Source organism: Euphorbia lathyris, chromosome 2 (assembly GCF_963576675.1).
Source record: "Euphorbia lathyris chromosome 2, ddEupLath1.1, whole genome shotgun sequence".
Taxonomy (NCBI): Eukaryota; Viridiplantae; Streptophyta; class Magnoliopsida; order Malpighiales; family Euphorbiaceae; genus Euphorbia; species Euphorbia lathyris.
The window spans coordinates 136,300,263-136,372,351 of NC_088911.1; the positions used below are offsets into that span (position 1 = coordinate 136,300,263).

General features: G+C 37.8%; 3 protein-coding genes across 3 annotated transcripts; 2 read left to right on the forward strand and 1 right to left on the reverse strand.

Moving 5' to 3' along the window:
* The first annotated feature begins 35,110 nt into the window (after positions 1 to 35,110).
* On the forward strand, positions 35,111 to 37,211 carry LOC136216982 (major allergen Pru ar 1-like). Its single transcript, XM_066003537.1, has 2 exons — positions 35,111 to 35,506; positions 36,764 to 37,211. Exons 1-2 carry the CDS (start codon positions 35,320 to 35,322, stop codon positions 37,054 to 37,056), a joined length of 480 nt encoding a protein of 159 aa, XP_065859609.1. The 5' UTR covers positions 35,111 to 35,319; the 3' UTR covers positions 37,057 to 37,211.
* Positions 37,212 to 39,703: 2,492 nt separating this feature from the next.
* On the forward strand, positions 39,704 to 41,375 carry LOC136216983 (major allergen Pru ar 1-like). Its single transcript, XM_066003538.1, has 2 exons — positions 39,704 to 39,893; positions 41,044 to 41,375. The coding sequence occupies exons 1-2, from the start codon at positions 39,710 to 39,712 to the stop codon at positions 41,340 to 41,342; spliced, it is 483 nt and encodes a 160-aa protein (XP_065859610.1). The 5' UTR covers positions 39,704 to 39,709; the 3' UTR covers positions 41,343 to 41,375.
* Positions 41,376 to 42,449: 1,074 nt separating this feature from the next.
* Positions 42,450 to 45,523, reverse strand: LOC136220044 (uncharacterized). The gene is made up of 2 exons (XM_066007710.1): positions 45,048 to 45,523; positions 42,450 to 42,970 (listed from the first exon to the last, which is right to left on the reverse strand). The coding sequence occupies exon 2, from the start codon at positions 42,953 to 42,955 to the stop codon at positions 42,566 to 42,568; it is 390 nt and encodes a 129-aa protein (XP_065863782.1). The 5' UTR covers positions 42,956 to 42,970; positions 45,048 to 45,523; the 3' UTR covers positions 42,450 to 42,565.
* Between the last annotated feature and the right edge of the window lie 26,566 nt (positions 45,524 to 72,089).

Sequence of the window (72,089 nt, forward strand, 5' to 3'; positions counted from 1 at the left end):
TCAGTTTTAGGACATTGATGACTGTTTAACTTTACTCCATGTACCATGGGTAAGTTACCTCGTTTCGATTCAAGCATGCTAAACCGATTTAGCACCTTTTCAATGTATGTAGCCTGTGAAAGACCAAGCAGTCTACGTGATCTATCCCTGTAGATCTTTATACCAAGTATATAGGCTGCTTCACCGAGGTCTTTCATTGAGAAGTTACCGGATAACCATATTTTCACTGACTGTAATAGAGCAATGTCATTTCCCATTAACAATATATCGTCCACATATAGTATGAGAAATGCTATAGAGCTCCCACTTGCTTTCTTGTAAATCCAAGCTTCTTCGCAATATTGTTCGAAACCAAATTGTTTTATGGTTTCGTCAAAACGCTTGTTCCAGCTTCTAAATGCTTGCTTGAGTCCATAAATGGATCTCTGAAGTTTGCAAACTTTATTTGCATCCTTTGATATGAAACCTTCAGGTTGCATCATGTATACATCCTCAAGCAGGTTTCCGTTTAGGAAAGCTGTTTTCACATCCATTTGCCAAATCTCATAATCAAAATGAGCGTCAATTGCAAGCATGATTCTGATTGATTTGGACATAGCAACGGGAGAGAAGGTTTCGTCATAATCAACACCTTGTTTTTGACGATATCCTTTCGCTACCAACCTAGCCTTGTAGGTGCTAACCTTTCCATCCATGTCAGTCTTCTTTTTGAAGATCCATCTGCACCCAATGGGTTTTATCCCTTCGGGTGGATCAACCAAAGTCCAAACTTGGTTAGTATACATGGAATCCATTTCAGAATCCATGGCCTCAAGCCATACTTTAGAATCTGGACTAGTAAGAGCCTCTTCGTAGTTTTCGGGTTCGTCGTCTAATACGGGAACCTCGTCATCATCTCCCACTAGAAAACCATATCTAACTGGGAGTTCACGAACTCTTCGTGATCTACGAATAGGTGCCACTGGAGTCTCATCTAATGGGACTTCTTTGGGTACCTCGACCGCCTCCGTTGTTTCAGTCGGTGTTTCTTCCTCTTGAACTTCATCGAGTTCAATCACGCTTACCTTTTGTGTTTCTTCGAGAAACTCTTTCTCTAAGAAGGTTGCGTGTTTGGATACGATCACTTTCTGATCATCTGGATGATAGAAGTAATATCCCATAGTTTCCTTAGGGTATCCAATGAAGAAACATTTATCAGATTTAGAATCTAATTTGTCGGACGCAATGCGTTTGACATATGCTGAACAACCCCATATTCTCATGAAAGAGAACACGGGTTTCCAACCAACGAACAATTCATATGGCGTGGAACTAGTGGATTTAGTTGGTACTCGATTTAGGGTGAAGAGGGCAGTTTCTAAGGCATAGCCCCAGAACGTCTTTGCAAGTAAGGCCATGCTCATCATGGATCGTACCATATCTAATAGGGTACGGTTTCTCCTCTCGGATACACCATTATGTTGTGGTGTGTAGGGAGGTTCCATTGTGAGCATATCCCACATTCAGTTAGATAATTCAGAAAATCATCAGAAAGATATTCGCCACCTCGATCAGATCGAAGTGTTTTTATTTTCTTTCCTAATTGATTTTCCACTTCATTCTTGAAGCATTTGAACTTGTCAAAAGCTTCTGATTTGTGCCTCATCAATTAGATATAACCATAGCGAGTATGGTCATCTATGAAGCTAATGAAGTATCTGAATCCTCCTCTTGCTTGGACTGACATAGGACCACATACATCTGAATGAATGAGTCCTAGAGTGTCTGATACACGCTCACCTTTATTGCTAAAGGGTGTCTTTGTCATTTTACCTTTTAAACATGATTCGCATGTTTCCAATGATTCAGAATCGATTGGATCTATAAGCCCATCTGAATGTAGCTTTAGCATGCGTCTCTTGTTTATATGGCCTAAACGACAATGCCATAAGTAAGTTGAATTATCTAGCTTATGTCTTTTGGTATCAATTGCAAAAACATGAGTTTTATCATCTAACACATAAATCCCATTTTGTGATATTCCTGAAAAGTAAAAGATCGAATCTTTATAAAAATTGCAACTATTGTTCTTTATTGAAATATGAAAACCGTCGTCAACGAGACGGCTAATAGAAATAATGTTACGAGACATCTCAGGAATGTATAAACAATTCCTTAATTCTATTACAAGCCCAGAGGGCAAAAGTAAAACATAATCTCCAATTGCGAGGGCGGCAACTCTTGCTCCATTTCCCACTCGCAAGTTTATGCTTTCTTTCTTTAGTTCCTTAGTCTGTTTTAGCTCCTGCATATTTGTACAAATATGAGATCCACATCCGGTATCAAGTACCCAAGATTCAGACAACGAAACCGTATTTATTTCAATATAGAACATACCAGATGCTGAATCACCGTTATTTTCCTTCTCGTGGAAGGTTAGGTACTCCATGCAGTTTCTCTTCCAATGCCCTAAGTCACCACAATAGTAGCACTTTCCTTTGGGCTTCTTTGGTACCTTTCCCTTTGTTTCGGTGAGCACAGCCCCCATGCATTTATCAGGATGGTTTGGATCGGGAGCGATCCCTTTCCTTTTTCTCGATCCTTCAATAGCAAGGGCCAACATTTCCTCGTTTTCTTTTATAATGGGCTCGACTGACTCGAGCATATGTGCAAGCTCTACAAGAGAGGTTTGCAAGCCACTCATCTGATAGTTCATGATGAACTGTGAGTAGCTCTCAGGGAGGGACTGTAGAAGTAAGTTTTCACTTAGTTCATGGTCCATCGCATCTCCAATACTAGAAAACTTGGTTATGAGGCTGATCATCTTGGCACAATGTACCATCACAGATGTGCCCTCATGCATCTTGCTTTTATATAACTCTTTGGTTATTTCGAAGCGCTCGCACCGAGTTTCTATCACAAATAGCTCTTTAAGGTGTTTGACCATGGAAGAGGCATCCATATCTGAATGTAGTTGCCTTTTAACTTCCGGTGTCAATGATGCAAGTATGATGTCCCCCACTTGATCATCATCAGCTTTATGCTTCAAGTAAGCATAAACCTCTTGGTAGGGAGCATCATCCATTGGGTAAGGGGGTATCGGTGTATCAAGTACATACCCTTTCCTTTCGAACTTCAAAACAATTTTGAGGTTACGAAACCAGTCAGTGAAGTTTGAACCATTCAATTTGTTATCGGTAAGGATGTAACGCAGATCGGTGTTAGTCATGATTTTAAGAGTGTGTGTTTAAACAAAACCTGAGAGTGAGAAAGAGTAAATGTATGTCATTCATTTCCTTTAAAGTTTAACAATCTAAAATTATAGGCCTTTTAATTTATTTCAGATTGCTCCCACTATTTTGCCAAATTAATAACCCTCCATATTAATTCGAAGAATTTCACAAATCCTTTAGTGAGTTAGGATCCTAACTCCTGAGATTTCGCCTTGAGTTTACTCAACAAGCTAGTCTCATTCATTAGGTAGATTCATATAATCAATCACATCTCTAATGTGATTCCTAGGTTATTGGGTTACTAACCACATTAGTAACTAATATGCTATTCATATTAATCCCAACCGTTTTGCCCATTAGTTTATGACAACATGAGTTTACTCATCCAATTATCATAATCTAATTTAAGTATTACCCCATATTCATGAAAAATGATTTTCGATAATTCAGGTGTTACCATAAGACCCCGAGCTTGAGTTTACTCAACAACCCAAAGGCCCCCAGTACTGTCGGCTGAATTATAATATTAGGGAGGGGCAACCGATTTTAATAACTTACTTATTTACTTAACTTTTTAATGAGGGATTTTATTTAAGTCTCATAATCTAACTTAGTCTTGATTTGCTTTAGCATACATCAGACATACATACATTCACATACATTGGCGTTATGGACACATCATCTAAATTATTCCGTCGAGCCAGAGACAGAATAAAAGGCCAAACCTAAGGAAATACTAACTATTACATATTTCTCTTTAGGTCCTCCGTCTTCTCCTTGGCGCCTTGAAATTACATTTTAATTTCTATACTACTATAAGAAAACTTCAATTGAATTGAAGGGAATCAGATGAGAGGAGAAATTACAATAGATAGTAGAAAGGCAGGACGCGCAGGCCCTATTTTAAAAATACCAAAAGACTAAAAGAGGGTCCAAATATGTCCATAACTCCAAACATGCATAGACTCAATTAAATAAATTTAATTGGTTGATTACATAACCGGCTTATGTAATATTTAGGTTAATCACATTAACTCGTCAAATTAACTTTCATCCAATTTTACTTCTAATCGTTTTGTATCTTTATATTAATCCTTAGATTAATATAACCATATAAAACGTTGATTATGCTCGTCCCATTTATTTTGATTTTAATTCATTTAACACTTTGATTTACATATTGGTAAAAACAAACATTTAAACGAATTATTCATTCGATAATCAAAACAGAAAACTATTAATTTCTGAAACATATATATACATTTAACATAAAACGATTTTAAACCTATTTTAAAATCAAGTGGGTATCGGGTCGGGCCCGAGGGCGGGCTGCTGCCGATTGGCAGCAGCCCTTAGGGCACGTGGGGCGCTGCCGCCTTGCGGCAGTGGCGCCCCTGCGCCGCACGCGGCTGCTGCCGCGTGACAGCGGCCAGTCGCGCCGTGAGGCGCGACTCGGGCTGCTGTCATACTTTTTTTTTATATTAAATATATATATATATATATATATCAGTTCTAAAACAATTTTAAAACGGTTTTTCAGAAATAGGATAATCTACAATAGATTTCCGTTTTATCATTTAGAATTAATAAAACTAATTTTATCAACCTAACTATAAAACTAATAGATTTTGTTATAATGATTATCAACCGAAATAATTAGGAACATAAGCATAATCAGTTTTAATTAACAATTAATCAAAACTTTATTTATCTTTAGAATTAATTAATCAATACTATTTGTCAATTAATCCTAACCATAAATATTTATTCAATCCTATTGAAAACTTCTATATTTTCATATATGAAATAACGGATTTAACGATGGCTCTGATACCACTGAAGGAAATTAGGGCTAAGGTATAGCAGCGGAAATATAAAAAATTTAGCCTATTTCCTTTTAACCATAGGATCCGTTAATCGTTATTTCATATAAAGAGAGATAAGAAGGAATACCTTTCGATGAACAATCTACCGTTGTTAAAGAAGCGCCCACAATTCTTCTCCGAGGTTCCAACCACAAAGTTTAATACGGTGAGGCTAAGATGAAATCAACCCTTATGAGATGCAACCAAAATAGATTGCCTCTAATTAACCAACACAAGATCAAGAAGAAAGATGGATGAATAAGATTAATCAATCGATGGAATGCCGTATGAATTCTTGTCCACGAACTTGGGGAATAGAATTCTTTTCTCTCTCTCTCTCTAAGCAATTTCGAAAATCACAAGTGGGGAGGCTAAGGGCTTTGGTCGAAATTCACTATAGGGAGGGGTATATATATTAGCTTGTATCTAAACCCTAGTTAGATAGGAATAGGTTACTTAATAGGAATCCAATTCGGAAAAGGATTCCTAATTATTATCTCACTATATATCTAATATATTTAGGATAATAATAAATAACCTAATTGGATAATAATAGGAGAATATTAATCTAATTAAAACTCCTAATTAAATTATCTCTTAATTAATTTAATTCATAATCCTAATCAAATTAGGATTAATGGAATAAAATTAATCCATTACTAATACATACAAATTTCGGCCCCCTCCTTGTATTTGGGCCTTACTGGGCTCAATTGGGCTTCCATCTATTAATCATATCCATCTCTCTTTTGGTTCCAAGTCTTATGTGTGATCCATTAGGTCCTTACTACTTCTGGCCGTATGCAACCTATTAAATTAATTTCTTCAAGAATTATATTTAATCCCTTGCATAACGGAATGATGTACAGAGTATGTTATTGGCAAGTCTGTAATCATTCCCCCAGAGTCCGTTAAGAAGACAGGTTGATTCTGTCGTTAACCCTTCCGTATTAGTTACGGTATAATACGATCCTTTATCAACTACATCCTTGAACTGAATCTTATGACTATGGGTAATGTCAAGTCACATATAGCGAGACGTTCGTTTTACTTGTTATTGGCCGAGTCAACTCAAAAAGATAGGTTAAGTGAAATCTATATTTCTACTCTTAAGCTATCACCTTGCAAGGGTTTAAAGTCAAGTCTTCCACAAGCGATCCTTGGATGTATCTCCCATTAATCGGGAGTGATAAATGCTCAATCCAATGTATAACTACCCTGAAATTACTTCCTGTGACGCCCAACCTTTGCAGTTCACACCCCAGAGTCATCTTTGTTAAGGATCGTGGGACCACAGGATCAAAGTCTCACATTCAGTAATTCAGGATGACCAATTAACATTCCTTTGAGTCTGAGGATTAGTTATACCTATTAATACCAATGAGATGAACAGTTGACAAGGATGAATCTACCCATCCTGTTATCTCAAATCGGATCCCCAATCCTAATGAACAACGTTTCATCGGATCTATGTAACTGTCCAGATATCTGTATATATGAAGCTTGTGAGATCAGCTTTCTGTCGGACAGAAGACATTGTTACATACAAGTCTCAACAGTGATATATCAATCCTAAACATATCACTTGACTTGGGGTGGTTTTAAGTTTATCAGTTTATTATAAAGTTTTGTCTCACTTCATGCTTGTATGAACACTTTATAATCACTTTAAACAAACTTACGGATTTCCTTTTATTAGACTTTATTTAGTGCTTAAAAGGGATTGCCTTTATATAGTTATAAAACATATATCTCATTAAAACAAATGATATAAAGAACAATTCATTTACAATAAGTTTGTATCCCGCAACAATTGACTATAGGACACTAAACCCCAACAAGAAGTGCCAGCATGATCAGTGATAGGGGTATTTTACCCCTATCTTTTAGCGTGATTTACGGGTTGATTTCGGATAAAATAAATAAGTTTAATTACAAAAATAAAGCGTTTTGATAAAATAAAGAAATAAAAATAAATTTCGAACTTTCAGTTAATTTTCCGTATTTTTGATTAGTTTAGGAAATAAAAACGTCAAGCTAACTCGGCTCTCAAGATTTGTATTCAGGTACGAGAAAGGAGAAAAAATCCACTCCATACGCGGGGCGTATCATCCCTTACGCGGGGCGTAAAACACGGTATCAGAAATAATTGCCTTATCCGTAGACACCACGTAGAACTGACTCACCATACGCGGGGCGTATGCCTTTCTACGCGGGGCGTATGACACATGTCGGCAATAATTGGCCTAATCCTGAAAGTCAGACTGCATTGTCTCCCGGAGTCAACTCTCCATACGCGGGGCGTATCACCATATACGTGGGGCGTAAAAGGCAGTTCTTCAATGTAAAAAGATCAGAGACTCATTTACGCGGGGCGTACTTCAGCTACGCACGGCGTAAAAGCTCCAATTCAAGCAATAAAACTTCAGAGACTCAAACACGCGGGGCGTACAATCCTTTACGCAGGGCGTGCTTGAGACAACAAGACAACGAATTGGTCCACATGCAGGAGATTTCTGATGGAATGGGCACTTACGCGGGGCATAGACCACTTTACGCGGGGCGTATCATGGGATTTCTGCACCAAATAATGTTGCTCCATACTTGTACTTTGTGAAATTACAAGCTTGCCCTTGCTTGATGTCTATAAATAGGAAGCTCTTGAACTTCATTTGATACCAAGAAATAATTACACACTAGAGAGCAAACTATACTTGTTTTGTTACTTGTTGTAGTGTAGATTCAGTTTTTGTAGCTAAACTCTCCACCTCAAGAGCTTGTTCGGTTGTTTCGGCATTCCATCGAAGTTCCGCTCCACCATTCGTCACCAAGCTCGAGAGTTCCACCTCCACGACCTAGGAGACGGCTTTGAGTCCGGTTAGCTAGTTTCAAGGGCGGATTCTCCCCTTTTACGTGCTAATTAGCTTGTACTCTTCCTATGTACTAGGCTTGGTTGTATTCCATTTATATACATTTCATATTTATAATTTCATGATTTATAATCTCTATTTCCCTCTACGTGTTAGTGTTTGCTACTTGCTTTGATATTGATAATTGATTATTGTGTAGGAGAACGCGATTTTCGACGCCATTCGGGCTATCTTTAGGGAGTTATATAGGTGTTGCCCTACCGGAAGTGACAAACCGGAAACCGTAGGAATTGACAAACCACGAAACTTACGGGCCCTAGTTTCTAATTCCCCCGCATTAGACACGCCTTGACTAGGAATTACGTAGTCTAAGTGCTTCACGGGTCGGTCCTACTATACTTAGTCGTCTTTGCAAGAGTAAATTATTATCCGTAAGCATTTAGAGTCATTATTTATCGTGGTTATAACTTATCGATATTCATCCCACTTCATAGGGTTTTAGCTACACAAATCTGAGTCGTCAATAGTTAGGATAGTGTGTAGTTGTATCTTGCTTCACCCCAAAGTAATCGCCGCTTAAATAACATAAGGAACCGAGTCGTCTAATACTTGTAATTATAAATCCCGTGGATTCGATACCCGATCTTAACCGGATTATTACTTAATACGACGGGGTACACTTGCCCCTAAGTAGTCGTAGTGTCTAGTAGAGCTAAGAATATTTAAAAGATCACATCCATATTCATAGCACATTCACCACAATACACATTTAATCGTCGTAAGAAAAGCTCACACTAGGCGCCGCGCTATCAAGTTTTTGGCGCTGTTGCCGGGGATTTATAATCTCCTACAATATTAGACAAAAACGTTTCATTGTTAGTTTAAGCATTCTTTTTGTATAAATTGTTTATATATTTTTTGACTAACATTATTCTTTCTTGTTGATAACCTTTTATACTTCTTTTTACTTTATGCACACCCGATCGAAAAGTGATTCTCTTATTCCTATTGATCTCGAAATTGAATGTACTCTTTGTAGGATTCGAAAAGAGAGAATGGCAAACCCCAACGCCGAGGTCAAACAACCCGATGGAAACCAAAGGCCACACGTGAACAACATCCACGGGGGAAATGATACGCGTTCGATGATGGAAATCCTCGCTCTGCATCGCCCCCAGAATCGTAATGGCATTGTCGCTCCCACGATCCCGGCCAACACATACGAGATCAAGACCGGAATGATCCAATTGATACAACAATGTGGTCAATTCGGAGGGGAACTCCATGAGAACCCCAATGAACATTTGGATAAATTTCTTATGTGTGCCGATACCTCTCGGCAAAATGGTGTTCCCGTTGAGGCTGTGAGACTGAAATTGTTTCCTTTTTCATTGACAGGACAGGCGTTGGAATGGCTACACTCATTGAAGGCGGGATCCATCACGTCATGGGAAGAGCTCGAAAAGGAGTTCCTTTCCTACTATTTTCCGCCATCCAAAACAGTCAAGTTACGGACCGATATCACATCCTTCAGGTAGTTGGAATGCGAGGCCCTTCACGCAGCTTGGTCTAGGTTCCGGAAGTTGCTCTGAAACTGCCCCCACCATGACATCCCAAAGCACGACTTGGTAAGCACTTTTTACCACGGGTTAACCCCCACTAACCGTCCGACTATTGATTCCGATGCAGGTGGGGATCTATTTCGGAAGTCAGCTAGTGAGGCCTACGAGCTCATTCATGAGCTCGCGAGGAAAAGTGTGCAATGGCAATAGGATCGGCTTGCCGGCCCGTCGCGACACTAGACGTTCGCTATGGAGAAAGAGGCTCCGAAAAGCTCCATAGCAGAAATGAACAAGAAACTTGACTCGTTGATCGCCCAATTGAGCCTCAATAAAAGTGTGCAGGTCCTGATGTGCACTCACTGTGGTGGAGACCATGACGCGTTTAATTGCCAAACCGGTAGCCCCTTCGCCGGCGATACCGAAAACGTAAGTTATATAGGAGGCAACCAAAGGTATAATTTCCATCCGAACTCCTATTCTCACCATAATAATAATAATAATAATAATAACGGCGGATGGAGGCCTCGGTACCAACACCCGAACTTATCATATGGCAATAATAATAACGTGTTGAGGCCCCCATCCGGCTTTGAGCAAGAATTTCGGGAAAACGGGCTCGGGCAATCACAAGCCACACCCGGTAATCGGAACGCTCCACCTTCCAATAATGTACACGACCAATCGGTCACGTCCTTGTTGAAGGACATATTAACCCGTCTTTTCGATAGCGAAGTGTTTTGCAGGGATCTTAACCGCCAGGTGGCCCACCTAAACCGTCAACAATAAGAAAGGCCACTAGGAACCCTCCCGGCGAACACTGAACAAAACCCGCGAGGTAAGAATAGGGAATCCGGACAAGTGATAACGCTCCTCAACAATAGGAGTTCGGACCCGTCAACCTCCAACGCGGACGTCTTGCAATAAGCCGCCATATAAGAAAGTCGAGCTATTTCGACTCAAAACGTAGCATCGGTTTGAATTCCTCGAACCACTTGTCTATATATATTATAAACGTTATCTCTTTTCTTTATTTTGCATTATTGTTATTTCATTTTCATCTTCATTTTTACTTTATTTTATTTTTTCCCCATTTTCTTTTATTTTCATAAAATTAAAAGAAAAACAAATCCCACATTAATCCAAAACCCTTAAAATACGCGGGGCGTACAACCCCTTGCTCCCCGCATAGTTGTGTGTCTGCCCCTTTTACTTAATAAAGGACACACTACGCGCGGCTACCTGAATTTGTGCCCCGCGTACACGTTACTCATTGACGCTCTTGTTTAATAAGTGCCACGTAGAGGACACGCGGGGCGTACCCTAGGGTACGCCGCGCGTATCCTCGGGGAGTTGTGAATCACAACTCCCCATGGCAACTCCCTCTCTCTCAAACTTCCCATCACTCCTCTTCCCTATACAACTTTTCCACTTCCACACTCCACCTCCTCTTCCACCCAATCAATTTCCATCCTTTCAAATTCAAATTTTCAACTTCCCTCCATAATAAATTTTCATTAACTACCTCCTTAATTACAAATTAATAAAAATTAAAAAGAGTCATAAATAAAACATAAAAATCATAAAATCAATTAAAAATCATTAAACACTCATAAATCCAAAAGTCAAAAAATCAGAAAATTACCAAAAACCACAAAAATCCTTCATCTTCCGTCCTCATACGCGGGGCGTAACCCCATTTACGCCCCGCGTCTCCGCCCTTTTTGTCATCAAAAAGGAGCAGGAGGTCCGATACGCGTGGCATAACCCTATTTACGCCGCGCGTATCTCACCATTCTTGCGCAAAATAACATCAGGGGGAGGGATACGCGTGGCGTGGCCCCTTTACGCCCCGCGTACCCCTTTGGGAATCCGAGCTTTGCTTGGATTCCCCACTTCTCCCCTATATATATCTTCCCTTTTTCTCCCTTTCCTTCCTCACAACTACCCCAACTCTTCACAAACACTCATCTCTCACTCCCTCCTCATTCCTTCTCCCTTCTTCCTCATATAATCATGACCGGAAGCAAACGAGCCGCCGTTAACACCCCCCTAGACCAATAAATGCAAGCTCGTCGAGCTCGCACCACACGTTCCTCCCGCTCCGCCCAAAATCAACAACCACCACCACCCGACCGAGAGGAAACACCCCCACTTACACAACAATACCGGGCCCATTTCCACCTTCTCACCGAGGAGGAGGCCACCCGGTATGAAGAACTTTGTGCGGCTACCATCATGGAGCTTCCCTATATCCCACGAAGCGTGCTCGATCAACACGATCTCGGCACACCTTTTGAAGCTCGTCTCCGTGCCCTCGGATGGTACGACATCTATAGTAAAGAATACCACGTGTACCCCTCTTTGGTCCTTGAGTTCTACACCACCCTCACCTCCAACAACGTTCCCGGAGCCGCACTCTTCAACTTCCGCCTCCACAACCGCCCATTCTCCATTGACACTCAATGGCTCCAACACCATTTCACTTTCCAAACGGAGGGGGGAGATCTAGTTGGCCCCCTAGCGTTGCCGCTCGTGAGTTTTGGGCCTCCATTACTGGGTCCGATGACTATCACGTCTCCAACCTCCGCCCATCTCTCATCCGTGACCCTATCCTCCAACTTCTCCACCGCTTCATCTTATTTTACTTCTCGGGGAAGTCCGAGGCATCTAAGGTCAATAAACACGAACTGTTGGCCCTCTACTGTTGTGTCAATGGGCTCACCTATGACCTCGTCTACCACGTGGCTGCTCACCTCCACTCCACACCCATCTGGAAACGGGCCAAGCTCGGTTTTGGCCACCTCGTCACCATCTTCGCCCTTGCCGCTTTCGGTGAAGTGGCCCTCGAGCGCCTCCCGCGCCTTGTGCCTCGGCCATTGGATAAAAACGCTTTTAAATCCCTAAATAATCCAACTTCCGGCCCGGGCGAGACCTCAGGGGCAGCCAACTCCAATGCGGAGGGTGACTCGGACTCGAGCTTGGGTCTCAATTTTAGTCCTCCAACCTTCCATGATTTTAACTCTCTTTATGCCCGATTGGATATTTTGGAGGATAACCAACGTCGGGATCGGGCTCATTTCGACTCCCGCTTCGACACCATTGAGGCACAACAACGTGAGGACCGGGCCCATATCGACACTCGTTTCGATGCTCTCACCGCTTCCTTCGCTTCCTACTTCAACCTCCATGGCAATCCACCTCCTCCTCAACCATAGTTCCATTTCTTTGTGTTTTCCATTTTCTTTCAATGTTTTGATGTTTTGATGTACTATCTTTTTATTTTATTAGTAATTTCCGTTTATGTCTTGTGCTATTTTTGCGCTTATTTTTGTTGTTTATAATAAATACACGCAGGGCGTACCCCATAGTACGCCCCGCGTACTCTTTATTTTCATTCACTAAAAGAACCAGAAACTCAAACACGCGGGGCGCCTTCTCCCTACGCCCCGCGTACTTGAGTCTCTGCCCAAATAAAGGATGTAAACACCGCCCTACGCGGGACGGCCCCCTAGGCACGCCTCGCGTAGGGCCCCTGACCACTAAGGGTCTTCTCCTTTTCCTTCCTTACCTTTATTTTATTTGTGTTTTTGTTTTAACTTCTTTTTGCGACGCCCTTGGAATAGGCGTCATTTTAAATAACGCGGAGGGACGTGCAACCCTGCACTTAACGTTTGTTTTGCACTACCAAAAACAAAAATAAATAAAAAATTTAATAACAATAAAATAATTAAACTAATTTATTGACTCTTTTAAATTTTCTCGACACGTTATCCCTCCTTCGGAAATTAATTAAAGTTCCGTTATTTGTCATCAAAAAAATAAAAGCGTCGGAACATAAAGGAATGGTTCAATTAAGAGATTTTAGTCTTGATCTCAAAGTTAGGAAATTTGTGCAAAACTTAGGATTAGTACTAAACTAAGACATTGAGTCTTAACCCAAATGTCATCTCCATAATAAACTTTAAAAAGGCAATAAAAACGGGATAGTTGAGAATTTAGCGAAAACTTGATAGTACACAATTTAAACCCGAATCTTTATGAGGTATTCTTGAGCCTAAAAGAGTTCGTACGAGAACTCTAATTCTTTCACAATTTTTCGAGAGCTTTAACTTCACTCGACTCATAGAATTTGCATCCAATACCGGGTTAAGTACACTTATTTGTGGTAAAAAGGCAATAGATGATAAACCGAACCCACTTAGGCTAATTTTTCTTAATTTATTTTTCTCGTTTTCATTGAACATTAGGAAACCCCTTCGAGCCTATTAACCAACTTTTTTTTGTTAATACCTTCTTAACATTTAACCCTTTTTCCTCTTGTTCAATTACCGATATAATCATAGTGCACCCGAATTACCCGAAATAAGTCACGGCCTTAGCAAATGAGCACCGTAAGTTCTCAAAATATTGTTTTTGTGCCTCTATCAAAACAAATGATACAATAAAAATAAAAAGGCATTCTCAAGCTCCACCCGAGCAATTTTGAAGTATATTTTGTAAAATTCGCCAAGGCCGAAATAAACAATGATACGGTGCAATCACAAAACGGTATTTTTGAACTCGAGTTCCTTTAAACTAACCACTAAAGAAGCCACCCACATTACAACCCCCCTCCGGATTCATTTTTAATATTGCCTAACCATATTTTAGGAGGAAAAACCCGGATAAAAATGCAAATTCAACATGATCTCGAGTAAGTACAAAGAAGAGTGCTAAAACACCGACCCACCTAAAATTGAGCGTAAGAGCGAAATCTCTTGGTGAGGTACTATCGGGTTCTCAAAAGATAATCAGCCCCCGTTAATATTGCCTATTAAATCTTGATCATGGAGGTTTCAAACAAGTTCCGTACTCAATTGTTTGCGTAGATACTCACCGAAACCTTTGCACAAAACCATAACTTTGAAATCACGCACTTGGCAAAACCAACCTTCGGTTTGTTTCTTAATTTTCTCAATCCCTTGTCTTTCGATTTCTTTTACTTGAGGACAAGTAAAACTTTAAAGTCCGAGGAGGTTTGATAGGGGTATTTTACCCCTATCTTTTAGCGTGATTTACGGGTTGATTTCGGATAAAATAAATAAGTTTAATTACAAAAATAAAGCGTTTTGATAAAATAAAGAAATAAAAATAAATTTCGAACTTTTAGTTAATTTTCCGTATTTTTGATTAGTTTAGGAAATAAAAACGTCAAGCTAACTCGGTTCTCAAGATTTGTATTTCAGGTACGAGAAAGGAGCAAAAATCCACTCCATACACGGGGCGTATCATCCCTTACGCGAGGCGTAAAACACGGTGTCAGAAATAATTGCCTTATCCGCAGACACCACGTAGAACTGACTCACCATACGCGGGGCGTATGCCTTTCTACGCGGGGCGTATGACACATGTCGGCAATAATTGGCCTAATCCTGAAAGTCAGACTGCATTGTCTCCCGGAGTCAACTCTCCATACGTGGGGCGTATCACCATATACGCGGCGCGTAAAAGGCAGTTCTTCAACGTAAAAAGATCAGAGACTCATTTACGCGGGGCGTACTTCAGCTACGCACGGCGTAAAAGCTCCAATTCAAGAAATAAAACTTCAGAGACTCAAACACGCGGGGCGTGCTTGAGACAACAAGACAACGAATTGGTCCACATGCAGGAGATTTCTGACGGAATGGGCACTTACGCGGGGCGTAGACCACTTTACGCAGGGCGTATCATGGGATTTCTGCACCAAATAATGTTGCTCCATACTTGTACTTTGTGAAATTACAAGCTTGCCCTTGCTTGATGTCTATAAAGAGGAAGCTCTTGAACTTCATTTGATACCAAGAAATAATTACACACTAGAGAGCAAACTATACTTGTTTTGTTACTTGTTGTAGTGTAGATTCAGTTTTTGTAGCTAAACTCTCCACCTCGAGAGCTTGTTCGGTTGTTTCGGCATTCCATCGAAGTTCCGCTCTACCATTCGTCACTAAGCTCGAGAGTTCCACCTCCACGACCTAGGAGACGGCTTTGAGTCCGGTTAGCTAGTTTCAAGGGCGAATTCTCCCCTTTTACGTGCTAATTAGCTTGTACTCTTCCTATGTACTAGGCTTGGTTGTATTCCATTTATATACATTTCATATTTATAATTTCATGATTTATAATCTCTATTTCCCTCTACGTGTTAGTGTTTGCTACTTGCTTTGATATTGATAATTGATTATTGTGTAGGAGAACGCGATTTCCGACGCCATTCGGGCTATCTTTAGGGAGTTATATAGGTGTTGCCCTACCGGAAGTGACAAACCGAAAACCGTAGGAATTGACAAACCACGGAACGTACGGGCCCTAGTTTCTAATTCCCCCGCATTAGACACGCCTTGACTAGGAATTACGTAGTCTAAGTGCTTCACGGGTCGGTCCTACTATACTTAGTCGTCTTTGTAAGAGTAAATTATTATCCGTAAACATTTAGAGTCATTATTTATCGTGGTTATAACTTATCGATATTCATCCCACTTCATAGGGTTTTAGCTACACAAATCTGAGTCGTCAATAGTTAGGATAGTGTGTAGTTGTATCTTGCTTCACCCCAAAGTAATCGCCGCTTAAATAACATACGGAACCGAGTCGTCTAATACTTGTAATTATAAATCCCGTGGATTCGATACCCGGTCTTAACCGGATTATTACTTAATACGACGGGGTACACTTGCCCCTAAGTAGTCGTAGTGTCTAGTAGAGCTAAGAACATTTAAAAGATCACATCCATATTCATAGCACATTCACCGCAATACACATTTAATCGTCGTAAGAAAAGCTCACACTAGGCGTCGCGCTATCAATCAGCGGCTGGTCTTGAGTTCACATTTCCAATTGAGGCTGACTGGATTAGATTCTGTACTTGGATTTGTAGAAGAGGATGATCGACAAAATGTGTTACTTGCTCAGAGTCAGGCTGAAGCTGACTGGATTTGGGAAGCTGAGAAGGTTCAGTACTGACCTGAGCAAGCATTTCCTTAGCTTGCTCAACATGTTGAGAAGCAGGATCTTCGAGCATATGTTCGGCATCATTTTGGCTGGGGGAAGCAGTTAAGTCGGCATGTTCCTTCGGTTGAGGAATAGAGGCTTGATTTTCTTGTTGCTCTGGTGGATACTCAATAGGGTTAGAGAAGAACTTAAGGTGTATATCTGTTAGGTCAGTGATCTCATCCCTCAGAGGTGAGTCACCCATGAGGTCAATGATGGGGGCTCGATATGCCTTCTTCTTAAGTCTTCTTAGTCTCTTTAGCTTTGGAGGAGTAGGGTCAGCAGGAATGGACTCAATAGAGTCAGTAGGTGAAGTTTCCCTTTGAACAGCGGGATGATTTACTGTTGGCTCATCGTCTTCTTCGTCAACCAGCACAGTGTTGGTTGGTTCATATTGCTCATCATCAGCTGTCTCCTCAGTGTCAACCTGACCACCCAGTTCTTCTTCTTCGTCAAACTGACCACCAATTGGTCTTGTTCTTCCTCTTCTTCTGACTATTGTTCAGTGTCAATGTCTTGACTCTGTACATAATGTGAGTTAGGAGGAATGACAACGTCAGTTGGAAGGGCAACGATAGGACTTAATTCAGAAGAGATCTTCGTCTTCTTTCTTAATGGTTGCTCATCAATATCCTCTCTTTCTTCTACCTCAGGCTCAGCTTGCATTGGTCTTTTCTCAGCTGACCTAGGTCCATCCTGACCTTGTTGAGGTTGAGGCTTAGTTCCTCTGGATACAAATTTAAGCTTCTTTGGTGCAGAGACAGCTTCTTTAGAGGTGCTTTGAATAGCTTTCCTCTTTCTTTCCGTCCTTCCCTTTCGAGTCACCGTTACCTTAGTTTCCTGGACAGCGGCAGCTTTCCCTTTCTTGGGCACTATTGGTTGATCGTAGAATAGACCAAACAGTGCCGCTGCAGTGATTTCTGTTCCTATTGTGTGGATTTCCTCAACTAAGCTCACCCTGTGATCCTTAAGGATTTTGGTGATGATGGAGCCCAGCCTAAGGGTTCCGGTACTTCTTTGAAATCCACCGATTATGAAGACAGGCATGTTTATCGGCGTATAGGTCAGTATGTGCCAGATAAAGCACTGCTCGAAGTTTGTCGCTGAGTTGGTGCAATTGATCTTGGGGAAGATGAAATTGGTCAGTATGTAGTGGGCCATCTTCTGATTCCGACCCATGGAGGTACTTGAAATTTCCCCTACATGACCAGGAGGTTTGCAGAACTCAACGGCGTAGTTGTTTTTGTCTTGGTCACCAGATTTACGAAGTATTGCTCCTTCGTTTTTCAGCTTCAGTAGTGAGGCCAGGTAAACAGGGTTGATGAAGATATCCTTCCCTTTAACCTTGGTAACCATGTAGTCCCGGTCATCATCCGTGACTTTTAGGTTAGCGTAGAACTATTTAACTAACTCTGGGTAGGTTTCTTCGCGAACAGAGAACAGCTCGGTCCAGCCGTTGTTCTTTATCCAGTCACAAAAGGGTTGCTTAGCTTCCACAAAACCTCGTGAGAACCATCTGGAATGGTCTACCTTATACCCCCTCACACTCTCGTAAACTTGAGTGTAGGTGCATTCCACAGGCTTCTTTGCCTTATCCTTCTGTTGTTTTCCTCTTGAGGAGGCAGCTTGGTCAGCTTTGACTTACTTGCTCGGCGTAGTGACCTTAGAGTGGTCACCCTGGGCAGCAGATGAAGGATTTTCATCGGAGCGATTAACGACATCGGAGACATTCTGAGAATCTTTCGTCATGATTCTTAGAGAAGTTTGAGAAGTTTGGGAGATTTTCAGAGAAGAGTATTTGAGTACCAGAAATTTCTAAGCGTAAAGAGATAAAAGTGGGAAATCATCCACTATTTATAGAGGTGTCGAATTGATCCTACGCGTTGAGGTGGCCGTTTGACCTCGAGATACTCAATCGACAAATATTCTGGCATTTATGACACATTCGGCGCGTGTATTTTCTAATTATTGCGCTTACGTCATCCTAGGTGGCTATTTAATTCGCGTGTTTTGCATTAAGTTTTGCAACAGATGTTTACTCAGTGTTAAGAATTCCAAACGTTTAAGGTTTTGAGTAGTCAGTGTTGCGCAAGGGATAATTCGTGTGTTTAATCACTCAGTTTAAGATAAACACTCAGCATGTATATCTACTCAGCATGTGACAGCACAAAATATTCAGCATGGTAATTCACTCAGCATGCACATATCACATATTATACTTGGAATTTATTGAAGAGGATTAAACATACCAATGGCTTCTCTAAGTATGTTGAATTGCTCATGAGCCAGTGGCTTTGTGAAGATATCAGCAAGCTGCTCATCCGTTGGGACATAGGTCAGCTTGATCTCTTTCTTGAGTACATGATCTCTGATGAAGTGATGTCTTATGCTGACATGCTTCATCCTACTGTGCTGGATTGGGTTCTTTGATAAGTCAATGGCACTCTTGTTGTCACATTTGACTTCAATTGTTTTAGTCTGAACGCCATAATCTTCAAGCTGTTGCTTAATCCATAGGACTTGAGCAACACAGCTTTCAGCAGCAATGTACTCAGCTTCAGTGGTTGACAGGGCTACTGACGCCTGCTTCTTACTGAACCAAGACACAAGACAGCTTCCAAGGAAGTGGCAACCTCCTGAGGTGCTTTTTCGTTCAAGTTTGTCTCGTCCGTAGTCAGCGTCAGTGTATCCAATGAGTGTGAAATCATGAGTATTGGGATACCACAAACCTGCATTCACTGAGCCTTGCAAATATCTAAGGATTCTTTTATAGCTATGTAATGAGATTCCTTAGGGTTAGATTGATATCTAGCACAATAACATACTGAGAACTGATTGTCCGGTCTACTAGCAGTTAAGTAAAGTAGAGAACCAATCATACCTCGGTACAATCTGTTGTCTAATGACTTACCATTTTCGTTAGCGCAGAGGACAGTGTCAGTGCCCATAGGGGTAGATATTGACTTGCAATTCTCGAGTTCATACTTCTTCAATATCTTCTTAGCATACTTAGTTTGACTGATGAATATGCCATTTTTCCCTTGTTTGATTTGAAGCCCAAGGAAGAAGGTGAGTTCTCCCATCATTGACATTTCAAACTCAGTCTGCATCTGCTTACTAAATTCCTTGCACATTGACTCATTAGTGGCACCAAAAATAATGTCATCAACATATATCTGAGCCAATAGGGTATCTTTACCCTTTCTCTTAATGAATAAGGTTGTATCAGATTTACCTCTGACATAATTTCTAGTCAGCAGGAAACTGGTCAGCCTCTCATACCAAGCACGTGGTGCTTGTTTGAGTCATACAGAGCCTTTTTGAGCTTATAAACGTGGTTTGGGAACTTGGGATCCTCAAACCCTGGAGGCTGATTAACATAGACTTCCTCGTTTATAACTCCATTAAGGAATGCACTCTTAACATCCATTTGAAACAATTTAAAGTTCATATAACTTGCATAAGCACATAAAATTCTTATAGCCTCTAGCCTTGACACTAGGGCGAAGGTCTCACCATAATCAATACCTTCTTGCTGACTGTAGCCCTGAGCTACAAGTCTTGCTTTGTTCCTAACCACGTCCCCTTGTTCATCCATCTTGTTGCGAAAGACCCATCTTGTTCCTATGGTCTTCTGGCTTTTTGGTTTTGGCACTAAGTCCCATACTTCATTTCTTCTGAACTAATCAAGTTCTTCTTGCATTGCATTCATCCAAAACTCATCATACTCAGCTTCAGTGAAGTTCTTTGGTTCCTGAATTGAGACGAATGCTACGTTGCTGAGGTATCTCCTGAGTTGATTTCTTATCATCAGGGTGTTTTTAGCAGCATCAAGAATGGCACTTTCTGAGTGTCCTCTTTGTATTCTGATCTCTTTTGGAAGAGTGATGTCTTGAGCTGGTTGTGTTTCAACAATCTCTACAGGTGTAGATTGGTCAGTGAAAACAATTTGAGTTTCGCTTTTACCTTTGGTCAGCCCTTGAGGCAATGACTCAGCGGCTGTTTCTTGGTCAGCGGGAGCTGAGTGGGGATCATCCTCAGTCAGCTGCATGTCTCTTCCTGTAGGGTTAGTTTCATCGAACTCAACATGTACTGACTCTTCTAAGACCTGAGTTCGTTTATTGAAAACTCCGTATGCTTTGTTGTTTGTTGAGTAGCCTAAAAAGATAGCTTCATCAGCTTTTGAGTCAAACTTAGCTAGGCTGTCTTTGGTATTTAAGATAAAACATTTACAACCGAAGGCACGAAAGTATCCAATGTTGGGCTTTCGTCCTTTCCAAAGTTCGTAGGGGGTCTTCTTTAATATGGGTCTAACTAGAGCCCTATTAAGAATGTAGCACGTTGTGTTGACAGCTTCTCCCGAAAAGTACTTTGGAAGCCTATGCTCACTCAGCATTGTCCTGGCTATTTCAACCAAGGTTCTGTTTTTCCTTTCAACAACCCCATTTTGTTGAGGCGTTCTAGGAGCAGAAAAATTATGGTCAATGCCGTTGGCTTCACAGAATTCAACAAACTATTGGTTCTTGAATTCTCCACCATTATCACTTCGGATGTGAGCTAACTTAAGGTCTTTATCATTTTCAAGTTTTCTTACTAAATTTGAAAACATCTCAAAGGTTTCATCCTTGCTACTCAGCAAGATGATCCAAGTGTACCGAGAAAAGTCATCTGCAATGACCAAGGAAAATCTTCTACCACCCAAGCTCAGTGGCTGGACTGGACCGAAGAGATCCAAGTGTAGCAACTCTAATGGACGCTTAGTTGAGACAATGTTTTTACTATGAAAAGATTGTTTGGTTTGTTTTCCAGCTTGACAAGCATGGCATAATTGATCTTTTTCAAACTTAAGTTCTGGCAGTCCCTCAACTAATTGCTTTCTTGCCAATTTGGCCAGGAGGTCCATGCTTACATGACCAAGTCTTCTGTTCCATAGCCAGGAATTTTCTTCCTTTGACACTAAGCATACAGTTTTTGAAAATTTCTTTTCTAAATTCAGCATAAAGACATTATCAATGCGAGGGGCAGTTAAAATCAACTCATTTGTTTTACCCTCGAATATTTTACATCCAGTGTCATCAAATATAACTTTTCTCCCATTGTCACATAGCTGAGCTACGCTGAGTAAGTTATACTTGAGTCCGTTGACTAGGGAGACTGACTCAATAGTAGGATTACCACCAACGGTTCCTGACCCTACTATCTTACCCTTTTTGTTGTCTCCAAAACTTACACTTCCACCTCGTGTACGCACAAATATGATGAACTGAGTTTCATCACCAGTCATATGCCTCGAGCATGCGCTGTCAATGTACCACATCTTTGACTTCTCAGCACACCTCAGGCTTACCTGCAATATAGCTAGTTACTTTTAGGTACCCAATTCTTTTTGGGTCCTTGTTTGTTAGGCTCAGCAGGTAAAGCATCATATTTCATTTTATGACGACACACTTGGACAGTGTGTCCATTTTTCCCACAGAAGTCACAGCTGACCTTCCGTTTAGGATATCTCACTGACTGGTCAGCACCCCAGTGCTGAGCGTGCCAGCACACCTTTGTGGTGTGTCCTTTCTTCCCACAGAAGTCACACTGGACATTCCGTTGAGGATTCCATCTCTGCTGACTAGTACTTCGGTACTGAGTGTTCAGAGGAATATTTCTTTTATTCGGAACCTTGAGTTGGTTCTGAATAGATGTGACATCCTTTTTTAGTTTCTTAGAATCTGATTGGACCTCGAAGACAAACTTTTGCATAATTTCTATGTTACTATGCAAGGTTGAGTTGTCTTGGAGAAGATACCGAAGGTCACTCAGTTTGACCTCTTCAATCTCGTCACATCGCCTACTGAGTGCTCTAACCTTCTTGTTACACTTTTTGACAAGTGTGTGGAGGTCACTCATGGCATTTATCATTTCATTTCTGAGCAATGGTAGTGATATTACCTCAGTTGAGTGTGCCTCATTGTCAGATGCAACGGAGGGGTCAGCATGCTCAGAAACACACAGCTCAGCAAGCTCATCTGCTATGAAGTAGATATTTGCTGACTCAGTGGCATCGTCTCCTGATGATGATGACTCATCACTATCACTCCAGGTTGCCACCATTGCCTTCTTGCTGTTCTTCTTTTCCTTCCTTAAGGTAGGACAGCTTGATTTGATATGGCCAGTTTGATGACATTCAAAGCATGTGATTGGCTTTGAGCTGTCCTTCTTGTACTTGCTGTCGCTGGACTCAGCTTTGTACTTATCAAACTTCTTGTAAGGCTTCTTGGAATATTTATCATTCTTTCTAAACAGCCTCTTCATCTTTCTAGTGAACATTGCCATCTCTTCATCGTCTGTTGAGCTCCCATCAGTGGAGTCAGCTTTCATGACAAGAGACTTTTGCTTCTTGTCTTCAGACTTCTCCTTCACCTCAAAGTTCTTTATCGAGATCTTATGGGTCAGCAATGAGCCAATGAGTTCATCATACTTGTAGGTGGTTAAGTCTTGAGCTTCCTCAACAGCAGTTTTCTTGGCTTGCCAGCTTTTAGGAAGACTCCTCAGTATCTTCTTGACTTGCTCTTCCTCAGTAAAGATCTTGCCAAGTCTCTTGAGCTCGTTGATAATGTTTGTGAACCTTGCGTTCATCTCAGAGATTCCTTCATCATCATTCATTTCAAACAGCTCGTACAACCTCATGTGCTGGTTCACCTTGGACTCCTTAACTTTGTTGGTTCCTTCGTAGGTGACTTCCAGTTTCTTCCAAATCTCCTGCGCTGACTCACAACCTGAAATTTTGTTTTACTCTGCAGCATCTAACGCACAGTGAAACATGTTTATAGCCGAAGCATGATTTAGTAGCTTCTTGAGATCATCCTCTGTCCATTTAGTCTCAGCTTTAACAACCATTTGGCCGTCAATAGTTTCAACAGGAACAAATGGGCCTTGGACTATAGAAAGCCATGCACTCATATTTGTTGCCTAAATGAAATTTTTCATTCTGTTCTTCCAAAAGGTATAGTTAGACCCGAAGAACAGAGGAGGCCGAGTAATGGACAGTCCCTCAGGTAAAATCTGAGTTGTCTGATTTCCTGGGAGGAAACGAGTGCTGTTCTCAGCCATTGTGGGGATCAGCTCAAGATAGTTATATCTTGCTCAGTGAGCTGTTAGGCTCTGATACCACTTGTTGGTCCCTTATAACGTGACAAGTTTAGTTCCAAGGGGGGGGATAGGAACTATTTAAAATTTTATCCGTTTAGGCTGACTTCTTTTCTTAAGAAAAGGTTTACACAGCGGCGCTAAGTAATTTTAAGACACAAGCTTAGTCAACTTGTGACTAAGTCTGTTTCTTTCCTTGAGTCAGGAGATAGCACTTAGAGTCTATTCCTGAACTCAGCTTCTTAGTGCACTCAACTCAGCGTGAGTTCGTTACTTAGTCAGTTTTATAGCAAGCAATATATAAAGGAGTTTAAGGGTTAGAAATATGTTACTCAGCAGACATATCCTGGTTCGGCCTCTCCGCCTACGTCCAGTCCTCGGAACTCGTCCGAGCTTTTTGAATTCTCTACTGAGCTCTTTAAAGGTAGAGCACGAAACCTTTTATAATAGAAGCTGAGTATACAAGAGTACCTTCCTCTATACCTCTACTCACTCCTATATCTACCGCTGAGTACTATAACCGAGTACTCAGCCTCTCCTTTCTATTCTTCTAGAAATGATAAGGTGTTTGTCCTAAACAACAATTGTTAAGACACTTTAGATGATTGAAAATCACTCTAGACTTTTACACAATGATTGGAAATTGGTGTAAGATTTTTGCTTTGCTTTTCTCACAGAACTTCAAGTATGAATTTGGACAGCGTTTCGGCTAATTGAAGATCTGCATCGAATGAAGCAAATGAGAGGCCTATTTATAGTGACATTTGAGGCACCGGTAATTTCGAATTTCGAAATAACCGTTGGAGGGAAACGGCTTCCTGTCGTTGTCACTCAGTACGTGCACAGTGTCGTTGGACAATGAGATTCTTGCATCTTCTGTCCACGGCAGTGCTTGGCAGTTTTTCGTCTTGCAAACAGAATGTTTCGACATTTTTGGCAAAGTCTTCCAGACATCTTGCTGCGCCTTCTGAACTTTACCCAACATAGAGATACTTTGTCTATAAGTTGGTTCTTGTCTGCCGCTGTCTTGTACTTCTTGTCGTTCCACTCAGCAGCTTCATCTTGAAGCAATTGAGAGAAGGCTTCTCGATCCTTCTTCAAGCTGAGCTTGTGCTTTGTACAAAACGACCGCGTTTTGAAATCTTGGGCCGTGAGGTCTTGATGTGTTGACTTGAGCTTGACTTCCACTTATGGGCTTTTAGACTTTATATCTTAATGTCTTATAAATTAATAAACTCAACATTGAACAAACACATTAGTGTGAATAAATCAAAGCATTTAAATTTAATGTGTTAGAATATTTTTTATCAATTACTTAAATAATTTTGTCAAATCAAAATCATGTGGAAAGGTGTTTCAACAATCTTGACAATGCGGCAAGTAACCATATGTGTGGTGACAAGAAGATGTTCGTGGAGCTCTATGAATCCGTTTGCGGTAATGTTGTATTTGGAGATTCCTCCAAGGTTCCTATTACAGGCAAAGGAACAATTCTTATTCGGCTCAAAAACGGCACTCACCAGTTTATTGATAATGTTTATTATGTTCCTAGCATGAAAAGCAATATTTTGAGTTTAGGACAGTTACTGGAGAAAAATTATGAAGTTCATATGGCAGATCGGAAACTACTCCTATTGAATGAGAAAAAGGAGTTGATTGCACGAGTACCCATGGCGAAAAACAGAATGTTCACAATTAACATTCAGACGGACGTGGCCAAATGTTTGAAAGCTTGTGTGCAAAGTCCCCCATGGCTTTGGCATTTACGGTACGAACATCTCAATTTTGGAGGACAGAAGCAGTTGGGACAGAAGCAGATGGTAAACGGATTGCCTCACATTGACCAGCCCCATCAACTGTGTCAAGGATGTCTTGTTGGAAAACAATTCAGAACCAGTTTTCCAAAGGAGTCCATGTCAAGAGCAAAGGCGCCACTTGAGCTAGTTCACACAGATGTGTGTGGACTGATCACTCCACAGTCCCTGGGTAAAAATAAATATTTTCTACTTTTCATTGATGATTATAGTAGAAAAACTTGGGTGTATTTTTTGAAGGAAAAAACAGAAGTTTTTGAGACATTTAAAAAATTCAAAGTCCAAGTGGAGAAAGAAAGTGGCCATTTTATTAAAGCATTCAGATCAGACAGAGGTGGTGAATACATGTCCATCTCTTTCAAGCAATTTTGTGAAGATCATGGAATCCGTCATTTCCTTTCAGTCCCCAGATCACCTCAACAAAATGGCGTAGTAGAAAGAAAGAACAGAACTGTGCTCAACATGGTGAGGAGCATGTTAAAAAGCAAAAATTTACCAAAGGAGTTATGGGCCGAAGCAATAGACTGTGCTGTCTATCTGTTGAACAGATTGCCAACTGTCAGTGTTTGGGATCAAACTCCACAAGAAGCATGGAGCGGAATAAAACCCAGTATTTCTCATTTGCGTGTTTTTGGCAGTGTTGCTCATGTTCATGTACCGGATGAAGAACGCAAGAAGCTAGATGATAAAAGTAAGAAATATTTGTTTGTGGGCTATTCAGAACATTCCAAAGGGTACAAAATGTTCGATCCTCAGACTCAGAAAATCGTCATCAGTAGAGATGCCACCATTGATGAAGAAGCAGTTTGGGACTAGACAAGTGAAAAAGAAAACAGCTACAATTTTTATCCTTTCATAGATGAAGACAATGATCAGGAAGAACCAACCACAGTCGCAGCCATAACACCAGCAACCAGTTCGACATCAGCAAGCTCATCCAGTTCGAGTTCGTCCTCGAGTAATGAAGACAGTTCAGATGAACATCCGCCTGGAAAGCCTAAAAAATTCATACCTATTAAAGATCTCTATGATGTAACAAGAAATCTCGATGATGAATTAACTTTTTATTGTCATTTTGTTAATGATGAACCAACAGATCCAGAAGAAGCAATGAAAGATGAAAAATGGAGAAAAGCCATGGAAGAGGAGATTCATTCGATCGAGAAAAATAAAACATGGGAGCTGGCGTCACTTCCGTCTGGTCAAAAATCCATTGGAGTTAAATGGGTGTTCAAAGCAAAGAAAGATGCAAACGGTGAAATTGTCCGACATAAAGCAAGATTGGTGGCGAAAGGGTTCAGTCAACGACCCGGAATTGACTACAATGAAGTTTTTGACCCTGTTGCCAGAATGGAGAGTATCAGACTGGTAATTTCTGTAGCTGCTCAACACGGGTGGAGAATCCATCAAATGGACGTGAAATCCGCATTTCTCAACGGATATCTGGAAGAGGAAATTTATATCCAGCAACCACCTGGGTATGTTGTGAAAGGTCAAGAAAATAAAGTGCTAAAACTGAAAAAGGCACTTTATGGTCTTAAGCAAGCACCACGAGCCTGGAACAGTCGCATTGACAAATATTTTCAAGAAAATGGTTTTGTCAAATGCCCACATGAATATGCTCTGTATGCAAAAGTGAAAAATGGAGATATGTTACTTGTTTGTTTGTATGTGGATGATCTCATTTTTACAGGGAACAATCCTAAGATGTTTGAAGAGTTCAAGAAGACAATGGCTCGTGAGTTCGAGATGACTGACATTGGTCTAATGTCATATTATCTTGGCATTGAAGTGAAGCAGAATGACGACGGAATTTTTATTTCTCAAAGTGGTTTTGCAAAGGAGATATTAAAGAAGTTTAAGATGGAAAATTGTAATTCTGTCAGCACGCCAGTCGAATGTGGAATCAAGTTGACAAAAGATGAAGGTGGAGACAGAGTCAACCCGATATTATTCCGAAGCTTGGTCGGAAGTCTCAGATACTTGACATGTACGAGACCGGATATTCTCTATGCAGTCGGCTTAGTAAGTCGATACATGGAAGCCCCAACGGTGTCACATTGGAATGCAGTAAAAAGAATTCTCCGTTACGTGAAAGGTACAACTAATTTGGGATTACTTTATTAAAAAACTGACGATTTCAAATTAGTTGGATACTATGATAGTGATTGGGCCGGTGACAAGGATGACCGAAAAAGTACAACTGGTTTTGTATTTTTTCTGGGTGATACTGCATTTACGTGGAGTTCAAAGAAACAGGCGATTGTGACGTTGTCCACCTGCGAAGCTGAATATGTTGCTGCAACCTCATGTGTGTGTCATGCGATTTGGCTTCGGAAATTGCTACAAGAATTTCAGATGACTGAAAATGATCCGACGGAGATTTTTATTGATAATAAATATGCACTGGCATTAGCGAAAAATCCAATGTTTCATGATCGAAGTAAGCACATTGATACGAGGTATCATTTTATTCGGGAGTGCATTGAGCAAAAGGAGGTGACACTAAAGTACGTAAAAACACAAGATCAGATTGCAGACATTTTCACGAAGCCGCTAAAGTATGATGTGTTCAGTCATTTGAGAGCTCAACTGGGAGTCGTGGAAAATTAAGTTTAAGGGAGCATGCTAAAAAAAATTTAATAAACTTAATTTTGATATAAAAAAAATAATAAATAAAAATTAAATAAAGAAAGATATGTATGGGTTGTCAAAGTCTTGGTATGGAGATTGTTTTTTATTTGTATGTTGAAAATGTCAAAGTATAGGTTTAGTTAAATGGTGTCATTGGTATGTTACAAGTAATATATATATATATATAGAAATACTTAATATGGAGAGTATGTTGTTGTATGAAAAAAATTAAAAATTGAATAAAAGAGTGCTTTGTGCCATTTGTGTCAATTTTTCTTAGTTCTCCAAATTACATATCCATTCCTCATAAAATTATAATTTAGTCAACAATTTTAAATTAATCAACAAATAAAGTATAAAATAAAAGATGCATTATAAGAATTCGCTTTGAGTTTGTGTTTCATAGATTTCTTTTATTCACCTTTAAATTAATAAAAATAATCTAAAAAAAAATAAAAAAATTATTGAATGCAACAAAACTTTATTCTTTTGGTAGTTATGTTATAAAAATAGAAATAATGTTGAAGAAACATTTTTTGCCGAATAAAAAGGATACTTCTGTCAATAACAAATAACTACAAACAGATGTTCATGAAAAGCTCCAGAAATTAGATTTTCATGAAAAGTTCCATAATACTGCAGTTTCTAAAGAAAACGCTAAACGATGCAGTTATATAAACCTAACCAAATGTTATATTCCCTGCGGTTTTGAGTGAAACGCTAAACGCTCCTTTGGAAAGCTGAAACAAACATCCCTAAGGTTTCAAAATGTGAATTACTAAACCAAGCCACAATTTCCTATCTCTAGCCCCGTAAATACCCTTTGGACAAATTTTCAAAAATCTCAAAACCTCTCAAACACCCTAAACGCTATTGGATCAAATCCGGACTAATTTCTCAACCAAACCATGGACCGTGACACGGGCGGTAAAGGGAAAGCTGAACGCTCCTTTGGAAAGCTGAAACAAACATCCCTAAGGTTTCAAAATGTGAATTACTAAACCAAGCCACAATTTCCTATCTCTAGCCCCGTAAATACCCTTTGGACAAATTTTCAAAAATCCCAAAACCTCTCAAACACCCTAAACGCTATTGGATCAAATCCGGACTAATTTCTCAACCAAACCATGGATCGTGACACGGGCGGTAAAGGGAAAGCAAAAATGGTACGATTTACGGTTTTATTTTGTTGATTTGTTGTTCGTTTTTTAATCTGTGAGGGTTTTTTAAAAATCACCGGAATCACACTCGGGCGTATGAACATTACGCCCGACCAGTGGTTCGGGCGTTTGAACATCACGTCCGACCTATGGTGCGGGCATGATGGCCTTATGCCCACACCATAGGTCGGGCGTAATGTTCAAACGCGCGAACCACAGGTCAGGCGTAATGTTCATACGCCCGCACCATAGGTCGGGCGTAATGTTCATACGCTCGAGTGCAATTTGGGGCTTGTTTATTTTTAAATAAATATAATTATAATTTATATGTTAAATGTTGTAAATTATATTGTTGTAAATGTTTATGTTGTTGTAATGTTTATGTTGTTGTTGTTGTAAATTATATTGTTGTAAATGTTAAATGTTTATGTTTATGTTTATGTTGTAAATATAATTTTAGTTAAATGTTTATGTTGTAAATTATATTCTTTTCTAATTTAATTATTGTAAATTGTATAGGTAAATTTAGTTGTTGTAAATCATATTTGTTTTTAATGTAATTTTGTAGACGGAGCGGTCTACTATCGCGGGGAAATCTATCATGTCATCAGCTCGTCGTCTAGATATGGACGAGGAGGAGGATACACCATGGCATACGAGATAGCATGGTATTGATGTATCAGGTCGTAGACGGAGAGGGGCTGCGACGCAGCAGGTGCGGAGGGGTTCGATTGAGGAGGCAATATTGGATCAGCCCGAGACTCGGGGAGCAGAGGCGGTGGCGGATTATTATGATGACCGAGATCCTGATGTTGATGTTGTGGATGAGTATTTCCAAGAGGTAGCCCAGGTACAGTGATGGCCTGTATCTGGTGGTGATGGTGAGGGTGAGGATGGCGATGAGCAGCCGACCCAGGGCAGACAGCGTAGAGGTGGTCGCTTTGCGAGCACATGTACTTTTAATTTGAGTATAGTATTTTAAATTTTAGTATAGTATAATTTTATAATTTTAGTATAGTATAGTATAATTTTATAATTTTAGTATAGTATAGTATAATTTTATAATTTTATAATTTTGGTATAGTATAGTATAATTTTAGTATAGTATAGTATAATTTTAGTATAGTATTTATAATTTTAGTATAGTATTTTTAATTTTAGTATTATTTAAAATTTTAGGGACCTGCAAACGTCCCAAAGCTAGCGAGGACCACATCTGGATTGTTTCTAGGCCGGTGAATGGTGGCCCCATTGATGGTTCCGTGATTCCTAGTTTTCTAGGACATGTTGCCTCACGGATGCTGGAAGGGGAGCTTCGATCGTTTCTGACATGCTACAACAGATCATTAGCATGTCAGAATTTGGGGGTGTGGTTACGTGGTGCGACACCTGATGTAAGAATAATTTAGTTTGTCAAAATTATTTTAATTATTATTTTTAACCCTAAACCTCAAAAAAATTCAACAATTGTATATGTCATTTTACAGCTGAAGGATATGATCGAAAGGACTGGGTTGTCTCACCTCCCATCCACCATGTTCAGGAACCTCGACGCCCAACGGTCCAGCTTGCTCACTCCAACAGCGAATATGTAAGTTTATTATTATTTAATATTAGCTTACATGTGTTTATTTTTTATTTTATTTTATTTTTTTTGCTGTGGGTTAGCTGGTTGTGGCGTATCACCCAGCGATCGGCTGTCGGCAGAACTGATGAGGAAGCTCCACTTATTAAGAGCGAGATGGATGAGTTTATGGACGCGTGGCGTCCGGCGAACTGATATATGTTTTTATGAGTTTATCTACTAGAACTTATTACATTTTAACACTTTTGAGATTATATGTACTATTTTATGTTTAATAATTTATTTTAAATTTTTATGTTGTTAATTTTTATTTGTAAAAGGTTAATCCGAGTTAAATTCCGTAATTTTTATTTCTAAAAGGTTAATCCGAGTTAAATTCCACAATTTTTTCCTCTCCCGACACGCGGGCGTGAGGCTATCACGTCCGCACCTATGGTGAGGCGTGATAGCCTACGCCTCACCTTGTGTGGTGAGGCGTGATTACCTCACGTCCGCGTGCCGGGAGAGGAAAAAATCTTTCATTTCCCACCCCAAAAGCTCAAAGGGTATTTTTGTCCTTTCACGGGGCTAGAGGTGGGAAAAGGAGGCTATGTTTAACAACACCCTTTTAAAATTTAAGACGCGCTCTGGTTGAATATAGATGTTAAATTAAATTGAAAAAGAATGCAACGTAATGTAACATGCTTTGCGCATATTGCTGAACTTCGGGCTATTATTTTCACGGTCGATATGGCTTGGGAGAAAGGCTGGCATCAGCTTTGGATCGAATCTGACTCCACCCTAGCAGTTACCTTGATGAAAGGAAGATCTTCTAGCGTCTCGTGGGTGGTTCGCCAAGAATGGCTAAAGTGTCTACATCAATGCTCTCTTATGACTGTATAAATCACACACATTTACAGAGAAGGGAATCGTGCCGCTGACGCCCTTACTCGTCACGGTGCTCTCTCCAACGAACTTGTTTGGTGGCCGGCTGTCCTAACATTTTGTCAATCTTTTATTTTTGACGACCTTTGTAATATTGCTCATTTTCGACATTTTTTATTCTTCTCCTCATCCTTTTGTATTTTCTATTCTTTTATTAATATATCGGGGTGATTTGTTTCTTCGGACGGGGGTTCCAACCTAGTTGGGATGTCGGTCAGTAGTTTCCATTAATGCCCTTATTCAAAAAAATGTAACATGCCTTAAAAGTATTTCCACTACATTAAATGTATATGTAATTTAGTTGTTTAAAATTAACACACTTTTTAATTCATCTATTTTTCTTTATATTTTTAGTACAAAATTATAGTAAATATTAAAAGTCCATACAAATTGTGCACAACACCAAAAAGTTAAAAATGGTGTGAATATCCACAGTGGTAGAAGTAGGAATTAAGATTTGGAGAGGCTAATTTAAACCGTGTGGTTGACAGTAAATTTTCAAAATCCAGCCCGTTAGAGTTGGACAAAAAAATTTTATCCTCCAATGCGTTAAAATTGTAAAAATGTTATCATTTTTTAGAAACTAGCATTGAACTAATAGAAAATTAAACATGCTTACTTTTTTTTTAATGGTAAAGACATATTAAAAATGATTCAAAAATGTTATCAAAATAAAAATAAAGAGTCCATTTAAATTAATTAATAATGGTAACATGTTTTTATAATTATTGAAAAATAAAATTAAAATAAATAAAAACTTTTTAAAAGAAAATGCGGTTGGAGGGAATTGAACATAGGACATCTCAAATAGAAATAAGCATCCTCATCTCATCTACTTTTAAACATTGAAATAATACTACATAGAGTCAATATAATTCTCTCCAAAATATTACCAGACACCATTACTAAAAAAATCTCAATTCTTTGACGGTCTACCGGGGCTCGAGCCTACTCCAACCAACCCCCGTTCTTCCCCCTGAATGTTGGTAAGCTATGCAAATTTTAGTCATCAATTAAAAATTTAAATATTTTATTGACTTATTTTGCATTTAAGAAATGAAAAATTTATGCTTTAATAATAGATTTAAAAGTTAAATATCTTTAAGTTTGACTGATTTTTTTTTTTTGTACAACAGATATCGCCTACGAGCCTTTCTGCTACGGAATTGTGTTTGTTGAGATCCGTCTGACCGTCATCTGCTACAGAATTTCATTATTCTGCTACTAAATTTTTCGTAGCAGATCAACGTTTTTCTTGTAGTGATAGACAATGGGTACATGTATACGCGCCTTTAATTGATTAGTGATAATGTGATACATAAGTATAATGGAATGAGGTAATTTATGACAGATAAGTAGGGCTTTCTTAATATTATGAATTATGGTTATGATATTGTTTAACTTTTTGAAGTGTTTTAATAGTCCGATACACCGGGAGAAAGAATTGTTATAACTGGAGCATAGAACGTCAAAAATTATGCCCAAGTAACAGGAGATATTGGATTTCATGGTGAAAATAAAATTAGTTAACCCTTTTCCTTTTTCCTACATGTCAGATTCGGCGTGTCGTTTACGTATCAATTTATTGACTTTCCAAAGTACGTGCGATACACACGATTACAGTTTAAGCAGGTTGATATGGGTTCGGAAAATTCAACCTTCTTGTAAATATGTAGAATCAGTCCCTAACTAGCCGACTAAATTTCAAAATTGTTTTTATTATTACTTTTTCTTATGTGATCCTAATATTTTTTTTTAAAAATACATATTTAGCTCTAACGTATAAATTTATACATATCTAACTCTAACGTTTCTAAACAAGATTAATTTTTGCTCTACGTTACCATAAAATTGAAAAAATTGATTTCAATTTTAATTAGCTGTGTAATACCCTAGTCCAATATCAGGTAGATATTATCCACTCTCACCCAAATCCAACACCTTGGGTCTCACAGTTTTAAAACGCGTCTGCATGTATTGAATTCACATCTTACTAATAAATTCCAATCACTTCCTCTCCATTTCCGATGTGGGATTCAGTCCATTCTTGTCCTCGTCGTCATCCCTTAAGGCCGCTCCTTGCTCAGACCTTCTACTCCGGCGCCACCCACTCCGGACCGAGTCGTTACAAGCTGTCATATCAAACCTTCCAAAAAAAATTATCGATAAACTAGAGCAGCTTCGTACATTTTTTGTTGGTTTCTTAAATTATATTAGTAACACAGTAAACATTTAAAACACGCACAAAAAAAATTGTGATAGATGATGGGTACATGTATATGCGCCTTTAATTGATCAGTGATAATGTGATACATAAGTATAATGGAATGAGGTAATTTATGACGGATAAGTAGCGCTTTCTTAATATTATGAATTATGTAATGATATTGTTTAACTTTTTGAAGTGTTTTAATAGTTTGATACACTAGGAGAAAGAGTTGTTATAACTGGAGCATAGAACGTCAAAAATTATGCTCAAGTAATAGAAGATATTGGTTCGGACACTTTAAAATACACTTTAAAAATTCAAAGAAACCAATTTATATACTGAATTGTTTTCTTTGCGCTCTTTTTCTAGTTGTCTCTTTTTTCTCAACCTTCTTGTAAATATGTAGAATCAGTCCCTAACTAGCCGGCTAAATTCCAAAATTGTTTTTATTATTACTTTTTCTTATGAGCATCAAATTTGATCTTAATATTTTTTCTAAATACATATTTAGCTCTAACGTATATACGAATCTAATCCTAATGTTTCTGAATAAGATCAATTTTTGCCCTACATTACTATAAAATTGAAAAAATTGATTTCAATGCCCAAAATCCAACACATTGGGTCTCACGGCTTTAAAACGCATCTGCATGTATTGGATTCACATCTTACTAATAAGCCTCAATCACTCCCTCTCCATTTCCGATGTGGGATTCAGTTCATTCATGTCCCCATCGACGGCCCTTAGGGCCGCTCCTCGCTCAGGCCTTCTATCCCGGCGCCACCCATTCCGGACCAGATCGTTATAAGCTGTCATATCAAACCTTCCAAAAAAATTTATCGATAAACTAGAGCAGCTTCGTACATTTTTTGTTGGTTTTTTTTAATTATATTAGTAACATAATAAACATTTAAAACACTCACAAAAAGAAATTGTGATTAACTTATACATGGAAGACTTAATTGTTAGCATTTTAAAATGTTTTTTAACGGTGAAATGTCCGATATAACCGTCAAACTAGCATTTTCAAACTTTAAATAACATAGAGCTAAAATTGATATCATTTATAAAAGTCATGATTAAATTTAAACCATTTTATATGTTAGAACCAAATCTACACTTTATCGAAAAACGTTATCTTCTCCATCTTTCTCCTTTCTCACCAGTGTCTTGTAAACATTTAGATTGAATCAGTCCCTAACTAGCCGGCCGAATTCCAGAATTGTTTTTATTATTAATGCTGATTCAGCTCCACCTACAAATAGTACCTCATCCTCCCATATTTCTCCATCTGAATTAGCTACTCCTTCTTCCATTCTATTTCTATCAAATTAATCAAAAATGGGAGTTGTAAGTTATGAAACAGAGATTATTTCCACAATTCCTCCATCCAGAATTTTCAAAGCTGTAGTGTTGGATTTTCCCCAACTTCTCCCTAAAGTTTTGCCTCAGGTTATCAAAAGTATTGACATTATTGAAGGCGATGGCGGAGTTGGTTCTCTCCGGCAGATCAACTTCGGCGGCGAAGGTTTTCAATCCATTCTTCTTAATTTCATACTATTATATATTTACTTATTTTATTTGTGTTAGAGATTAAATGAACTTACTGACGGAAGTTATAAGTTTAGCGACGGAAATTCCGTCGGTAGTGAACTTTTGCCATATTCTCTGCAGAATCTGATGGATCTTTAATGACGTTTTATTGAATTTTTTTCATAGCTCGATAGATAATTTGATAAGCCAATGATTTTTTTCCGTGTTTCAGAATACGGTTAACCAATATGTTAAGTAATAGATTACGATAAATTGGATCGGATTTGTCCCACCGACGCTGATTCAAAATGCTTTGGCAATTCAAAACGGTGAAACGGATAGATAACGATTTAAAAGTAATTTTTTATTTAGGGATAAAGGTTTATTTGGCTTTTTATGGTATTTAAAATTTTGTCAATTGTTTTGTGTGGTATCATTTGATAATATTAGTTATCTGAGTTATTTCTATAGGTGATATTTAATCCATTTTGCATTAAAAGTTAACGAATTTGTTAATCTTTGTCACATGGCACGATTTTTGATACGTGACATATACATATGTCAATTGTTTTAATATTTTTTTCATTCAAAATGGATTACATGTCAGTTATGCAAATAGTTCGCGAGACAAATATTACCAAATGATACCACGTAAAGAAAATGACAAAATTTTAAATATCACAGGATTAAATATAAAGCTTTAATCCTTTTATTTATTCCTAACATGTTTTTAGCTATATTCCTTACATGTTTTAAATTCAAAAGATTTTTTATTTGTATAAATCGGGAAATTTTTATAAGCATCCGGTTCTCCATATCAAATGGAAGACCTTCTATACATATTTTATCATATATAATATGGACCTACATATATTATAAGAGATCCCACTATTTTTTTATTAAGTAGGGTCATAATATCTATCCAAATGTGAATTGTGGTCCTCCAAGTGACATGGAAAACCGAGTGCTCAATATAAGAACTCGTATAAATGTATTGAAGTATATTTGTTTCCGTTGTTATTTATTGTTTTTTCAGAAGAAAAAAGATAATTGTTTTGTTCATAGAAAAATAATGCATCTCGATATAAGTAATTAAAAATATTATAATCCAAAAGTACATGATAGAGCACTAATAGACAACGCTTGAAATTGTTTTTTTGCACAAAGGCTAGAAACACAGTCTACCTAAAATCGGCTTCACAGTATTTTATTTTTCTTCGGGAATAACTTCATGATTTTTTAATAATTTCAGGTGGATCAAGCATGTATGTGAAGGAGAGGATAGAAGCCATAGATGAAGAGAAGTTAACTCATTCATACACAGTGATAGAAGGAGATGTTTTAATGGGTAAATTTGAAAAAATAACAAATGGGATCAAGTTTGATGCAACACCAGATGGAGGGTCCATGATCAAGTCTTACAGTAGTTACTATACTCTTGGTGACCACCAGATCAAAGATGAGGAAATTCAGGGTGGAAAAGACAAATCCATTGGATTATTTAAGGCTCTTGAAGCCTATCTTTTGGCTAATCCTGATGCCTAAATTAATTAATTAATTAAGTTGGTTTTAATTAATTAATCTTTCTGTTTTAAATTTTAATTCTGTACTGTGAGCAAAAATTATTGCAGGTTGCTTAGCCGAATGAGGAATCTTGCAAAATAATTAAGAGTTGAATTGAATTTAATTATGGTTGTGAAAGATTGAAGACTAGTTAATTATGTATTGTTTTGCATTGAATAAATTAATAATATATATATAGGCTTTGATATATGATTAATTTGCTATTATAAGTTCATTGGGTTTACTTGTTTCTATTTGTTGTTTGTTATTATTGTTAGTTGTTGCTGATATATATAGTAGATATTAGTTGATTTTTCTGCTAAAAACAGTTATTTCGAAATTTTACCAAACACGTTTTATCTCATATTTTAAATTAAAAGAAAAAAGTAGTTCCGAAAAGGAACCAAACCACTATTTAGTGTTTTTTTATTCTTTCAGTTTCACACATATATATGATTACCAGTAAAATGTTCTGATCAATACTATATAGATATTGTCTACTTTGGTCTAAATCGTATTCATTGGACTTACGGTTTTAGAATGTATCTATATATACAGGTCGAGAGTTTCTATTATACTTCTAGAATAATACACACAGTCAATCAAAAAAATGATACATATGATCTCATCGGAGATGATTGATGTTAAGAATAAAAGTGCACAAATGGTACCAATTGATGAGTGGGTGTATTACATGTATTTGAAACACTTTACTATCACTCTCTCTCCATTTTTTTATGTGCGGTTCAGTTCACGCCATCGCCATCCTTTAGGGTTCTCTATCTGTTTCTGATTTGCAATTCAGTTCATGTCATCACCATCTTTTATGGTCTTTCTCTTCATTTCTGATGTGCGATTCAGTTCATGTCATCGTCATCTTTTAGGATTACTCCTTGTTCAAACCTTCCACCTCGATCGGTGTCACTCCCTCAATCGTTACAGGGCCACTAGCTTTCGTCTGGTTCATCCCAAAACCAACACATCTACATGGAGAATCAACTTTACTATCAACCATAACAGGATGACATTAATTGTAACAAGTCGATCCAATACTATGTAAATATTTTTATTTTGGCTCAAATCGCATGCCTCATAACTTTAAACACATTTATATTTTATGGATCAGCTACAATTTTAGTCTTGTGGTTATTGAAAAGAGCATACTACAATTTAGCGAATAAAACTATTCGAAGTCCATTTCTTTTTTACTCCTTGTTATTTATGCACCACTTTGACTTCTTTCGTTCGATTTAACCATCAATTTCCTTCCAAGTGTTGATAATGCCACATTCAGCGAAATCGAGAAAAGTGAGAAAATGAGAGCGATGTACAATAGTTGTGACAATTGATGTTAATGTCCAACACGTGATTTTTATATCTCTAGTTGAATGTCACATCATCGACAACACGTAGATGTTATTGTTGTGACGAAAATAGCAAACATACCCAGCATGAATAAATAGATTTGTTTCGAATCCTCGAATCGCACACGATTTTCGATTTAGCCTTCAAAATTCAATAAGAACTTTGAATGAAAACAAAATAGATTCTTATTCAATGAAAAATATCTAATACATCTGGATCAGGGGGTTTATGTAGTAAATCCTAAAATCTAATCCTAAAGACAAAAGAAAAGAAAATAAAAAAAAAAAAATTACATAAAAATCTTAAAAAAAAATTAGTAATTTGCGTTTTTTAGTCCCTAAACGGTGGAATTTGGCCAAAAAGCAATGGAAATCACAACGTTGTGAGTTTTGATCGTTGGTCTGTTTCCAATCAAAATATGGTTCGAAAACGCAAAAATCCGAAAGTCATCATGAAATTGTTATTTTTTTATGTTTTTCATTTTTATATACATAGTAAAATAGAGATATACCCTACTTTAAATATAAAAAAAACAGTGATGTAATGAGAAAAAAAATTGTAACTTTATTTGACTTTTGACTATTTTACAATGTATTTTTCCAATACAATAACTCAATAGGAAAAAAAAAATTAAGAATCTTATTTTACAATGTATTTTAGAATACCTCAATTATAATTAATAGATTGGGGATGTAGCTCAGATGGTAGAGCGCTCGCTTAGCATGCGAGAGGTACGGAGATCGATGTCCCTAAAATGTCTCCGAAATATCCCTATATTTAAAAAAACAAAAAAAAAGGAATGTTTTACTTTGAAATATCAGATGCATATCCCCGAAAGCGTGTCCCTAGATTGTCCGAGTGTCTCTAACACTCATATGTTAACCTCTTAGAAGCGTGAGCACGGCTTAAAATTCTACAATTTGTCAGCAACTTGATGATGCCGGCAATCCTAATAAATTAATCAGGTTACAAACACTGATCAATGTCACCATTGAATTGAAGTTCTTAGAATTTTTTAAATTCCTGGCAACCTTTATTCAGAAAATTGTTCTAATCCAATCCAACAGATTTGTCCATTTTGTAGAATCCTAAATTGGGCATAATTCAACCAATCAAAATTAAAAAAAACTAAACAAACATAGCTGAGGAATATTCCATCGAAATTAGCTACACAACATGTTATAAATAGCATCATCCAGAAAATCAATTCAATTCAAATCAAATAAAATTAAATCAAACATATTTTTGTGAGTGTTTAGAATAATTAAAAATGGGTGTTAGTAGTTATGAACTGGAAATCACATCCTCTGTTCCTGCTGCTAAGCTCTACAAAGCATTGGTTATTGATGCAGACATTCTTTTTCCAAAGATTATGCCTCAAGCCTTCAACACTGTTGAGATTATTCAAGGAAATGGCGGCCCTGGAACCATTAAAAAAGTTACTTTTGGCCAAGGTAATGTTTTTTATAACTTAGCCGAGCCGAGGAACTTTGGTATGTTCATGCTCGGCTCAGTAAAAAATTAACAAGCTAGAGCGGAACTTCGAGCTTAAATCATGTCTGAGCTTGGCTCATTAAGGAAATTAACGGTTCATGAACTACTCGTGATCAGTTTGTTATTTCTGTTCATAAACTTTAGTTATGAGCAACTCGTTTATTTTGTCACGAGTTTTGTTTGTGAACAGTTAATTAATTCTATTTTATGAACTTTGTTTACGAGCTGGTCGTTAATTTTGCTCATGCACCTTGCTAAAAATAATTTAGTAGAATTCAGGCATCAAAATGTAAACATGATAAAGTTCGGGTATAAAAAATATATTATACTTTTAGGGTTGATTTGATCATGGATTAATTTGACCATTCTCGTCAACTTTAATGACTGAGTTAATAGACAAAGATTGATTTGAGCTAAATTGACCCTTTATTCCAACAACTTTGAAGGCCAATTTGAACCTTTATTCATAAATTGACAATTGCAAGACAAATTGACTCCTTATACAGATGTCAAAACGAGTTATTGAACCATAGACATATTCATAGGTCTGGATACTTGTCTGACCGCCTAAGCTCATGTCCCTTGAATCGGGCTTACACAAGAAAACATGGTCTAGACTTGCCATAAATTTTATCAAAATAGTAGTGACCAATCCGGCCCGACCCACCTTATTAATTTCAATTAATAAATTTTTATATTTATATATTAAATATTTATTTTTAAATATAAATTTTATTTTTTATTATTAAAAATTAATATTCTTAAGTGAGTGTATATGAGCTGATCTTGAAATTTAATTTTTCAGCTCAAATCCAACCTAGGTCAAGCTCGCCTAAATTAACAGCGGGCTTTACTAGATTGGGATTAGACTAAGCATTTTTAGATAAAAGCTCGTTTTGTCCGACGCGAACCCAAACTATAAATAGGTTGCCATGATTATTACACATGATTATATATATAATATAAATGAGAAACAATTATCATATTAAACATATTGTCTCTATAAATCGTGTTACCGTGTCAGAAATTAACACCTCGTGTTGTTTATTAAATTTTCTTTTATCAAAACTCTTGATTTTACTCATAATTTTAAATTGGTAATAAATGCAGGAAGCAATTTCAAATATATGAAGGACAAGATTGAAGCAATGGACAAAGAGAATTTGACTTTTAGCCATAGTGTAATAGAAGGTGATTTATTGAGCAATGTTCTTGAAAAAATAACATATGATATTAAGTTTGAGCAATCATCCTCTACTGGAGGGTGCACCATAAGAGAAACCAGCAAATACTACTACACCGTTGATGATTCAGAGATCAGTGTTGATGAACTTAAGGCTGGCAAGGAAAAAGCTTTGGGCATGTTTAAGGCTGTTGAAGCTTACATTCTAGCAAATCCTCATGCTTGAAAACAATTAAATTAAAAGCTAAATAAATCAGCAAATAAGAGTTTGTAGTGGAAAATAAATGTTTGTGAGTTGTTATTTTGTTTCAATAAATACAGAGAAATCTTATGTGTAATTCTTGTTGGAATAAAAGAGTAAATCGAAGAATAATTTATCGGATCGGTAGGTTACGAGTTACTGTTTTTGAAGCAATTTCTGATCGACCAATGTCGTCAAACCAGTCCGACCGGAAAAGGCCTAGATTTTCAATTTGGATCATATTGGGTTTGAGAATTTTCAACCACCCAATAAGAACTGGAGTCAGCCCGGAACATGAGGTGACCCCGGATTTTTTTTTAAGGGAAATAAAACATACTTTTGGAAAATTTTATAACTTATTAACTTTAATTACAAAAAATTTTGTAAACAGACTAACGCATGTTGACGATAATCTATAACACTTATTAGATTACACCATCCAATTCTACCAACCCGAATCATTTAGTTGAACCATAATTCAACTATAAATCCAGTTTGATGTCTAATCCGTTCTGACAATATTGCCATCGACAGAGGTGCAGTTCAAAAATTCTGTCCCAACAATTCTTACATTAGCTTCTAGTTACACATTGTTGTTAGGGGAATTTAATTGACACGGCCCGTTTTACATTATTATCCTCATTCTCAATAACATAATACGATAATCAGAATTTGACACGAACTTCTAAACGCCATAAACTCCAAGCCTCGAAGAACTAACAACCAATATAGGGTATTGGTTCTAAACGGGGAGAGGACAGAGAATATCTCCTCCGTCCCCGTTCCACGATCTAAATTGGACTCCCCGGCCCTAAAAATTAAACGGGAAAAAATTTCTCCCCGTCCATATGCCGCAGGGATTCCCATTCCAATTTCCTTCCCCATTTCTGTAACTTTTTTTTGTCAAATAAAATTCTGATTATAAAACAAATAGCCAAATAATAGTAAAGGCTACAATAAATGACTTATTCACTATACAATAAGCAAACATCAACAGAAACACTTATGGAAAAGCACAAACCTTTTTTATCTGCAATTAATCATCGAACATCGTTCCTCCTGCTCCTGGAATAAGATGAAAGGACCCGAAAAGGAAGAAAAAACATCTCAATATTGCAGAAGAAAAAATAACAGAAATAACTCAGCAATCGGATCCACCGACGAGAAACAATCCACAAAACAAAAATAAAACTACGGATAAATACAATTCATGGAAAAGTTGTTCTATTAGACGTTGTACAATCGTTATTGTCCAAGATAACTTTAACACCATTGTCTTTAAGGCCATTAACCATAGCCCAGATCTTGGTGCGGCTTTTGAACCCTTTTTTCTCAATCTCTTTGTTCACATCGATATGAATTCCTCGTCCCTGTCCTTGATCGAGACCTTCCACCTTTAGTCGCATAGCCAACACCTCGCCTACAACTGCTGCTGCCTTGGCATTGCAACCCCGGCCACACTCAAGTGTTTTCTTTATTGAATGTTCAACTGTTGATGCAGTTGCCACAATTCTCCCATTGTTTCGGTCAACCACATTTGCTGTAATGTACTTCAATGATATAAACATCCTCAACACATACCTTTTCAATACTGTCATATTCTTGCAACTCTCCTGACATGTAATTTGTTTCCAACAAAAAGGATTCATCAGTTTCGCCATTTTATTATTTTCATTCAAGAATATCAAAACAAACAATTCATAACATCAAAGACGAATGAATTATCACAATAACGTATTGAATAATACTTGTAAACAAGCATGCATATTGGATTGGTGTAAATTACACTCGTCATGTCACTCAACTTCAAATTCTGATATAAAATTCACCCAACTTTACCCTTTACTAACATAAAAGTTACTCAACTTTCACCACTCTAATGGCAGTTAACCGTCCATTGTAGAGTTGATGAAAATTATATTCTAAACGACTTTAATTCTTGAATTTTTTGATTTTGAGGTCATTTAGCCGTTGGTTAGTTAGAAGAGAGAAAGTGATTGTTTCGAGAGAGCTCGAAAAATGGTGATTTGGAAAATAAAAAACGTAGTTCTATAGTAAATGTGGTTCTAAACAACTTTAATTCTTAGACTTTTTCATTTTGAGGTCGTTTACTTTTATAAGGGACTTTTATGTAAGTAAAGGGCAAATTACAGGGACTTCTATGTCCGTTTCGAAATTCAGGGGCTATAAATTCTTTGTAATTCCTGATGTGGACTATATGGTCGGTATGTCCTTTGTATATTGGCAAGCTTTAGGGTTTGAACTTCTTATCAATTAGCCAATTGATGATGTGAGCTAAGAATGGTGAATCCTGACTTCTCAACAACAGTTGGGTCATGGCTACAATGTATCTCTCTAAGGTTGTAGCCACTATTTTGCCCCATGGGGCGTCAGGATCCAACTGTGCTTGTATAGCTAGTTTGAGCGCCCTAGGGGTACACCAGTTGTATGAGGTATGATGGTCCTTTGAGGCTCTTCAGATCTTCGTTCTACCTCGTGATCAGATCTAGATCTATGTTGATTCTTAGACTCATGCTCTTCAACGGGCTCTATTCTTATATTTGCTTCGTGTTCAGGTCTGAATCTCCGTTTGTGCTCAGGGCCATATCTATGCCCTCTTATGAGCTCTACTCCTGGTTTTGCCTCCTCCTCAAGCCTAGATCCATGTCCATACCCTGAGCGAGATCCACGCCTCTCAACAAGCTCTCTTCCTTGCTACATTCCGTGTTCAGACTCCATTCCCCACTCAGATCATGAACTAGATTCGTGCCTCTTAACCAACTCTCTTCTCTATTTTGTTTCGCGCTCTAGTTTTGATCTGCGCCCAGATCCATGCTCTCCATTAAACCTTACTTGTGCTTCGAGTTTGTGTCCCATGTTGGGTTCATCCGAGTTGGTACCCTCCTCCGGGCCCAAGCTTGCATGACGATAAAATGGAGAAAGGATAACATACGAGTAGAAGTTTACATGTAGGTGATCCAATTGGAAACCCCCATATGTGTAGTACATATATGTATTCATTTGCAAGGGTGCCCCAAGTTGGTTTCTCGCAGTGGCACAGCTAGGACCCAAACCTCGTGGGGCTTGACCCAAACCTCGTGGGGCTTGACCGTGTAAGAAAAAAAAAATTAACAGCTACTTAAACATATTTATAAAAATAAAAAACATTACAAAATGCAAATTATATCATAAAATATGAGTACGTTGTTGCCGTGTGACCAGAGGTCACGGGTTCGAGTCTTAGGAGCGGCCTCTTGCCAATTAAATTGGCAAGGGAAGGCTTGCCCCCAATACACCCTTGTGGTGGGACCCCTCCCCGGACCCTCGCTCAGCGGGGACGCGTAATGCGACCGGGCCGCCCTTTACTAAGAGTTAATAGAGAACAAATATCATCAACTCAAACTAAAAATCATCAATTAAAATCCCTAAACTAAATAGCATCAATTCAATTAAACCCAAAGCTCAAATTTAACATATTATCAATTTCATTAAAATCCCTAAACTAAATACCACAAATTCAATTGAACTCTCAAAATATCACATTCAATTCAATAATTTCAATCAATTCAATGAACTTTAAAATCAAAACCCCTAAATATCATCAATTCAATTAGAGGCCCTAACTATATCACATTATCAATTCAATTTAATCAAAATCCCCAAAATCAAAACCTTAAATTAAAAACTTACCTCTCTATCTCTCTCTTCTATCTCTTCCCGAAATTCTGGCGGCCACGGCAGTAGAATTCCTCTTACCGGCAGCTACGGTCGGCGGCAGCAGTAGATGTTCTTTCCTTGTCTTCTTCTCGCGAGTCGCACAGCAGCACAGGCTCAGCAACAATTCATTTTGTATTTTTGAAACAAACACTTTGTAATTAAATCAAGGGACAAATGAGTCATTTACTCAAAAAAATTAAAACCCAAACACGTCGTTTAGATTAGGAAACCTAAAAAAAAAATAACAGATTACAAATGGGGCTCATCCCCCATCTTTCATCTTCTTCATCGCCAGCAGTCATGACGGTTTCAGTAAAAACCAGGGGCGGAGCACCCCTATGGTGGGTTTTCCGGCGGCCCGGAGGGTCGGCCAACCCTCCGTGACCCTCCCTAGCTCCGACTCTCTTCAGGCCTACTCCATAGTGGCAATCGTCATTTCTAATTGTGTTGTCTGCAGTGGCTAATACAGTTGGAGGACTGATTTTATATGTGGTGTGTAAAAAAAAAAAAATTTTGCTAAATCGGTTTCTAATAGAAAAAATTCGGATTTAAAAAGGGCTAATAGGCAAAAAAAAAAATTAGAAATTTAGGTTTTAAAATGGTCTAACATACTAAAAAAAAATTAGAAATTTGGATTTAGAGAGGTCCAGCAGGCCAAAAAATTGAAATTTTAGTACGTGGTGTGTAAAAAAAAATTGCTAAATCGGTTTCTAATAGAAAAAATTCGGATTTAGAAATGGCTAATAGGCTAAAAAAAGTTAGAAATTTAGGTTTTAAAATGGTCTAACATACTAAAAAAAATTAGAAATTTGGATTTAGAGAGGATCTACCAAACCAAAAAAATTAATTTTAGGTTTAGAGAGAACCTAACAGGACCTGGCTAATTTTGGATGCTAATTCAGCACCCGATCTAAATTTCTTGGAAACGGAAGGGCCGGAACACCACAACACCTTAAATTTCGTAGAGACAGGAGGGCCGAAACTACTCATGACCATGGTGGTTCCAGCGGCCGGAGCGCCCCTGGTTGTCTGATATGATTGTTTACATGTATTTATCTTTTACAAATTCAGGTATCCCGTAAAAAATTATTATTGTAACTATTTACCCTAAAATGAAGAAATTTGAAACAATTATAAAGACTGATTTTACAAATTACTTCATACGTGATATCTTATTTTGCAAATTAACTAAATCATGTGTATTATTTTAAAGATCCCTAAACTTCACAAACCTCAAATTTTTATTTACAAGTTTTTAAACCATAAAAGTGTCTTCTCAAATCCGTTAAACTACGAAATTTATTTTTATATTTTTATCTTGATAACTAGTTTTTGACCCGTGCGATGCACGGATTCATCTTAATATATAAATATTAACAAAAATATAATTTAATAATTTCAATTAATGATATAAAAGTGCTATATAAATTAAATATTATAGATAAATATAATAATATAATTAAAATTAATATATTATATATTATATTAAATTTTTTATCAGTAAAAAATAATGAATTGACACCTCAGCTCCATCGTTACTGTTTTATATTATATATAGATATGCAGAGAATTAGAGAGATTTTAGCGATTAATTTAAATTATGTAGAACTTTTAGATATAGATATGCAGAGAATTAGAGAGATTTTAGTGATTAATTTAAATTCTGTATAACTCTTAGATATAGTACGGATAAAATAATTTTTTTTATAAATAAATATAATAATATAACTAAAGTTAATATATTATATTTTTTATCAGTATAAAGGAGGAAGTCACACATTAGTTCCATCGTTACTGTTTTATATTATATATGGATATAGATTATATATAGATATGCAGAGAATTAGAGAGATTTCAGGAATTAATTTAGATTCTGTAGAACTTTTAGATATAGATATTCAGAGAATTAGAGAGATTTTAGGGATTAATTTAAATTTTGTAGAACTCTTAGACATAGTATATAAATTAAATATTATTATTTTATTTTCATATTTAATTTAAATAATATTTTTATAGATAAATATAATAATATAATTAAAATTAATATATTATATATTATATTATATTTTTTATCGGTAAAAAGGAGGAAGTGACACCTCAACTCCATCGTTACTGTTTTATATTATATTATATATATATATATAGATATATATATATATATATATAGATTTAAATAATATTTTTATAGATAAATATAATAATATAATTAAAATTAATATATTATATATTATATTATATTTGTTATCGGTAAAAAGGAGGAAGTGACACCTCAACTCCATCGTTACTGTTTTATATTATATATAGATATGCAGAGAATTAGATAGATTTTATGGATTAATTTAAATTATGTAGAACTTTTAGATATAGATATGGAGGGAATTAGAGAGATTTTAGGAATTAATTTAAATTATGTATAACTCTTAGATATAGTACGGATAAAATAATCTTTTTATAAATAAATGTAATAATATAACTAAAGTTAATATATTATATTTTTTATCATTAAAAAATGAGGAAGTGACACATCAGCTCCATCTCTACTGTTTTATATTATATATAGATATGCAGAGAATTAGAGAGATTTCAGGGATTAATTTAGATTTTGTAGAACTTTTAGATATAGATATTCAGAGAATTAGAGAGATTTTAGGGATTAATTTAAATTCTGTAGAACTCTTTTAATTAAAGGCTGGTTATCGAGGAGGAGCCGAAGACGGACATCCCAGCAAAGCTGGCACCCCCGACCTCAATCCCATGACCCCCGAACCAATATTATTAAAAGAGAAAATAAAAAAACCGAAAACAAAAGAATGAAAGAAAAAAAAATTACAGAACAAGATCAAGAGAAACGGTAAGAGCACCGTCCTCCCCTATTATGAAGAAAAGCCGATTCACAGAAGCTTGGAATATCATCCCACCACGTAAAACTAGAAGTTGTCCGTCCAAAGTTTGCAAGCGAGTCTGCAACCTGATTACCTTCGCAGAAAATATGAGAAACAACACAGTTCATAGCTTCAACCTGTGTCAAACAATTTAACCAATTTTGTCTAATTACCCAAGGAACCGATGTGGATTTGGATTTCAGCATCTGCAGAACATACATAGAGTCGCTTTCAATCCAAATCTTCCACCAACCTTTGTTGTAAGCCAAATCAATAGCATGAACAGCCGCAGACAGCTCAGCAAGGAAGGCAAACGAACTGGTGATTGGAAAAGCAAATGCTCCCAAACACAAACTAGTACTTGATCGAAAAATTCCTCCGCACCCGGCCGGTCCAGGGGAACCCAAAACAGAGGCATCAGTGTTAATCTTCGTCCAATCCCTCGGAGGAAGCTGCCAAACAACCGGGATAATTCGCGGCCCTTTAGCATACCTTTTAGGAATCCCGAGCTCTCCCAAAATTTGTGATTCCACTAACGAATTCCAAGTAGTACCCCGGCCCGTGTGAGAAGATTCTCTTAAAACTCTCCAAATGCGTCTTAAAACCATTACTGTTTCCGGTTTTTCATCCTCAAAAATGCATCTATTCCGAGTAATCCACAATGCCCAAATAGAATTTCCAATTGCAGATGCCCATAATTCAGAAATTTGAGAGCTAAAACGTTGAACTATGGCATCACTTATGAGATCTTTAAGTGTCGAGCTTGTGTTGATCCGATGTCCAAACAACGAGCTAATACTTTGCCAGATAATTCTAGCAAACGGACAAGTGACGAAAAGATGTTCAATTGATTCCACATCAGACAAACATAAGCTACAACGCGAGACAATAAAACAACCACGAAATCTTAGCTTGTCGTGAGTAGGCAAATAACCGAGATAGGCACGCCATGCGACCAAGGAATGTGCAGGAGGAACGCACGGATGTCGAAGGAAACGACACCATTGCTGCTGATCAACCGGATCCCTAAGCCAAGCATACAACAAATTAACAGTAAGAACCCCACTCATAGCAGGCTTCCACACGCATTTATCATTTGCGTCCTTTCCACGCTTAATGCGTCGAACCCTACCCTCAACTTCAGAAGGAAGCATAGGTAGGTTATTCCAACTATCTCCATCCAAATAAATTTCGACTGAATCTGAACAAGAACGTTGCTGTCGAGCAGTTAACCCAACTTGAGCAGCCAGAGAGGGACACATCCAACCCCCGTTCCAAAAGTTTAAGACCGAGTTCTGACCAATCCACCAGATATAATGTTGCGAAATTTCCAAATAAATGCCCTTAACCGAAGCCCAAACTGACGAGTTTAAAACCAATTGACGCGGCTGTCCCACTTTGTTTAAGAATCGGGTTCTCAGTAAGTTAAAACAGAGCGAGCTGTCCTGAATTAAGCCCCAAGCCATCTTCCCAGTCAGAGCTTTGTTTAAAAGAAACAAATCCTTGATACCAAGCCCTCCATCTTTGAGACTTTGACAACAGACTTTCCAAGGAACCGTTACCAGCTTCCTACAGTGAATTGAACCGGACCATACAAAATTCCGCATACATTTAGTCATACGGTGAAGCAACGCAGCAGGCCACTTGTAAATAATAAAAGAATGAATAAAGCTCCCAGTGATAACAGAATTTACCAGGGCAACTCTACCAGCCATTGATAAACAGTTGCCCTTCCATTTAGTAAAATGGGCAAGGACCCTATCCATCAAACAATTTAAATGTGAAGTTTTTGGCCGGCCAAAAAATAACGGGATACCAAGATAACGAAAAGGAATCTCCCCTCGACGAATTCCAATTAAACCAGCCAGATGATTCCCACGTCCAGTAGTGCCAAAAGAACCTAGGAAAAGCTCCGACTTATTCCAGTTAACACATTGACCTGAAATAGAGCCATACATCTCAAAGACTTCCTTGATAACAACAAGATTATTCACAGAAGCCCTGCAAAATAAAAGAATATCATCCACATATAATAAGTGAGTGGGAAAGACCCCTGATGAGGTATAACGCATCGGATTCAGACGTCCAGTGCTACTCAAAAGTAGAAGCCAGCGACTAAGAAAGTCCTCAGCAATTCCAAATAGAATAGGAGATAACGGATCACCCTGTCTAACCCCTCTAGAGCATTTGAAATAGCCACTAATGACACCATTATTGAGAATTGATATCCGAGCAGCTGATAAAATGTTTAAAATCCAATCCCTGAATTGCAAAGAAAAACCAAACGCATCCATTACAGCCAATAAAAAATTCCAGTTTATTGTATCAAATGCTTTCTTGATATCCACTTTTAAAGCCAAATTTCCGCCAAAGCATCTTTTCTGAAGCATATTGGTGCCCTCTGAAGCCAGGGATATGCATTGATGGATACTCCTTCCAGGAATGAAACCAAACTGATTCTGTGAAACAATGCGGGAAGCAACCAAAGCGAGCCTGTCAGCCAAAATTTTTGCAATAATTTTATAGCTGAAGTTGCTCATAGCAATGGGCCTAAAATGGTCCAAAGAAAACGCCCCCTCAATTTTCGGAATAAGGACCATAATGCTGAACTCAAACCAGGATAAATCAAACCACTCATAAAAAAACTTCTGACCATAGCAAAGACATCTGATCCAACAATATCCCAAAAAGTCTGAAAGAAAACCCCAGTAAACCCATCAGGTCCAGGCGAACTGCCTTTATCCATCGCAAAAACAGCCAAGCGAACCTCATTCATATCCGGACATTTAATTAGCGAATCATTATCCGAGTCAGAGACCATACGCGGAACAATATCATAAACTAAATCATAATTATGTGGCAGGGTGTCCTCATTGTTAAACAAATTTGAGTAAAAATCAGCAGTATGCGTACCAATTGTTTGTGGATTAGAGACCATTTCATCCCCAATTTGTAGGACAGATATCCCAGACGCCGCAGCGCGAGCGGAAGCCATACGATGAAAGAAACTAGTGTTCCGATCTCCCTCTTTTAGCCATTTAACCCTGCTTTTGTCACGCATGAAAGCCTCTTTTTGGCGTAGAACATTATCAAGATGGGCATGTGCATTAAGCTCAGCATGATGAAGATCAGAAGAGTGACCATTTTCAGAAATATCCGCCTGAATCAGAACCAACTGAGATTCAGCATCAGTAATATTGACATCAATGTCCCCAAAAACTTCTTTATTCCAACATCGAAGGACATGGCGAAGCCTCCTAAGTTTATCACACAAAGCTTGCATTGGAGGCAATCTAGGATGAGTCCCATTCCAAAAATTAGCAATAACCTCCCTAATACTCGGGTGCATACTCCACATAGATTGAAATCTAAAACGAGAAGCAATACGATTACCCTTCGAATAGCTAAATAACAAAGGACAATGATCAGAATGATGACGCGGCAGAGCATTGCAGCTAACTGAATCCCAAAAATCCGTGAACAAAGCAGATAGCAAAACACGGTCCAGACGACTTTCAACTCTCGCAGAACCAGCTCTGCCATTAGACCACGTAAAAAACGCCCCCTGTGAAGAAAGATCAACAAAAATTCCCGAGTCAATAAACTCATGAAACTCTCTACATGGTCGCGAAGCAGGAGGCCGACCAGATTTCTCATGAGAGCCAAGGACCGCGTTAAAATCACCAATGAGAATCCAATTCCCTTTTAATCTACTTTGATGAACCAAAATATCCTCAAACATATTGACACGACGATTTGCCCAGACACTACCATAAACAAAACAAACAAAAGTGTTCAGAGTCGATAATCTCAGGATAACATATTGATCATGCCGAACATGGATACTAGAAGCAAGAGAGGAATTACTCCTAGCAAAAACCCAAAGAGTAGGAAGCTCCCTATTATTCATGGCCACCAAAGAAAAACCAAGTTTTCTCCAAAAGGCATCACTCACTGAGTTGAACTCCACCATAGGCTCAGCCAAACAGAAAAAATCCGGTTTATGAAGCAAACACAAACGATATAAGTAACCCTGGGTATCCCTATTTTGGATACCCCTACAATTCCAAAAAAGAACAATCATTTAAAACGAATCGGAGGTTTACTGGCTCGCTTATTGCGAGATGGCAAATTCTCCGTTGTTGTCATTATTCTTTCCCTGCGTCTTCCTTTTTTAGCGATGACAGTGTTCCAGCTATTTTCCTCCTCCTCCGCCATATCAGCCCATGATTTAGTGTGCGAAGATGATTCAAACGTTGAATCGACACCCTTACAAACAGAAAGAATATTATCCATCCCAGGAGATGCTGGCCGACTGCCAGGCAAAGCCGAATCAACCTTCTCCACCAGGGTTCGAGCAGCAACAGAAGGCCCAAGCTCTGAAATAATCCGGGAAGTGACCTGCTGAACTGGAACCACATTCTGCACATGGTTTGGTTTTTTCCCCAGTGTCGTATCCTGTGAAACCATGATACGCTTCATTTCACTGATCACAGCCTCTGAAGCTTTTTCTTGCTCCTTCCGAACCCCAATTGGTTTTATATTTTTCCTACAATCATATGCCATGTGACCAATATTTGAACAAACTTTACAAAATCTTGGGATTCGTTCATACACAACATCAATCCAAATTTGCTTACCTTCCCGTTCAATACCCAGTTTAACAGGTAAATCATTAATCAAATCAACATCAACTAACATCCTGGCATAATGCCCAAATTCACCTTCAAGAGTGGTACTATCAAATCTGATAAGCCCGCCAATGCCTTTAGCAATATCTGACAGAATTTGGGGATCCCAGTATTCCCATGGAAGAGAGTATAATCTAACCCAAACCTGGGCATTCGTTGATTTCACAACATAAGGGTCAAAGTCCGGAGTCCATGGTTGCAAGCGAAAGGTTCCCGGCTTAATATTAATAGTTCCCCGCGCGAGCAGCTGAGATTTAATCTCCTGAGAATCCAAAAAAACATGGAAAAATCCTCTCCCAATAGAAATTAGGCGCCAGGGATTCTTCAAACCCCAAAGCTTTGTTAATGCTTCCTTCAAAGCAGGGACCTTCCATGGGGCGTCCCCCTTATTGAGAATTAACCTACCAATAAGAGAAGACGAACACATAGCAGCCCGTCTATCATAAGCAGACTGATTAATTCTTACCGATCTAAGACCTCCAATATCCGAGATCACAGCAGATGAGATGGGTGCCGAATCCAAATTCCCAACAAGAGCCTTTGCAAATGATCTTCCCAAAACCCCAAAATTTGAATTATTCTGGGTCAATCCCGAAGTCTGCGGCGGCACGATCAATCCTGATTGCAACGGCGGCGGTACTCCGTGCAACGGCGGAACAGGAGCCTTAGGATTGAATAAAACCCCAATACTGAGATAATTATCCAAGTAATCCATGGAAGAAGAGATGGGAACCTCTCTAACCAGTGAACCAGAAGCCATAGACAAAAATTGAACCCAAGCGTTAAATTGCAGAAACAAGACGCCGTGAGAGGAGTCGACTCATTATTATACTTTCAAATAATAACTTATTATTATATTCGAACCAACTTTATGAAATGGATTTATACTAACCCACCACTACTGTGCCAAAAATTTGATTGCAACTTTATGTAAAGGATTTATACTAACCCACCACCCACTATTGTGGCATCATGTGATTAGGTTAAACGAAAATACATAGCAAGTCTTTTCCTTATTTTATTATTATTATATTTTTTTTTTATTAAACTGATAATTGAGGAACAGGAACGCGAACGAGGAAACAGCTGTTGTGCCGACCGTCGCCGCCGCCTCCAAGAAATTCCGCTGCCGAATCCGTCGCAGTCGCCTGAGGAAGAGACAGGAGAGGGTGAGATCGACAGCGCCGCCTGAGATGGAAGGGCGATCTGCGATCTGCGATCTGCGATGGCCTGCACCAGACCTTCTGTTCCTAAACCTAGCGCCGCCTGCGTTTTTCCTCTACAAAGAAATATTGTTAAATATTGTTATTTCTTTAGAAAGATTCTTTTTGTGTTAGAAAATTTAATTAGTACAAAATGGAATTTATCCATATGGCATTATATAGTGAATTTAGATGTATCTCCAATCCAAGAATCTTTCCTCAATTAAATCAATAAAAGTATATCCTGCATTTTACATTTCAACAATTTCAATAGATAGACAAAAAATTCTTTAATGAGAAAGGATTTCATTATATATATATTATTTTTAGTGCAAATTTTTATTTTTATATTATTTTTTATTCAAGAGTATGCGCTATAAAATGTTTGAGATAACGGGTCTAGGATAATATAAAGGGACAAAGTACAAACATATTCCTAACTTTTATAGTCTAGTAACATCTGAAATGAAACAATTTTACTTCTAATATTGGTAGCCAAAAGCAAGTTTACCTTTTTTTTTTTTTTGAAAAAAAATGCTTGTAATTTCATTAGATGGAAAAGAAGAAGTACAACAAGCAGTGGCGGAACCAGGACCCCGGATGACCCGGGGCTCAAACATATCAGTAAAAAAAATTCAAAACATAAAAAAAAATCGAAATTAACTGTGCGGTTGGTGGTAAATTTTTAAAGTTCAACCCGTTAGGGCTGAGCAAATTTTTTTTTAGCATTCAACGCATTGAAACTGTAAAAATATTATCATTTTTTTAAAAAACTAGCATTGAACTAATATAAAATTAAACATGTTTACTTTTTTTTTAATGGTAAAGACATGATAAAAATGAATATTAAATATGTCTATTTTTTTTAATGGTAAAGACATTAAAAATGAATTCAAAAGTGTTACCAAATAAAAATAAAGAGTCCATTTAAATTAATTAATAATGGTAACATGTTTTTATAATTATTGAAAAATAAAATAAAAATAAATAAAAACTTTTTTAAAAAAAATGAGGTTAAAGAGAGTCGAACATAAGACCTCTCAAATAGAAGTAAGCATCTTTAACCATCTCATCTACCTTTAAATATTAAAATAATACTACACAGAGTCAATATAATTCTCTTCAAAATATTATCAGACACTATTACTAAAAAAAAATTCTCAATTCTTCGGCCGCCTGCCGGGGCTCGAGCCCCCCTAACCCCCCCTTGGTTCCGCCCCTGACAACAAGCAAAATGTAAAGAATAAAACATCATATATTCTTCGTCCTCCTCAAAGTAGATCAATAAAATAGAAAGATTGACAGAAAAAAAAGGAAGAAAAATGAAGAAGAAAAGAATTGACGGGTTTGTATTCGTTTCCTACAACTCCTAATAGAGAGGATTTGGTGAAAAATCACTATGTTAGATCAAATTTACCTTTAATGTTAACGAGTTATTACAATTTACCTATTAGATTAATTTTTTGGATTTCACTTAAATACGAAAAAAAATATATGCATCTATTCTTATTTTGTGGAATGACCTAAAGTATCCAAAATAATACAAAACTAAACAACATTCTTAAAATATTTTTCAACATTTTATCAAAAAAAAAAATATATATTTTTCAACATATTTAAAACAATGAACACTATATGAACAATTAATTAAGAAGCAAATCAATCTCAAACCTTGTTCGTACTAGATCAGAAGCATGTGAAATAGGATTTCAGATAGTTCACTCTAGCCTCTAGGGATCCTAGTGTTAAATTGCAATCTCAACTATAGAGAAATTAGGTATATTTAGAAAGCACGAGATACAATACTGATAGAAATATTCCACAAAATAAATACATATAAGTCGGCCCACGAGGAACAAAACATTTTGTTTAATGTTGTTTAGCTTTCATAACCAGACAGCAGACATGTTATACGTTTTCCCTACTCTAGCATCACTAAAGGAAAGAGAACGAAGGAACTTATGCATGTCAAATTCATTAGATTGTGATAGTTGCTTGGAGCTGGTAGATTGTGTTTCTGCAAAGTTTTCAGTAAGATCTTGCACGACATAATCGCTTCAAGATATGAAGGCACAAAAATCACAACTTGAGTTTCTAGTTGTTGTTTTTCTTCAGTAAGGAAGGGAGTTTCAGCAAACTCATTAAGCGATGGAAAAAGTTCGTCATTCGTCCTAGCAAATTCATTTTGAATGGGAGAATACGGAGGTGATATAGCTTTAGAAGAAATAAGATGAACCTCAACTTTAGCCTCATTATGTATTTCAGTCTGTGTAATTTGAGCTTTGGGGAAAGGATTGACCATAGTAATATTCTCCATATTCATCTCATCCATAGGTGGCGAAGGGAAATCCTCGGATGTATGGATCATTGGGATCTACACCATTCAATTTTATCCAAAACCATTTTGATTTAAAGTTTTTCACACTTTGAACTTTCTTTTCCAGGCAATGACGCCATGAAGGATGGACAGACCAGTAGATCATGTCTTCATCCGACTTATTAGTAGGGTGCCATAATATCGAAACAATGGTCCAATCAAGTAAATATCCAAGTCGTGCAAATTTAACGTTGTTGTCGTGTGACCAGAGGTCACGGGTTCGAGTCTTAGGAGCGGCCTCCTGTCAATTAAATTGGCAAGGGAAGACTTGCCCCCAATACACCCTTGTGGTGGGACCCCTCCCCGGACCCTCGCTCAGCGGGGACGCGTAATGCGACCGGGCCGCCCTTTTTTTTTTTATAAGAAGTTCAAGCCAGGAATTAGGTGAAACTTGGCAATGGCTCAAGTTAAACTCGTTTAGGACAGCGAAAACCCCTTTGGATAAGGGAAATTGCATTTCCGACTCGAAATATTGGGTAAAAATGTCCAAACTGCCTAAAGGATGTTGATGCGTGTCACACCCGACCCTAAACGGCATCGGATATAAACGGAAAATAAGATAACAAATTTCTAACAGTCGAAAAGCCGAACCTAATAGATAAAAATTTATTTGGACTACCTAAAGTTTATTGAATTATTTGGCTTTAACTCAATAATTCTATCAAGCTTCCTATATATCCCGAACATCTTTTACTCTTTAAATCGGGAATCAAAGCCACGTAGTTCTACCTATTTTAGGTAGTTCTCTTAACTTATTAATTCGTTTTAACTTATTGACGCGTTGATTGACACGGTAATAATTTAATTGTACATTTCACTTTATACTATATAATTATATATATATATATATATATATATATATATATATTTATTTATTTATTTATATATATATTTATATATATTAATTTATCAAAACGACCCAAATTAAATAAACGTTTTACCAAACCAGCTCATGAACAAATAAACGTTTTATCAAACCAATTCGTAATCAAATAAACGTTTTATCAAATCAATGTTTTATCAAACCAACTCATAATCAAATAAATCGCTTTAATGAACCAACTCGTAATCAAACAAACGTAAAATATTATATTTCAAATCATCAAGCATTGTCAAAACGTAATACAAAATTCATATGTGTCAATCCTCGAATTTCACCCGTGTAGTTTCTCATAACATCAACAATATCAATAATCGAAATATCTCATTCATATCTCGTTCCTTGCCTAACGTTATGACTACCAGTCGTGCACTCTGACCATACCGCCATTAGGTATGGTCTTACAACTTACAACTCCTACCCCGGGCAATCCTAGATTGACAAAACCATTTTATCTTTCTTTCAAACTATCACAACATAAAATCATATTTGGACTTCAATCCAAATCATAGAAATACTAACAATAATCGAATCAGCTTTCTCAATCCCAAAAACAGTTCAGCTTTCTAAATCCAAAAACAATTCTCATAATATAATCAAATTCATTTTTCAATCCAACTTTCAAAATACTACGATGATAAATAATTATTCTTCAAATTTAGACACGAACGTGACAATGCGCTTGTTGTTTTCCAGCGGTGCGCTAACATCATCTTTCTTAACCATGGGAAACTTACAAGCATCACAAGATGAGCTTAAAGCTCTTTCACTCGATGCTTAGTCGTAATGGAGGCCAAACTTCTTCATCTTTCATTCGATGCTTAATCGTAATGGAGGTCAAACTTCCGTTTGTGCTTGAGTTGAGAAGATGGGCTTCCCTCATCAAAAGCCGATATATATTATTTAAGCTAACTTAAACTTATTACAATTCATTATAAAGTATTTCAAGTCCCTTACTACAAGTTTAAAAGCTTTAATTTAACGGAACATCTCAACTTGGTTGGCACCTTAAGTAATTCTTACACAATGAGACCAAATATTATTAAAAAGAACAAAATAAAGACAATGTTCGAAGAGAAACATACAACATGAAAATAAAACGGGTTAACTTAAGAAAAATAATAATTACTAAAACCACTAAACTCTTCATAAATAAATTTATCAGAGAAACTCAATGTCAGGCTCCACAATGAAGGATCGAAAGAAGATAAACGATTAACAAAAGCATTCGCAACACGATTTTCTTTCCGATAAGTATGCGAGACCACTACTTGTAACACGAGGTACTTTAAAGTTTCTGTTTGAGTTGAGAAAAGTGACTTCCCTCGTCAATTTCTATGGCTTCCCCAAAGTGCGAGAGATATTTGGAACTAAGTCATTGAAAAAAAAGCCTCATTTTTATCCGCCAAATAAGCCAATGAGCGCTTATAATGGAAGCAGAACAAAGTCCACCCACTTGAGCAATAAAGGACTACGCCATAGCTCTAAAAAAAAAACTCGAGTGTAGACTCTCTACTAAATAATCCTAAAATAGCTTTGCCAAATACCTCGCGGATGCTCCAATGATTCATCGATATTAACGCATAAACTGTATCTTAAAATTACGAAAGGTGCCAATTTAGTTGGGATATTCAGTGTTCTTTCTCCTCCGAGTTCCATCATTAAAAAAATCATCTTTTTTAGTTTATATATTTTTTATAATTTTGATTATATAAATTTTAATTTTGTAAAATTATAATTACAAAATGACTATAAAATTAATGGTCATGAAAATTATTCGAAATAAATAGAAGGGAAAAGTACAGAAATAAACCTTGTGGTTACGCCTGTTTTCGATCGGTACCCTTGTGGTTTAAAAGTTTGCAAAATGGTACATTGAGGTTCATTCCGTTAGCAAACACATGCCAAATTGACTAACGGTGTTAAAAGTCAAAGAAAAAAGAGTTAATTTAGTCCTTATAATTATTTATTTTATAAATTAACTCCCTTTATTATCTGATTGTCACAAACAAACCCCAAAATAAAAAATAAAAATCAAATACATCATCTTCCCCATCACTCCTTAATTTCTTTTCTTTCTTTCTCTGCTCTCTCCTTTTTGTTAATTTCTCTCTCTAAAATCAATCAATGGAATTTTACTGCCTCTTTTGTTCTCTAAGATGCCATTCATTTCCTCCTCTCAAAACTCATATAAATTCCCCCAAAATTGAGAATAAATGTAACCATAACGCCAAAAAAAAATCAGCAACACAACTCGTTAACGAAATATATTAAATAAAACAGCATCGTTTAATTTACATCTGTGTCAGTCTGAGAAGAGGTGCTAATACTACTCTCAGAAATGGAGGATGATTCATCCTCTGCTGGAACAAACAAACACCTTCTCTTCCTTGTGGTAAATGTCGTCTGCTTGTTTCCTGTTTCTGGTATATTCCTCCTTAAACTAACTTTAGGTGACTGAACTGGAGATACTCTTCGCTGTTCAATTGAATTATTATTGCTCGTTCTCCTCTGCGTTTCTACACTCAATGGCCTGCTCCTGTTGGGACTCTTCACGCTACTCTCACTTCGAGTAGGGGAACTCAAACTCCTACCTCTGTTTTGGTTCCGTACATTATGTTCAATCTCCGGACGCTCATGCATTGGGCTTATTGCCGGCAATGTATCACTGGATAGAATAGATTCTCGGCAAGCTGCAGGTCTGGCTTTAAAATTTGAAGGAGAATCGTAACTTTATCTTCCTTGCCGGTTCATTAGAGCTGTTGATCTCATCGGCTGCATCAAAACTACTGGAGATTCGTCGTGAGAGAAACTTCCGTCGTAGACGAAATTGCTTTGATTAGTTCCGTTTAATGGCTTCTTTGAATGCAGAAGGCCTTTGAGTTGAAGAGCCTCGAGGATTTGCTTGAGAGTCTCAAGATCCTTAGATGGCTCATCGATTCCTCTCATCTTTAGCCTCTTCTCAATCTCACCATAGATGGCCCTGTTTGGGAATTAGCTGTTAGCCGATTACATTAGCTGTTAGCTGTTAGCTGATTACATTAGCTGATTTGACTAGCTGATTTGATTAGCTGTTTGTGTAGACCTGTTTGGTAAAAATTAGCTGATTTTAAATAGAGGTTTGTGCAAAAAGACGAATAAGGGCATTAATTTTGGCGCAGGAGAAGAGGGAGTCTATTTATTGGGGTCAAAAAAGTCCATTAATTTTAATATCCCAAAACGCTAATTGAAAAAGCTCCTAAAATGAGCTTTTTCAAAATTAGCGTTTTCATCCCAAAACGCTCTTCCAAACCTCTCTCAATCAAACACTCCAATCAGCGGTTTCAGTGGTCAAACCGCTAAAGTTGGTCAAAAACGCTCTTTTTATCTCAAAACGCTCTTTACCAAACAGGGCCATAGAAACGGTTTGTTTTGGCTCATGGAAGAAATCAGCTGAATCAAAGATTAAAGAGGAGCATCATATTTAGTTGTTTTAAAGAGAGATTTTAGAGAGAGAAATTAGCAAAAGGACAGAGAGAAGAGAATGAAGAAAAATTAGAAATTAGAAAAAGAGGAAGAAGAGTGTATATTTGATTTTTATTTTTAATTTTGGAATTTATTTGTGATAATTAGATAATAATGAGGTTAATTTATAAAATAAATAAATATAATGATTAAATTAACTCTTTTCCCTTTGACTTTTAACACCGTTAGTCAATTTGGTATGTGTTTGCTAACGGAATGAACCTCAAGGTACCATTTTGCAAACTTTTAAACCACATGGATGTTGTTCGAAAACAGATGTAACCACAAGGTTTATTTTTATACTTTTCCCTAAATAGAAATAGATAAATATAATTAGTTACAAATCTATTGTTTCCGTGAAATCTATATATAATATAAAACAGTAACGATGGAGCTGAGGTGTCACTTCCTCCTTTTTTACTGATAAAAAATATAATAAAAAATATAATATATTAACTTTAGTTATATTATTATATTTATTTATAAAAAGATTATTTTATCCGTACTATATCTAAGAGTTCTACAGAATTTAAATTAATCCCTAAAATCTCTCTAATTCTCTGCATATCTATATCTAAAAGTTCTACATAATTTAAATTAGTCCCTAAAATACCTCTAATTCTCTAATTCTCTACATATCTATATATAATATAAAACAGTAACGATGGAGATGGGGTGCCACTTCCTCCTTTTTTACTGATAAAAAATATAATATATTAACTTTAGTTATACTATTATATTTATTTATAAAAAGATTATTTTATCTGTACTATATCTAAGAGATCTACATAATTTAAATTAATCCCTAAAATCTCTCTAAAAAACAGTAACGATGGAGCTGAGGTGTCACTTCCTCCTTTTTTACTGATAAAAAATATAATATAAAATATAATATATTAACTTTAGTTATATTATTATATTTATTTATAAAAAGATTATTTTATCTGTACTATATCTAAGAGATCTACATAATTTAAATTAATCCCTAAAATCTCTCTAATTCTCTGCATATCTATATCTAAAAGTTATACATTATTTAAATTAATCCCTAAAATATCTCTAATTCCCTGCATATCTATATCTAAAAGTTCTACATAATTTAAATTAATCCCTAAAATCCCTCTAATTCTCTGCATATCTATATTCTATATAAAACAGTAACGATTGAGCTGAGGTGTCACTTCCTCCTTTTTTACTGATAAAAAATATAATAAAATATATAATATATTAACTTTAGTTATATTATTATATTTATTTATAAAAAGATTATTTTATCCGTATTATATCTAAGAGTTCTACAGAATTTAAATTAATCCCTAAAATCTCTCTAATTCTCTGCATATCTATATATTCTATATATAATATAAAACAGTAACGATTGAGCTGAGGTGTCACTTCCTCCTTTTTTACTGATAAAAAATATAATATATTAACTTGAGTTATATTATTATATTTATTTATAAAAAGATTATTTTATCTGTACTATATCTAAGAGTTCTACAGAATTTAAATTAATCCCTAAAATCTCTCTAATTCTCTGCATATCTATATCTAAAAGTTCTACATAATTTAAATTAATCCCTAAAATCTCTCTAATTTTATGTATATCTATATCTAAAAGTTCTGCATAATTTAAATTAATCCCTAAAATCCCTCTAATTCTCTGCATATCTATATTCTATATATAATATAAAACAATAACGATGGAGCTGAGGTGTCACTTCCTCCTTTTTTACTAATAAAAAATCTAATAAAAAATCTAATATATTAACTTTAGTTATATTATTATATTTATTTATAAAAGATTATTTTATCCGTACTATATCTAAGAGTTCTACAGAATTTAAATTAATCTCTAAAATCTCTCTAATTCTCTGCATATCTATATCTAAAAGTTCTACATAATTTAAATTAGTCCCTAAAATCTCTCTATTTCTTTGCATATTTATATATAAAAGTTCTGCATAATTTAAATTAATCCCTAAAATCCCTCTAATTCTCTGCATATCTATATTCTATATATAATATAAAACAGTAACGATGGAGCTGAGGTGTCACTTCCTCCTTTTTTACTAATAAAAAATCTGAGTCACTTGTATTCAAGGCGATTAACCCTACTTACCCTCCTGAGGTTCCTAGCGCGTGATTCCCTAAGGCCGAAACTAGGTCTAAGGCTCAGTAAATTGGCGCTTAATCAACTAAGAGCTCGTCAATCTCCTAGGCTCTGACTAGGTCAGATTCAGCTCGCAATATGTGCCTACTAGATTTTGGGGCTTTTGAATGAGTTAAACCAATTGAATAAAGCGTAAGACAGAGATTAGATAAATAATCATAGAACAAAATAAGAGCTAAGTTATTATTAAAGGCGAAGATAAATGTCACAAGATACAATAAGCTAAGTTCGGCAACTGTATCAAAGAGTACAAACAAGGAAAGATAAAAGGAGATACAAAAATCCCTTTCAGGGAACCTGTTTACTCTGCAGCCGGCGACTTAATCTTAAGGATGGACCTTGATAGTTCCTCGAGAAAAAGCTTGAAGGAGCTTCAATGGAGGTCGAAGAAGATGGAGGAGATGGAGACGAATTACAAGGGGAAAGCTAAGATACTTTACAAAATTGAAAGATACTAATTTACATTGGAAAAACTCTATTTATAGGCGTGGCTCGGCCCTCTTTTTGACCTATTTTCGTGTCCTTATGCAGGTAGGAAGTCGTGGGGTCCGTCGTGGCATCGTGGGGGCGGAATTGGTCTTTTTGACCAATTCCCGCAGGTCTGCTCGCCGAGCAGGGCGAGCTTCTCGGCGAGCAGGCATCCTGCTCGCCCGAGCAGGCGCAGTGCTTGGGCTGCTCGCCGAGCAGCGCCCGGGCTGCGCGCCGATGCTCAATTCACCGAGCGACTGCCGGAGGTCCCCGAGACACGATTTTTGCCTGAAATTGATCATGTTTTAACCTGCACACGCACATAAACTCCAAACAACATTAGTCCAAGGGCTAAATTGACCCGCCAATCGCTTATTTGAGCAAACGCTTCGTTTGGTGCGACTTTTGACGGATCAATTAGCTTCAAAAGATAACGGAATTATAATATGCATGCCATTTTTGCCGTATTTGCCTAAATTGATCATAAAACGAGCCTAAACAACGAAAAGTAAATAAAACGTTTCCAATTTCTAACTAACTCACACAAAAGCATTTAAATGCGAGAATTGCTCGCTTATTAACTAAATAACGCTAAAACCCATCCTAAAACCGTACCCAAAGATAGGGGTTTTTGACCCCTATCAAACCTCCTCGCACTTAAAACTTTACTTGTCCCCAAGTAAACTAAAAAAAACTAAACCCGCAATCACAAGCAAGCTAGAAAACCTCCCGGTTTGACTAGGTGCTTGACACAATTTCGAGCATCTGTAATTACATGCATTCGAAAATACAAAGTAGAGACACGATATCCAAAAGTCGCATTTCAATTATCATAGGTCATATGTTTTAAGAAAAAGGACACATGTTAAATTAAACGAGCTTGAGGGGGTCGCTAAGTAAAACACCTCACCATAGGTAGTTCACTCATTTCACACAATTTTAGTGGCTAAAGTGTTTACTCTCGGCTTATGTTCTTGCTTAGGATTACGTTGATTTTGAACGTTCATCCGAGTTCCTCTACTATGCTATATGACTCCGATGATATCAAAAACAGCCTCGAATTGGGGTTGTAATGTGGTTAAAGGGTTAAAGGTACAACAAGGGTTAATAGTTATAGCGCTAGAAAAACAAAGTTAAAATGGCTTTAGCAAATGTGAAGTGACTGAGCTTTTTATTCATTATTTTTTTCCTTTTTTTTTTCTTGAGACATTTTGATTTTAAGAACTGGGGGATGAAGTTCTCCCATTTTTGTTCGTCTCTTTTCTTTTCTTTTCTTTTCTTTTTCTGTTTTTCTCTTTTTCTTTTTTTCTTTTCTTTTTCCCCTTTTTTTTCTTTTTGGGATAGTGATGCTCATTCACTTTTTAGCCTTTTGGCTTGCTACTATGATGCCATAAACAAAGATAAAGCGCTAGAAACGACAAAGACTCGATGTGAGCTTTGCAAAAACTTTGGGTTAAGTAACAAACCAAGTGATGGCTTGCAAAAATTGGGTTAAAACGAAAGAAAAATCTATAAAATACAAAAATATAGGCTCAAAGGGGCTTCCTAGAGTGGATGAAAAGGAGAAAATAAGGTAAAGAAAAGGGTTAATTCTAATGAGGCTGATTTCATCGTCTACCATCTCAAATCATTGCATGTAGGTTCAACACAGTATTAGGTGCAAAATCTATAATCTTTCCATAAGTCAAAGCATTCACACAAAAATGTCAAGAAAAAGAGCTTCTTGATGTTCGCTCTTGGGCTCAAATTCAACTCACAATTCTTTGGGTTTCAATTTTGTGTTTACTAGTTCTCCCCAAACTCAAGTTTAACATCACATGCCTTCAATTCTTAAGTTATCTACCTAAGTAATGATTTTAGCATTTCTTCAAAAGTAGGGTCTAAATGCAAACTTTAGCTCATGCTTTTACAGATACAAGGATTGTGTCCTACACCTAAACTAGTTGTCATGCAATCTTAGATTCGGTTCTCAGCCCTCAAGGACAAATAACGAAGTTTAGATTCGAAGGAGGTTCACGGTTTTAGGTCCTAAACATGCAAAACCTAAATAAAACCCGAAAAACGCAAAACTAAACTAGACACGACGCAACAAAAATTTAAAAATTATACAATTTTTGTAAGTTTGTCTACCCCTCCTCCTCACACTAAAAATATGCAATAAGTTCCAACATTGCATCACAAACCATAAAGTACAAGTGCAAAAAGTTAGGGTGGAGAAGAAAACTTACGGATTTTATCGCAATCGCCAAAAATTTGATGATTTGCGGTGCCAATTTTTTTATTTTTTTATTTTTTTTATTTATTTATTTATTTATTATTATTATTTTTCAGCTCCGTTCAGGATTTTAAAAAAAATCCCGAACAGTTTGCTTATCGCGGCCGAGCAGCGGGCTGGGCGGCAGTGCCCAGCGGCGGACTGGGCGCAGTGCCCAGCGGTGGGCTGCGCGCCAGCGCCCAGCAGCGGGCTGCGCGCAGTGCCCAGCGGCGGGCTGGGCCCTGCTCGCCGAGCTGGGCGGCAGTGCCCAGCTCGCCCGAGCTGGAGTGCCCAGCTCGGCGAGCTGGGCCTCCTGGGGCCAAAAAATATTTTTTTTTTTTTTAAATTTTATTTTAAACCTGAACACTAAAAAAAATAAAATAAAATAAAATAAAAGAAAACTAAACAACTAAAAAAAATATTTATTTATTTATTTTTATTTATTTATTTTTTTTTAAACGAACACTTTAAAAAAAACGTAAAAGAAAACTAAAAAGACTAAACTAAAAGATCAATGTATAATCTAAATAAAATAAACCTGAAAAGTTTTATTAAAACTTGGGTTGCCTCCCAAGAAGCGCTACGTTATAGTCGGTGAGCTCGACATAGAATTCCCACCTAGGTGTATGCTTCTACTCGCGTTAGGAACTCGAACTCCTTAACAAATAACCCATACCTACAAAACGGATTAAGAGCCTCAAATAAGTTTAATGAAAGTAGGAGGCCGAATTTAAACATATTATGAAAAAGTTTGGTTTGCTCCCTTTTGGATTCTCTTGGTAGGTCGAAGAGAATGAAAACTTCTGAACAAGGAGTAAATCCAAACTTTTCGAACTTTTGAGGAAAATGTAGTTGATATACACAAGCTTCGATTTGATCATTTATTTCTATCACATGATTTAGAATTTCAGATTTTGAACCGGGGTTGCTTACCGCTTCCGGTTCTTCACTTACCTCGAGTGATGCATGTGATAGTGGACTTGGTTCTACCTTTTTGTCATTCCTCAAGGAGATGGCTTGAGCTGATTCCCTTTGAGGGATTTCTATGTTTTCCTTTATGCCTGGGAGAGTGATAACACAGGAGAAATTTCCAATCAGATCACGTCCCTGTGAGGCGCCGTTGGGATCGGCCGGGGACACTCCGATGCCAAAGTCAGTAACAAATATGGAGAATAAACTGTATGGACAAAGCTTAGCGAAGAGTAAGAATATATATACCTCGATAGCCTAGACGTAGGCTATTTATAGTTTGATGGATTTGTAACTTCTAGGTAACTAGAGAGTCTCCATTAATGCTCATTTAATGGCGGTTACAAGTTACTCTTAACCTGGCGGGTTAAGACTATTAATGATTCATTTAATGATCATTATGGCCGAGCTGACGCCAGCGGATCTCTTAGAGCTAACCCAGGGGGATCCACCGGGCGGCTTCCTATGCCACGTGGCATACTTGAGGCGATTATCTCTTTTGGTCCTTGCGATAATATCCCGATGTTATCAGAAGCCCCCTCAAAAGGTTTTTAAAGTCCTTTAGGGCTTTTGGACTTCTGCGCGCCGTTCTATGCTTCTGTGAGCATTTTGTTCGATGTTCTTTTATGGCCGACACGTATAGTGACATCATAGTTGTGACGGATGATTTGATTTCGTCTGTTCGTTAGATTTTGTCCCTTAGGTGGTATCTTTACTGGTGGCGAATCTATGAATGTGGAGGAGGACCCTCAAGTAGTGAGGGCGAAGAAGAAAGGGGATAACCCTATTTTTCCGCTTTTACTTAAAGATTGGAGTAGGTGGCCAGCCATACTCCATTATATGAACCTTTGTGAAGGTTTTGAAGCTGTTCTATTCCTTCTTGGAGGAAGTAAAGCTGCCCAGGGGTTCAATTTGTTACCTATCTTTGAGGTGAAATGATCCGCCCGCAGGACTTATAAATCCTTCTCTGGGAAGGATATGAGAGTGTAGAGACCTTGCGTCCAAGGATCGTTTTAACTCTATCGGTGACCATGATCCGCCTAGTGGCGGATCTATTGTGAATGTAGAGAACTCGGGATGTTCTCTTTGTAACATACTGAAATTGCAACAGTAAAGGATATAAAGTTGATCAACCATGTTTATTAATGGAAAAGACACCTTATTACAGCGAATAGGTCTTTTATAAAGGAGCTTCATTTGATAACCGTTTAACAAGAAAACCCACATGGGAAAAAAAAGCTTGCTAAAGGAAAAAAGAGTACTCAAGACCGTGAGCGTGCTTCATTTTCTGACGAAGTATTTGCGGAGGTTTTGGAGATTCCACGTGCGTGGTAGCATATTGCCCTCCGTATCTTGTATTTTGAATGTGGCTGGTCCAACCTTCTCCACTATCTGGTATGGACCTACCCAATTGATCCCTAACTTGCCTTTGCCTTCTCGAGATTGGATTTTATCAGCTTTACGAAGCACCAGATCCCCCATCTTCAAATCCACAAGCTTGACATTTTTGTCATGATAAGAGGCAATCCCCTGCTTATACGCTGCCATGCGTACATAGGATTGGTTTCTACGGTCTTCAACCCGATCTAGGCGGTCCCTTAACCGTTTATCATTGTCCTCTTCGCAATAAAAGGCCACTCGATCACTGGGGACTTGTATTTCAACTAGGATTACGGCCTCCACTCCATGAGAAAGGGCGAATGGCGTTTCTCCTGTAGCAGTTCTAGGAGTTGTACGATAGGCCCACAAAACACTCGTAAGCTGATTCGCCCATTTTTTATCGTGTTCTCCTAGTCTCTTTTTTATCCCTTTTACAATCGTTCGGTTGGTTACTTCGGTCATTCCATTGGACTGAGGATAATAAACGGAAGCGAATCTGTTCAGGATGCCCAATCCCTCACAAAAAGCCTTGAATTTGCCACAGTTAAATTGTGTCCCGTTGTCGGTGATAATAGTATGTGGAATGCCGTATCTTCCCACGATGTTGTCCCTAACAAACTCCACTATCCGCTCCGCTGTAATGGAGGAAACAGCCTCGGCTTCCACCCATTTGGTGAAATGGTCCACCGCCACTATTACATACCTCTTTTGCCAACGAGTTGGAGGAAATGGGCCAACAATGTCTATTCCCCAGAGGGCGAACGGACGGACTTCAATGATTGGTTTTTGGATGTGCTTGGTGGTATATGACTCATTTGCATGAATCTGGCAACTGTGACAAGATTCTACCAAACTCTGGGCGTCTAACTCGGCCGTGGGCCAGTAGAAACCTGCTAACCTGGATTTTTTCAAAATCGTGGCGGATGCCTCGTGTGATCCACAAGATCCCTCATGTAGCTCCTTAAGGATTTGCTGTCCCTCCTCAGGTAGAATGCACTTCAGCCAAGGATGGCTAAAGGATTTTCTATAAAGACCATCGTTGATCAAGGAGAAATAAGCTGCCCTTCTGATTATCCTTCGCGACTCTTCTTTATCTTCAGGTAATGTTCCATTTAGCAAGTATTGGTGGATAACCGTCCTCCAATCATCTTCCACTGTTGTGAGTAGGGTTACTTCTGCAGATACAAATGCTGGGGCCATTTTTACCTCGAAGGGACAGTCCGGATCCGCCCAGTTTGCCTCACAAGAAGCCATTTTGGCCAATTGATCCGCCTCTGTGTTGGATTCTCTTGGTATGTGAACCATTCCCATCTGGCTTCTTTAGCTTCAAGGTTATCTAGCAATTTTTTGACTTCTGCTACATATTTGGCCAGGATCTCGTCTTTTACCTCGTAATTCTTGATGACTTGGTTGACCATTAGTTTTGAATCGCTGTAGATCACGATCCGCTCCGGGGTGATCTCTTGAAGTATACGTAGACCCAATATCAGGGCCTCGTACTCAGCAGCATTATTAGTGGCATGGAAATTTAATTTTGCTGCGTACCGCAATTTTATGTAATGGGGACCCTTGATCACAACTCCCACCCCTGCTCCCTCCGTCGATGAAGCCCCGTCGGTATACATCGACCATTCTTCTAACGGAGGTTTGGGATGAGATATCCCATCATCAGTGAATTCATTCACGAAGTCCACCAGGACTTGACTTTTCAATGATGACCTGCTTTCATATCTTACATCAAATTCGCCTAGGCGGATCGCCCATTCCATCAACCTTCCCGAAGTGTCCGGCTTCTGCAATACTTTTCTCATTGGTATATTGGTACGAACTATTACTGTATACGCCTGAAAATATGGCCTAAGGCGTATTGCCATGGTTACAACAGCCAGTGCCATTTTATCTAGTCTTGAATATCTGGTTTCAGCATCTTTCAAAACCTTGCTCACGTAATAAATTGGGAACTGTTGGCCATCCTCCTCCCGTAATCATGACCGTGCATACGGCTTTATCCGTGACCGATACATACATGTATAAATCTTCTCCCTTCAAAGGTCGACTCATCATAGGTGGTTCTGTGAGGAACCGCTTGATTCCTTCAAAGGCATTCTGACAATCTTCATTCCACTCGAATGCTTTTTGCTGTTTGATAACTTCGAAAAAAGGCTGACATCTACGGGCTGAGCAAGAAATAAACCTGCCCAAGGCTATGATACGCCCGTTAAGGCGTTGTACCTCCCTGATGTTCCGGGGCGCTTGCATCTCAAGAACTGCTTTGACTTTGTCAGGGTTTGGGCTAACTCCTTTTTCACTGATCATGAATCCTAAAAAATTTCCATATGTAGCTCCAAAAGTGCATTTCTCGGGATTTAACTTGATGTTGTGGTGTCGCAGTACGCCCAGTACCTCCTTTATATCTTCTGCATGCCTTTCTGCCGTCGTGCTTTTAATGATCATGTCATCTACGTAGACGGAATAATTACCACTTTTATTGTCCGCGAATATCTTGTTCATCATCCTCTGATAGGTAGCTCCCGCATTCTTGAGCTCGAAGGGCATAACTTTGAAACAATAAGTGGCCTGATGTGTTACGAACGAGGTCTTGATTCTATCCGAGGGCTCCATAGGGATTTGATGATAACTAGACTTTACATCAGTAAAGGAATACATTACGTGACCGGCAGTTCCATCTACAAGCATGTCTATGCACGGTAGAGGATAATTATCTTTGGGGCAAGCTTTATTAAGATCTGTGAAATCGATGCACATACGATAAGACCCGCCAGCTTTCTTGACTAGTACGACGTTCGCCAACCACTGGGTATAAAGCACCTCCTCAATGGCATCCGCCTTTTAGAGCTTGGCGATTTCATCCTCAATCACTTTTTGCCTTTCCGGACCATGGTTTCTCCTCTTCTGAGCCACAGGAACCGCGTTTTTGTCAATGTTGAGTTTATGGGTGATCACGTCTGGGCTAATCCCGGGGAGTACTTCATCCTTCCACGCGAAAACATCTTCAGTTTCGCCAAGTACTTTGGTGATTGCATCTCTGATCTCACCTCGTAGACTTTTAGCTATCCGCACCTGCTTCCCATCCGCCACAGGGTACATTTCGGTTTCCCCCAAAGCCATTGTGATGCGTTCCTCCCCATCCTCCTCCTTAGATTGAGGGCGAATCATTAAGGATGCAGAATATGTCTCTTGGGCCACTTTTTGACAACCTTTGACCATCATGCATCCCTTGGCCGTGGGAATGTAGAGTGTTAAATGGCGAATGGAGATAAGAGCTGCAACTTCGGAGATAAAAGGTCGTCCAAGGATAATATTGTAAGCTAATTGTCCATCTAAGATCGAAAACTCCAAATCTTCTCTCCAAACTTGATCATCCCCGGTAAGCTCGCAGTCCAAAGTAACCTGACCTTTCGTCTGAATGGTATGACCAGTTACTCCTAAAATATCGACTACAGTTGGTTCTACCCGAACAGGATCAATTTTGAGTTTGGCGAATGCTCCTCGTGTAATGATGTTACATGAACTTCCTGTATCAATCATTACTCGCCTTATTTCCCAACCTTCAACCCTCATGGTGACAACCAGTGCGTCCGCATGGGTGCAATCTTCTGACCTGTATCTGAAAAAGGGCGGTTTAATGACATTCTCTCAAGGGTGGTCATCCTTGCCTTCTTTGCCGTTGGCTGATAACCAGGTCCGCCAGCTATGACGTTAATTATGTTTTTTCTCTTCCTTTTCGTCGAGTCCTCCTTGAGTCTATCATCTTCTCTTCCGTCTATTTGGATAAATCGATCCAATTTACCTTGTCCACCAAGTCGTTTGGTTTTTCGAGTCAACCCCCAGCGAGCATCCGCGTAGCCATTTTCCTTGTGACATTTATAACAATTCTCAGGAGTGGTCGTATCTATGTGACCAGCACTTGGCGGTGTAATTATCAGTGATTTAACCTCAGAGGAGGAATTTCGTCTTTCCTCTGTCATGATGTTTCAGTGTGAACAAAAAATCCTTTATTTGACCAAGGATTCCACGATCACCGCACTAATTGATAACACTGGAGAAATTTCCAATCAGATCACGTCCCTGTGAGGCGCCGTTGGGATCGGCCGGGGACACTCCGATGCCAAAGTCAGTAACAAATATGGAGAATAAACTGTATGGACAAAGCTTAGCGAAGAGTAAGAATATATATACCTCAATAGCCTAGACGTAGGCTATTTATAGTATGA

Bases quoted from the DNA above. Each gene is read 5' to 3' on its own strand.
- LOC136220044 (XM_066007710.1), bottom strand. From the start codon at position 42,955: ATGACAGTATTGAAAAGGTATGTGTTGAGGATGTTTATATCATTGAAG.
- LOC136216983 (XM_066003538.1), top strand. From the start codon at position 39,710: ATGGGTGTTAGTAGTTATGAACTGGAAATCACATCCTCTGTTCCTGCT. The intron at 39,894-41,043 runs GTAATGTTTTTT...TAATAAATGCAG, and splicing joins AAAAGTTACTTTTGGCCAAG to GAAGCAATTTCAAATATATG.
- LOC136216982 (XM_066003537.1), top strand. From the start codon at position 35,320: ATGGGAGTTGTAAGTTATGAAACAGAGATTATTTCCACAATTCCTCCA. The intron at 35,507-36,763 runs GTTTTCAATCCA...TAATAATTTCAG, and splicing joins GATCAACTTCGGCGGCGAAG to GTGGATCAAGCATGTATGTG.